Source organism: Haemorhous mexicanus, chromosome Z, assembly GCF_027477595.1.
Source record: "Haemorhous mexicanus isolate bHaeMex1 chromosome Z, bHaeMex1.pri, whole genome shotgun sequence".
NCBI classification, from domain to species: Eukaryota; Metazoa; Chordata; class Aves; order Passeriformes; family Fringillidae; genus Haemorhous; species Haemorhous mexicanus.
In genome coordinates this window covers 12,343,192-12,415,280 of record NC_082381.1, presented here as the reverse complement: position 1 = coordinate 12,415,280, position 72,089 = coordinate 12,343,192, and the positions used below count along the sequence as shown (strand labels likewise).

Genomic DNA, 72,089 nt, shown 5'->3' with positions numbered 1-72,089 from the left:
TTCAGAACTTCATGCCTACAAAGACAATTGTTCTCCCTGTCTTGTAGGCTTGTCCTGGAGATGGGTATGGAAAGGCAAGGTATGAATAGGTCATTTTAGGTCTGTTTTCCTCATCTCTAGTTTATTTTCAAAATTGTCAGCTGGGATGTGATGCCTCATAACTGTGTTTTCTTCAGAAATCTTCCACAACTGACTTCTGCCAGCTTCATAAGTATCTAATGGATGAAAAGCACCCTGTTGACATTGTTCCCTGGAGTTTAGACTTCCTATACTTGCAGATTTGTCATCCTAAACAGTGTATTTGTGTGAAACAGCATCATTGCAAAAGACTGTGTAAGTTAAACATTTCACATTTGAGTGTGAGTTGACCTTTGAATCTCTTTCAATGAAACCCACTCCTGCAAGATCTAGCCATAACACCTGACTTTGATCTTATTTCTCCTACATAGGAAAAGTGTCTAGAGTGAGATCTTGAAAGGATTCTTAGGCAACTCACATTAAAGCTCTGTAAAACCAGTGGTTTACAAGATACCTACCCTTCATCCTGTGTCTCTCAGGGAGACACCAGGGTGACTGACTCAGGTCATGTTGTGGTGGAACCTGGTGCGTTTTGCTCATGTTCTGTTCACTAAAGGGCTAAAGATAGAGGGAATAAAACACTTAGACCTAAAACCACATGTAACCAAAACCGCATACAATCACAAGTCTATTCTTGCTTAATAAATGCTTGCTTAAAATATTCTTGTTTAATAAATGCTTGCTCAATAAACCATAAGTTCTAGAATTTTAGGCATGACCACTAAATAAGGAGAAGTCGACCAGAGGACGACCGAGGAAGACTAGCAGCCTTCATCAGACGACTACCAGCAGAGGATGACCCCTTAGCAACAAGAAGACACATGTGCAGAGTACTTTCTGGACACGTCACCAACGAGAAGAGATACAGTATAAAAGTTAGACTGTATCAAATAGTGGGGGCGACAGTCCTTAGCGAGCGGAGGCTCCCCTGTCGCCCAGCGCTGATTTTGCTTATGCCTTGCTCGCTGTAATTAATAAATTCCAATTGGACTAAGCTTATTGGAGTTTGCTTCAATTCATAACAATGTTGATGGTCACCCCTTGGTAAGGGCTCATGGTGGGCTGCCAACAGGAAGGAACAGAGGAAGATGTTGCATAGACTGCCTGTTCAATGTGGTGATTTCTGTGCCAACCGCACACACAGCAAGACAGAAGCTAGCATAATAGTATGCATGACATGACAAAGCCTTTTAGATTTCTTAAAATACCATTTATAGTTATTGTGAAACTATTGCCTGATAAACAAGATTTGTTTTGGGAAAGACAGCACACAGACCATTGGTATGGGTGTGTGTGCAGAACTCATTGAGTGATGCTTTGACAATTCTGAACTCCCATATGCATATTTCCAGACTGTATCTTTCAGCTTTCATAGAAAGTCCCCCACAAAAAAAGTGCCATGAAAGCCATAAACAACTGCTACTTCCATGTATGAAAGATGACTGGAATACACAGCACAAGAAACAGTTGGAACAAAATAATTGTAACAATTAAAAGCACTACATATCTCACTATTTTTCTTAAAAATACGTACCAAACAAAGCTGCCTGAATTGAGTAATCTTGGCAGCTACCAGAAAGGCATGGGCAACTTTGTAGAGGTAATATTTCCTCTCTTGTATTGTGGAGCTATTTTATTTATGCTGCATCATTTTGATCAGATGTAACCAGGTTTTCCACTGGAAATGCTCTTAAATAAGGTAATGAGGACAGCATCATGTTCTTTAAGAATGGAATGAGAACACCCTCCTTTCAGAAAGAAAATACCTTTTTGCATTCTGGTTTCTATAGGAAGGTGATGATGGCAGTATTGTAACAATTCACCACTGCTAAAATCTTGTTTAGAAAAAAATTTAATGATATTGTATTTGAATAATTCCACTATTTCCACCAAATTTTAGAAATTAACAAAATTGTTAATCTCCCATGTAGGAATCTTTCAGCAGGGAAGTACTTAATATTACAGAATCACAAGATGAAGTTCAAGCTTCATCAAGATTATTCCTTTCTTTTTACACCCTAGAATTCTACTGAAGGAAAAGACTTTTTCTTTTTTAAAAGAATTCATGCTTACCACAAGGTGGGCCCAGCTGTGTTCTGGTAGCAGCCAGAGGGATATTTTTTACCTTCCAAGGAGATGACTTTAAGGACCCTATCACCTACCTCTGGAAGTTACCAAGAAACTTATTCTGAAACCTTCCCTCTGAAGGCAGATCCATGAAATCAGTGGAAATCTGGATTAATCAGACTGAAATTTCCTTAACACAAACGGAACAAACTGTTGCAATATAAGAACAACCAGAAAGTAATAACATAGTAAGGGGATACAGTCTTTTTATTTTCAGAGGTAAGGCAAACAGAAATCTTTGGAATTGAAACCTGGCTGTCCCTGTTGAGCCATATCAGTCAAATTAAGCAGTTTACAATATTACTTTATCAAGCTGCATATAGTTAGGCATATAGCAGATATCTCACTTGTCATAAATAAACAAGAAATAAAATAAAATAAAATAAAATAAAATAAAATAAAATAAAATAAAATAAAATAAAATAAAATAAAATAAAATAAAATAAAATAAAATAAAATAAAATAAAATATAAGAATAATATTTTATTTTAATAATAAAATAAACTTTCTTAATTGTTACATCCCACTAATGTGTTTGCCTAAAATGTTGTCATCAGAAAAATTAAAAGTGAAAAACTTTTGCAGGGACTTAAGACATTGACTTCCTATTTTCTCAAGCAATAACAAATCTGTAAGTATTTTATCAGCAAGACCTTAGATCTGATTTAATGTTGAATTATATTGAAAATCAAATGTTAATACTGGATAGTGGGAACAACTTTAAAGAAGAGAAAATGTTTACTCTGTATATAGGTTTTGCTTTGTCACCATGCTGCACTCTATATCAGAACAAAGGCTAAATCCATAATAAGATCATACAAATGAGGTGAAATCAGCAACAGTATGGTGGAGGAGGGGATGATTTAAAACATGGCCATAAGAGTAATAACCAAGCAGTAGAGAATTGAAGTGTTTAGTGCCAGCTCATTTAGGTTTATTTTTCTGACACATTTTTGAATGGGTAGACTGCGGCTCTTGAAAGACCAGAATGAAAAGATCTCTTTCTGGACCAGAAGGATTGATTGTGTTATTTAACAGACTGTCCAGATATGCCTCTCTGACCCATAGCTATTTGCTTTTGTTTTTTAAAATAGAATCAGCATGGTAATAGTTAGCAGCAGAAATAGAGGAGAGAGAACCCCTACTCTGTGTCTTGGTTAAAGTGGTTTTTTACAGCCATGCTGCATTGCCTAGATGTCAGCTCCCAGTTTCAGCCATGATGGAAGCTCCAAGTACAACTATGAGCTCAAAGTACAAATATGAATTACAAATTCATATATCTTCTTTCTCTGCCTCCCTCCCCCTCTTACAATTAATGTGATCTAAGAATATCCTCCAGTCTAAACTGCTTTACTGCTGAGGCAATGTCTTGTAAAAAGCACTATGATTATTTACAGAAGAAAATAAAACCTCAAGCTCCAGAATGAATAATCTTTAAGCCTCAGACTAATGTCCATGTGAACTGTTCTGCATTTGACTACAAATCAACTATCTTTTTGAAAGACATTGATCTCATTTAATAATGTGGCATGCATGAGCACATTAAGAGCAATATCTTTTATTCACAGAGAACTTAGGGGGAAATTCCTGTTACTTCAAATAAAAATGAGGAGGAAAAGTAGATGCTACATATGCACGTTGTGAGATTCTTTCATTGTTGTAGCTCAGTAAATGTAATTTATATCGGCTTCTGAAAAAGTAATATCAATTATTTGTTCACAAGTGGATCTCAAAGGAAAAAAAGTGGGAGGAGAAAAATACACAGAACTAGTGCATGGAATAAATATTAAAATTATTTTTAAATTTTAGAGCCAGATTCAGCAAACTTATTTAGAAGAAACTACTCAGATCAGTAATTTATTGATATTAAGAGGTTTACTCAGATAAGCGTTGCAACTAGCAAGAATTTGCAGATTAAAGCTCAGGCCTGTAAATATTTAGAAAATAAGTCATACACAAAATCCTGCTCTTCACAAAAAGGAAGTATTCATTTGGCAATTGTAAACTAATGAATGGCTTTCTTAAAGAAGTGAAAATTAGATAAGTACGAATTGCTTCCTTTGAACTAGCTAAATCCTTTCTTTACTCTCTACCAAAAGAAAAATTAAAATTAGTAACTCTTTCTCTAACACTTTAACTCTTTTGCAAAAAACCTTATCACTGCCCCTATCAGTGTGTGGCTTAATCAGCACAACTGACAAGGATTTATGAAAATTTTAATTTCAAATACATTTACATGCACACAAATATAAACACACTCATTTCATTCAAGCTGTTTTACACAAACAGAACCTTAAGTAGCTGAAGTACTAAAAAAGCCAGTCAACATATTTTTCATATATCTGTAAGTTCATAAACCCCTTAAAATTGTGTCTTGTAAAAGCCCCAAACAGCTAAATTATGGAAATACAGAATATTTGCCAAATATATATATTGATTTTTATTCAAAATTCCTGCAAAGCTATAGGCCTACCAATGATACAAACTGTAGTAACAGGAAAAAAGCAGAACACAGGAACTTGTAAATAAATCTGTGAATAACAAGAAGCAGGGATGCTAAGATTACGAATTTTATCAATATAACCCTTTGCTTGTAAACTGTAAGGCAGGCAGTTGTGAGATGAAATACTGCCAGCTCTGCAGACAAGTATTCTTTGACAGGAAAAAAAAAAATATTTTAAGTACAGGGGGAAATGAAATATTTACTTTAATCTAATTTTCAAGATACAGCAGCGCCTCACATGTTTCACGGGCTGCTTGCCTGTGAAAATACTGGCATACATCTTAGGTATTTAGCATGGCTTATTTGGAGTGAATTAATATCATATTAATAATTATTATATTAATAATTCTATTAACTAAACTATTATTATATTAATAATTGTAATAAATAATTACAATTACAATTACAATTAATCTTTTAACAACAGCATATTTCAAAAAATTACAGTTTTAGAGACATAAGATGAAGGAGAGCCCAGAGCTAGCAGTTCATTGCTGTGATTTGGCTCCATAGAGGCTGTTCTGTGAAAGTACAGGGTATCTTTTTTCTTTATTTGGTGGATGTTGGGGCTTTAACAAAGAGTGACTGAGTTGGCTTAATAAAGAGAAGGAGGGCTGAGTATGTTGTTTGCAGGAGAATAACCACCTTCCAGACTTCTTAAATCCACACTATATATAATGCATGTCCTGAGTGTCTTTGGTCTTCCATGTCTTTTGTAGGCTTTTAGCATTAATTTTTTTTTTTTTCTCTGCATCAAATGTCAAGTTAATTTACAAGGCACTATTACTGATATGTTTTCCTTGGTTTGTAGTTTTCCCTGAAAGGAAGGCAGCTGAGACCAAGCCTTGGGGTGAAGGGGAGATACAGGACATACAGTGTGTGCCCATGCTTGTAAATCAGCTGTCCATGTGACAGCAGACCTAGGAAAACTTCCCATCCTCATTTGCATCCTGAAGACGATCCAGGATAAAACTCAATGGATTTCCACATGGGATTTAGACTTGACATTTGTTATTTAGTTCAGAATCCTCTGAAAGAAAAGTTTCTTTTCCCTTCATAGGTGGAAAAATTTTCTAAGATAAATAAAACTGGTTTAGCAGCAGTAGCAAATAAATATCTTTTTTATATTCCTTACAAATTCATCTTATGTGATAACCAGGTAGATTCTTGCCATCAAATTATTTTGCTCCTTGGCAATTCAAAAGAAATATCTATCTACGTCTACCATGTTCCAGTTGAAAAAGTCTCTGTTTAATTCCAGAAGTTTACTTGCAATAAATAAAATTCTGAATTATGGTTTTAGAGGGAAATTAAAACAATTTTGAAGAGATACGCAACATGTAAGATTTTACATATTTCTCTCTTTATGTAGGGAGAGGCAATTTTCTATATGCTCTAAGCATCAATTAGTGTTTTCCAAGCAGCATGAAAGATACAAGTAACTCCTACATGTGAGTGTGTGCAGGTAGTGAATTTATAACAGAGAACTATCTGATTTTTGTCACCTAAAAACTTCATAAAATATTCTGGTGATGCTTAGCACTCCTGTCTTAATAGCTGGTAGTGATAAAAACCCATAATCCAATATTTTAAGAACATTTTAAATAAACCAGACTGTTAGGTTGCATGTGGGGAGGGGTGAGGGGCAAGGAGACAAAGACACTCACCCCCAGACATTCGTGTGACACTGAGGGTTTTGTTCTGCCAGTCTATCCTTTATAAAGACTTTTGAAAGACCGGGTCTGGATATTCTCATTGGTATGAACTCCACGGAGTTCCTACTGGGATCTGGCCAGTGAAATGCTTGCAGCTTCATAAGAGATCTGACTGGGAGAAGCCTCTGTCAGTGAATCCTGGGGCTTGGTATATGATATCTGGTAACACCAGACTTTGAATTTTATTGAGAGATAGCTCAATGCTTAGACATCTTACTAATTTAAAGTAACACACTACGGTTTTTACCAGTGCTGCTCTCCAAAAGGCTCCCCCAGGAACTCTGATGCCAATACTTGTTTAGTGGCTTTTCAGGATCAGGGCATTAGCACACATATCCACTTAAATGTGGATTCCAAATCTTCAGTTTTTTCTGAACAGCTCCTGAAACTTAGCTTATCCTGAAGAGTGAGAACAGAGGACAAACACCAGCTCAGTCTCCATGCTGCTCCTACAAGAGTTAGTGTATGCTAACAGAAAAAAAATATGCCCTGGGAGCACAGAGAGACACAGCCTTAGTGTTTTCCTATTATGTTTTATTCAATAAGTTTGTGATGAAATAGATTATCCAGAAGCTATGCCTTGATATTCATTTTGGCCCCATGTCTTTAAGGCACTAAATGTTTTTGGAGGAGTCCTTCTTGTGACTGTATGGAGGTTTCTGGGCATAGAACCTTTGTGAACAAGGAGGAGATGGTGGTAAACCTTGGTCACTCCTTCTGTGGCTGATAAAAGCTCAATATCTACTCGAGCAGAGAAAATTCCTATACTTACATCTATGCATATCCACATATTCTGAAACACATGTTTAAGATAATAATTTTGTCTTTAAAGATCCTCTGGCATATTATAAATTTTAGCCATTTTGAAAATGCAGTGTTTGGGGGGACCACATTGGTCTGTGCAGTTGGGAGGCTCGTGTACCGATGCCTTTGTGCAGGTATGTGAGCACCTCCATGAGCCTGAGTCCTTGGGTGCAAAATATTCCCTCCTTTCATATGCAGTAACACAGCTCTAAGTTATATCTGCAGTGTGTCACAGTCAGGTTTACACTGTGTATATACAAGGCCACCAATAAATGTAAAATGCCTGATTTGACATCCCAGTGTAATGCAAAGTGAAAAGTTCCCACATAGTTTTATTACATTCTGTCTAATTTCTCCAATTAAATCTAAGACCTTGCACAATAATGAAAGTCTTTCGGTGAGCTCTATCATTCTTGTTTCACAAGGACAGGATTGAGTTAGTGTCCATTAAAAATACCATACAAAATAGCTTAGAAAAATTAATGAAGAAAGCAAAAAGTACATATATTTTTCAAAGTAGAAATGCAGTGTTGTATTTATGTATTTAAGAGACACAATGAAATGTATTCTCGAAATATATAAAGAGTAAATAAGTTTTACTAAAAACGTATACAATTTAAATTGTGCTCTCCCTTTTATGTGGTCTGCAACATTTTTTCTGTTTAGGCCTATGAGAATAGAATGATTTCTCTTAAGATTGAAAGATTCATAGAATAATGACGTTTCATGTTTTACTAGTGAATATTTGGAGGCATTTAGCAGTGTAAATATCAAAGATTTTGTTTTGCAAATTAATTAATACTACATCAGTAACACTGTTACTTGCAATGTAACAGGCAATTTGAATAGTTTTTTGTAAAAAACTAGTTTTCTCAAACTTTCTGTTGCATGCTATTGTGTGGTAAAGATCCACTGATATTTTGAGGTCTCAGAATGCTTTGCACCTTCATTTACAAGTAACTTTACTAATCTTAACTGAAACCATAAATTTGAAGATCTAGCTGGTGTGCTGGCCAATTCAAAATACCAAGAAAAAAAATGCTCATAATTAGTAACTAAACAGTAATTTTTTAGACTATATCTCAGTTAATTTCTCCACTAAAAATGTATCCAAACCCCTATGACATAAAACAGACCTGGAACATAATTGCAGTTTGCCATAGCAGCAAATCTGTCTCTCTGCAGTTAAAATAAAAATGAGAGGAAAATCTTGCTCAATTGTTCTATCAGGTGGGTAATCATTATTGAAGTAATTACACAGATCAAACTCATTTTCAGAAATCAGCCCAATTCATGAGATTGTTTTACTCTTGATTGTTATCTGTAGGGAATAGAACAATAACATAAAATACCTACAGGAACACTTTTTCTCATTGCACATAAATAATCTGTATTAAGATAATGCATACCAGATATGCATTAAAAACCTGAAGCTTTAAAAAGTAGTATGCTAGTAAAGTATTTGAATTTTAAAATATTTTGTTCAAATTCCTACCAGCTTACACAGTTCTCAGGAGAGTTCAAGGAAATATTAAAAAGACTATAGATATAAAAAGGAAAATATATTTGTCACTCTCCTTTAAATTGATGTATGTTTCTGTCCTAGAAATGTCATATTGGGTAATCCTGAAAAATTACCATATAAATATCATAAATACCATAAATATCCAAAACTATGCATTTTTATGATGGTGTTTTGCATAGCACTAATAGCAGTTTGCATGGGGGGACCGTGAAGGGAGAAGGATGGGTGAAAACGGAACAGTCAGGAGGACTAAATTTATTACCAGCATCCTATAAACAGTCTCAGCAACACTTTTGTTATGCTTATTTTACAAAACCAAAGCAATATGCCTTACACCACTCCTGTGATGCTTTCAATTTTCTGGCAGTTTTGTGCTCCATACTTAGCCAGAAAAATTTAGCCTAGATAAGTTTCTGAGGGATACCCATGTTAATTAGAGACATCTTTTCCTATAACTGACAGTGTAAAGAAATCCAAGAATGAGGAATCAGAAGTGTGCTTTTTCAAAATTCCCTAATTTTCAGAGGCAGAAGGGTTACATTTCCAGCAAATGTTCACCTGATCCAGGTGAGCCCATCAAGGATTTGTAAAGTTCGTGTTTTCATTTCACCTTAACTAAGAATTTTAATGAATAAAGGAGAATAAAAACTACTAAGATGAAATATTGCTATGTTGCTTAAAATAAATCCTTTAATAAAGTTTTGAATATGCCATTTTTTACTTAATTTTGTAGTAGTCATGTGAATAGTTTTCACCAGCACTAGTCAATGACACATAAGGTGAATGAAAATGGCAAAATTAGATATTGAAAGGAATATTAATTATGCTAGCAAAATCACCAGAGCAACTTTGCAAGATACTGAGTACCTTGAAGCTAATCTGCTACAGACTCATGAGCAGGATAAAATTACTGTGTTCTCACAGTTAAAAGATATGCATAGGTTAAACTGTGTCTTGGTTCAGGGCAAATTTGGGAGAAAACTTTCTAAAGGGCTCTTCTAGGAAAGCAGATTCAATTGGCTTCTTTCCCTAACTGGTCTGGGAGAAAATACCTCCTTAGAGAAAAGTGGAAAAAACCTGTTTATTAAACAATGAAACTTAATATTAAATAATAAAACTTTTTGCTGCTCTAAAAGAGATGACAAATTTAGAAAGTCCCCTCCCCAGGTTGCAGTTCAGCTTATTCAGTTTCTTATCAGTCTCTCTGGTGAGGGAAATGCCGTGGCCCAGGCCCAGCCAGGTGGCTACAGATGTGAGCTGCCAGTGCTCTTTAGGGTGTTCAGTCTAGAGCAGGTTTAAACAGGTTTAAGAAAAGGGAAAGAAAAAAAAATCTACAGTCTAGGGAACTTCTTTGCTTCAGCTAGCTAAACTAACTAAAAGCAAAGGAGAGATCTGTCCTGCTGTCTGTCCATCTGCAGACAACACAGTCCAGGAGGAGGAATGTGGAGGAGTGAGTGCAGTGTCTGAAAACAAACTGTGTGCTTCTTCTCTCTCTTCTTCACTCTCTGGAACAAGTCTTAAAGGTGCAAAACTTATCATTCAGCATAAACAGAACAAGATGATTGGGGATAAAAGCATCATATAGTTAACTTAGGACAAACTGTTTTGCTGAGTGTACGAGAAAATAAATAGAACTTTGTTGTCCTGGTTTTTGGTAGCTTTTTGAACAGTATTTTTCTGTGTTGAGAATGGTTTCTTAGAATAAGGAAAATAATTCAACAAATATATAGGACTTATATTTTGTTCTCAGCCGTGCCAGAGACTTCTTTGTGAGGAAGGTTTGCCTCATGAGGACAAACTCATTCTGATTAAGGAGATTCATGCCCACTGAAATAAATACAGACAGTAAAATTTCTTTATAGTTTTATAAAACTGCGGAAGTATTCAATTTGTGAACATTCAGGCATTGCATTAAAAATCCTCATGTAAGTAACAGTAGACAAGTGGTGAGACCAGACAGTGGCTGTAAGGATGTCCTGGGCGGACTCTTGTTATGACCTGACCCAGAAGGTAAAGGTAACTGAGGTTCTTTTTAAAAGATCCCTTGGGGCAGAACAAGTGAGATGACACTGAAAGATTGGTGTGAAATAAATATATATGCATATATATATATGGGTTTATTTTAGAACAAATTGGTTACAAGGGAAGGCAGTAGCCATTTTTGTTATCATTATCTGTAGTAATATAGCAACATAAAAGCATAAAAAGAACACTGACAAAAATGTAAAAGGAAAAGAAAGAAAGTGAAAGAAAGCATAAGAGTGGAAAGGTATCACCACCCATGGATCTTGCCTTGATTGTTGCAATTTCGGCATCTGTTTGTAGAGATGATGATCACAGTCTTCATCCGACAGGACATGGGAAAAGCCCATGGAACACAAAGATGAATTGGTGTCATGGTTTGAGAGGAAGTGAGTTTTTTGGGATGCTGTGGTCAAACCAATAGGTGCTCAGATTTTAATATTGGCACCTGGTGTGGCCACTGAGGACATGGATACGCCTCTGAGAACACAGGAGGGTTAAAACCAGAGAACTCCCAAGGGGAAGCTCTCTTGAGTTCCGTCCGGCAAAGAGGTCAGACCTCCCCTGCCCAGCTGTGGGCTGGGCGGGGGAGGGGGAGCCATGAGGCTTGAGTGAGGTAGGCCTTGGACAGAGAAGGGAGGTGAAGGGCCCTGAAAGATGGAAGAGTGGAAGAAGGGAAAGGAAGGTTTGGGAAGGGAAGGTTTGAGAAGGGAAGGTTTGGGAAGGGAAGGGAAGGGAAGGTTTGGGAAGGGAAGGTTTGGGAAGGGAAGGGAAGGGAAGGGAAGGGAAGGGAAGGGAAGGGAAGGGAAGGGAAGGGAAGGGAAGGGAAGGGAAGGGAAGGGAAGGGAAGGGAAGGGAAGGGAAGGGAAGGGAAGGGAAGGGAAGGGAAGGGAAGGGAAGGGAAGGGAAGGGAAGGGAAGGGAAGGGAAGGGAAGGGAAGGGAAGGGAAGGGAAGGGAAGGGAAGGGAAGGGAAGGGAAGGGAAGGGAAGGGAAGGGAAGGGAAGGGAAGGGAAGGGAAGGGAAGGGAAGGGAAGGGAAGGGGAAAGTTCGGTTTCAGGAAGGGAAGGGAAACCTTCCCGAAACCTTCCCTTCCTGAAACCATCCCTTCCCTTCCCTTCCCTTCGCTTCCCTTCCGGAAACCTTCCCTTCCCTTCCCGAAACCTTCCCTTCCCTTCCTGAAATCTTCCCTTCCTGAAACCTTCCCTTCCCGAAACCTTCCCGGAACTTCCCGGAACTTCTCTTCCCTTCCCGGAACTTCCCAGAACTTCCCTTCCCTTCCCGGAACTTCCCTTCCTGGAACTTCCCTTCCCGGAACTTCCCTTCCCTTCCTAATACTTCTCCAACATGGTTCTAATGTTCTGGAGTAGCAGTCCTGCCCAATCTGCTGTAATGTGATTCCCTCTCATGGGTGAAATAGTCTCTTACTACAAACTACATGGCATGGGTCATTTTAGTTCATGGGGTGTAGTTTCTTAAGGATTATTCATTATAAGTTTTTAAGCGTGAGTTTGGAAGCAGAGATTCTCCTTCTCTATCTTCTTTTTGTTTGAGTTTCCTACTAGAATACAGCCTTTCATCATCCATACGCTCCATTGTGACCACCTTTTCTCACGGGCAGCGAGTAGATCTCTGCATGCAGGCATGCACTTCATGAACTACAAGGAAATAATTTGTTGTATTAGTCCTCATCATGGCTTGTAGAAGAATCTCAGCTCTGATGCCCAGAGCATCTGCTTCCTGTGTCTTCTCTCCTCATCAAAAAATCAAGTAATGCAAAACTAACACACCCCTTTGAGAATCCCCAGGGTTCACAATTTCATCAGACTTGCAAGAAGTTAGCATGTTTCAGGATGGTTAGGTTGGAATTGGACAATAAGGCCTAAACTAACCAGGTGAAATAACTATGAGACACTATCATGCACACACTCACAATGCAAACATAGAATGAATAAAAACAGCAGTGATCCTTAGCAAATAGACTAAAATGTTTAAGGATGTAAAAACATGTTTACTTTCAGTATGTTTGAGTCTTCCTGTTCCCCACAGTATTATAGGCTTTTAGAGAATCACTTTAGAGCTCTATAGCAGAATTTGACAGTATAATTTTTTTTTTCTTTATGAATATTTTTCAATTTTTAACTTATTCCCTTTAATCTCAGAGAAACAGAAGGGCACAATTGGAAACATTCAACTTTTTTTAATACGTCCCAAAATTAAAGGATCCTGGCATTCAAAACTGTGTAACCCCTGTTAACACCAAAACACTGTTGTCACCAAAATGCCGATTGTTTCAGCATCAGTTGTCCAAAGCCAGTTTATAAAATTAACTGATCTCTCCTCTGCATACCAGAGAACTAATAGTAACTCTGCCTTCACATTACAGAAGAATGTGACACTTCACATTACAGAAGAATGGAAGAGTTCTTAACATTTTTACCACAGGGCTAGGTTGGAATCACAATAAGGCGCACAAAGACACACTTGAAAACACTCAACAGATGCATTGTTCTATTGCACTTTTTGAGTCTTACATCTTGACTAAATTTCTTTTGGACATTTTTGACCTGGATTTATCCTATGTTGAAAAAATGGATTTACAACGGGGATTAATTTGGCCTGTTACTAACATCCCTATGTCTTCATCTGTATCAAGATGTTTTTAAGCTTTTTTTAAAAAAACTATGTGAAGAATAGCTCCTATAAATACCATTCTGATAGGAAACACAGAGAAAAGCAAGGAAAAAAAAGGAGAGAGAAGCAAGTACAGGCAACAAAACTCCTTGATAGGAGTTTTGCAGTCCCTCTGCTCCTTTTACTCTGTGATCACAGAGCCCCATTTCCAGGTAATGCTACTGATGCAACACAAGACTTTATTATTTGATATAAACAACACATAATGAGCATCTATGGGACACTAGATAACACCCATTAGTGAAGGAAGATCTTCGTAACTCACATGTTGGTTTACCACTTCATTTTATTAACTCTCATTTATTAGACAGCAGTAGTGCTTTGCACCACAACAAAAGCTAACTTCTTCAGGGCTCACTGTGTGACAGATTTCACAATGCTAGTCTTTTGGGGATTTTTCTGAAGAAAGGATTGCATATATGATTTGTTTATGTGTTGAAAGGTAGAAAGAGACAACAGATAAAAATGAGGGGCTGCTTGGTTTTCTGTGCATGCAGCCCTCTGTACAAAGCTGACTAAGCCTGACCTGTTCCCTTCCCTGAAACATAGGAAAGTAAAAAATTCATCACTGACCTTGATGAATAGCAGAGGGACTGGGGGGAGGGTGCAGAACTTGCATCCTGACCCTCATCTCCCCTTTGACAGCATGGGACTAGAGTAAGTAATGACCTGATCACCACCCACTCATGGTCAGTCTGTTTGGGGCACCTACTATGGTTTAGAGCTCTACAAATCATAATTGTTGTGAGGAATAGAGAGGCATGTGATCAGAGCATCAAGAGGGGCTGGAGAATTCCTAGTCCTGAGTCTTACAAATGCTGCCTTTATATTCTGACTTGTAGAAGGAGAATATTCTCCTAGTTAGTGTTTTGTTTTGTTGGTTGGTTTTTCTAACAAATGTTTGTAATACTTACAAGTGCTTGGGATATACTTCTTAATGCCCACGGAACTGAGAGACTGAGTAAAGGCTAGTGGCACCATCCCCAAGTATTTAAAGAATGTTCCTGACAGACTGCTAGCTTGTTTCCAAGCCTCCATACATACCAGAGTTACTCTGCCCACTACACTGCTTCTCTGAGAAGCAGAAGATTAATTTTAAAATTCTGGTTCTGACCTGCAAGACCTTCAGTGGTCTAGCTCCTGCACACAAGCAGAAGATCTTTTCCCCAACTGCACTGCAGATTGCAGTCCACTGATCATCATCTACTACTGGCTCTAATACCAACATACCAAAGAACTTCCCCTTTTTTTGCTTTACACATCTGGACCGCTTTGCCAATTTGTAGCCTGTTGACTCAGGACAAGATTTTTTTACACACAAATGCCACCTGGGGACATTGCAGCATGTATTAGCCCATATAGTTATGTTCTGATATATGCTGTTATGACTTTGTTTTTCAGATACTTTACTGTATATTAAAACAATGGACATGAAGCCTCAAGATACAACACAAAGAAAAATGCATCAAAACCAGTCTGTGTGTTTTAAAAGAAAATACTACCATCAGAGGCATGTATTTTTAAATCCTTTTAACAAGTGGTTTTAACCACTTTTAGTAGTGGTTAAATAAAATCACAACACACCACTGGCCTTTTTAGCACTACTGAACTGCTCAGCAAGAAGGCACTTGCCCAGTAACATGATTTTTAACGGGAAAAAAAAGTGCTCTCAGAAAGCATATTTCAGGTTAACTGAACAGAAGAGTAATGACTTCAGAAATGTCACACAGTAGATGAAATGAGGAGTGCTTAGTTTTAGCAGTTATATATTTGATTTGTCTGTTTTGTGTTCCACTTAAAACAGCACATTTAGACAGCATAAGTTTTTTATGCATACAGAAGTATATGCATTCATTAATATTGTGTGCATGGCTTAGCTGTCTGAACCAATGTATTAAAAATATGTACTTTCATACATTCTGAATAATGAGGCATATACATCCAACTTAAGACTGCCTTGTATTCAGCTGGCACAGGCAGTAAAAATGTGTGTCCTCTAATGCGTTTCTTAAAACTTACTCACTGTTTTGAGACAAGAGTGCTCAAGAGAGCAACTTCATAGGTTAGGTGGTGTTTGAATGAACAGTAGTGTTTGGCAGTAATGGACGGAGCAGTTTTCTTTACCTTGCTGCTGCAAAGGTTCCACTCAGCCCATATAAATCCATCCAAAAATACATTTTTCCATAGTGATTAGAACAACTTTGGCCTTGTCTTTGTGTGAAATACAAATTAAAACAACACTAGAATTAAAATACTAAAGCTCTGAAATTATGATTGCTAGGGTTCAAGCTAATTCTAGTTTCAGTTAATTAAAAAGTTCTGCTCACTTCCAATTTTGATTATTTTTCATAAAATGCCACCAATTTGTATCAGTGATGAAATCTTATGCCAAAGAGTTCCAGAGGTAAGAGGAACAATTAAAAATGTCAGAATGAGAGTTTATAACTTCCTGATGGTTGTTGAGACTTCACTACATTAGCTTTTCCTAGGGATTTGTGTGTGGAACAAGATTTAGATTCACTGTGAGCAGCCCTGCAGAGAAGGATTTCAAGGTTCTGGTGGATGAAAAGCTGGACACGAGCCTACCAGGTGTATGTGGAGTACAGAAAGACAACCACGTCCCCAGCTGCATCCTAACCAGCCAGGTCAGCAGATGGAAGGAGAAGGAGGACTGAAGGATTGAGGAAGGCTGTTCTGACCGCCTGAAACCTTCACCTGGGGTTTTGTGTCTGGCTCTGGGGTCAGCACAAGAAAGGCAGGAACCTCCTGGAGTGAGTCCTGATGAGGTCTGCAAAGGTGAGCACAGAGGACTGAAGCACCTGTGCAAAGAAGACAGGCTGAGAAAGTTTGCAATCGTCAGTCTAGAGAAGAGAAAGTTCCTGGGAGAGTTTAGAGCCCCTTTACCTAAAGATGGCATTATAAAAGAATGAATTTTTACATAGGCAGATAGTGACAGGACCAGGACGAGCAGTTTTAAACTAAAAGTGGAGAGATTTAGATTAGATGTTAAGGAGAAGTTCCTTACTGTGAGGGTGGTGAGGCAGTGACACAGGTTGCCCAGGGAAATGGGATGGATGCTCCATTCCTGGAAGGCCAGGCTGGACAGGACTCTTAAGCAACTGGCTCTGATGAAAGGTGTCCCTGACATGGTACGGGCTTGAAATGAGATTATCCATACAGCTGCTTCCAACTCAAACCATCCTGTGATTCTATGAATTGCCCTCCTGGGTTCCTCAGGAGGCAGATAAAGCTTGAAAAAGTATGAACAGATGTTAAGTATTTTCTACAGAAATACTATTTATCTACTCAAGCAGAACGGTCCTATTTGTTTCCAGCCCATGCATAAGGGAACACAGCGAAGCATTTAAAACCGCACGATTTACGACAAAATTGTTGAGCAACGCCACTATTTCCCAAAGCTCCTTTGGGACGGACTATCCATGTGAATCCCTCTCGGACAGGGCCAGGTGGTGCGCAGCACTGGGTATTCTGCAAGGAGAACGCCAATCTCCCTCGGGCCAAGCGACTCCGCCTCGTTCCTCAGAGAGCCGCCCCTGGGTACCGCTAACCGCGGCCACGACCGGGTACGGGTGCAGCCCCAGCCATCCTTCCGCCCTCAGCCCGCACCACTGCGCATGCGCAGCGCCAGCACGGGAGAGGGCGATGTGACCTCGGCGCATGCGCACACTCCGCTTCCCCCCCACTCCTCCGCCGGGCTCCGTTCACGCTGCCGCCGAGTCAGACCCCTCGCCGCTCCCCCCGCTCCTCTCCCTGTGCTCGGACGGTGCCGTGCCTTACGCGGGGGCCGGGAGTTGAGGAAACTCCGCGCTCGGGGCGACCTCCCGCGTCACGTGGTTGGGGTCGCGGCGGTGCCCTGCCCGGGACAGGCTGGCCCCGCGACGCCTGACAGAGTTGTCGCCAAGGGGCCCGCGGGACGTGCGCCGTGGCAGGCGTCTCTGCCTTCTTCCCTTGTCGCTAGCCGGCACGGGTGGAGCGGTGAGGCTGGGGCTGTCCGTCGCGGTGCCGTCTCAGCGCTCCGGGGCCCCACCCGCGCAGGCAGCTGGTCAGAGAGCTCTGGCGGGCCTTGTTCGCGGCGGGATCCCGGCGTGACCTCGGGTTGCGCTGGTCGGGAGCGGCGAGCGGGCGGATTTATGTGCCGGGAGTGGGGCCGAGCTGGACGGCAGCGGCGGCTGGCGGGGCCGACGCGGGCACCATGGTGAGCGGGGCGGCTGGGTCCGCTCGCCTCCCTGGGATCGGGGCTAAGCTTTTGCAGGCCCCGGTCCCTGGCTGTTGGGACAGCTCGGGGATTTGGGCACATCGGGAGCAGGGAGGCAGCGGGGTAACACAATCGAGCTCTGCAATTGGCGCTCCTGGACGGAACACCGCGGCGTCTGCGGCCTTCCGCGAACTAACGCCGACGCGGTTCCACTGCCCACTATTTTTTCCCCACTCTGCTGCTTTTCCAGTGGGAACTAGAGTGACCCCCTGCAATTAGTGCTCTGTAACGGTGTTATGATGTCTCTGTGTAAATACATAAGATTATTCTCCCTCTCTATAATTGTCTGACAGGAGGTTGTAGTGGGGTGGGGGCTGGTCTCTTCTACCCTGCCTGCAGGGAAATGACCTCAAGCTAAGACATTGGAAATACAAATTAAATACCAGAAAAAAGAAAATTCACTGTTTGGGTGGTCAGGCATTGGAATAAGTTGCCCAGCGAAGTGGTGGAGTCACGATCCATGGAAATGTTTTAGAAACGTTTGGACCTGGTGCTCGGTGATGTGTTTTAGAGGTTCAGGGATTACAGTGGCAATGCTGGGTTGACATTTGGTCTTGATGATCCTAAGTTCTTTTCTGGAATTGATTCTATAACTGTTTTGTCGGGTCTCCTTAAATCCTCTGTAAACGGAGCGTGTATGTGATCTTGGATATATCCAGAAGCCTTTGCCAGACGCTTTGTTGTTCATTGCCACAAGTTCACTCTTGGTGCTCTGGGTCATGTCACAGCTGCCATGTGTGCTGTGGCAGCATGTGAGTGTTGAAGAATCACCGAACAGTTGGGACTGGAGAGGATCTCATGAAAAAAGTCCCACTCAAATTGCTTTTTACAGCAAGTATTTCAGAACAGCTACAAGTTATTGGGCTAAATGTAGTTCACAATAAATGACCCTGTAACACAGTAGAACGAAGTTTGGTGTAATTCCTACTAACTATGTAACCTTATTGAATATATGTTGCTTCAATAGAGCAGGCTAAGTATTTAATGAATATTAAATTATATAAAGATATATCTCTATATAGATATGCTGAATTTTGTATTTAGGTCTTAGCATTTAAAACACTGGAGTTGATTTGCTTAGCCTTGAACGTACTTATTTTGAGATACAAGAAACAGGTTCTGCAGCTATAAAAACGTATTCTGTGTGTGCCATTAATATATTTCTCTTTCATATGACTATATGAATGTGTCAGTATATCATTTTAGCTATCGCACCAGTGTTTGTTCATTGATCTAAGTCTTAAGAAATGCTCTTTACAAGTATATTTTTGAAATCTGCCTTTTAACTGTTCTCATACTTGGAAGTTTAATCATGTTGTTCCACTAAAGTAGTTTTTACAGTGTAAATTCTTGCATATGAAAGGAATTGTGTTTTTTTCTCATGAAGATTCTTTTTCTTTTTCTTTTTCTTTTTCTTTTTCTTTTTCTTTTTCTTTTTCTTTTTCTTTTTCTTTTTTGCAGGGGTTAGAATAGTTAGAATACTTATACAAAAGGCCTTGAGATGCTTTTCTCATTTGTAGGAGTCCGTGAGTGCTGTGGTGTAGTACAAGAAGCTACATTTGGAAAATTGCAAGTAAAAAAGTTTTTCCTTTCAGTGTAGGTCCTTATTTAAATCAGTTGAGTGCTTTGAGTGCCTGCTTGTGTTGCCTAATGGGGTTGAAAGATCAGGTCCAGCTTTCTTTACTGTGTGCTGTACTGTGGGCAAATAATCTTTGTGTGTGACTCCATGACATAAGCAAAGGCAAAAGATAGTCCGCTTCTGTGCTGTTTGGAAGCTGTATTTTCCAGTTCCAAAGCAACAGGAGAATGAAACATTGATCAGTTTCTTTTGTACCAAGAGGCTTAGAAATCAGAATATAAACATCAACAACTTCCAGGCTGGGACTATCAGGACTCCTCTGTGCAGTTGCAATGCCAGTTAGGCCATGACTTTAAGCTCTGCACAAATGTCTTAATACTTTGTAAGACCGTGGTGGTTTAGACTGTTCAGCAGAGGCGGTAAAGTCTTCTCACTTTTTATACTTGGAATGATTCCTGTAATGACAGAGCCTGTTCTTTAAAAAGCAAATCTTCTAGAGAGTGGGAACTTCTGTAGTTCCTACTAGTCTAATTTGTGGAAATACTGGGCAAACTAAATTTTGAAAATCTTGGAAAAGTGATAATGGCGTGTAACCTTCTTTTCCCTGTGTAGTACATAATTTCTCTGAACTAGTTTTACTTGTAATTTAAGAATATATTCTGTATATATTGGTGTTCACTGCAACAGGTATTCTGTATTGCCTCTTCAGTAATAATGATAAAATTGCATTTTTATGATTGCCCTTGTTCTGTCCCTGAGATTTCTGTAGCAATAACATGATTTGCCTAATGACCACTAGTTCTGTAATCTTTGTACTTAAGGAGCCTCAGTGGTAAATGAGACAAGACTGTCAGGTAAAATGCTGTTCACTGACTAAAGCTGTTTGGTTTCAAACAGATCACCTTGGTTCAAAGGGAGTCATGCACATCTGAGTGCTTCCATGCAGCAGTTTATGGTTCTTCTTTGTCTCTGTGGAAAGACACTGGTCAAAAGAGAAGTGACCTTTGGGTATGAAATACTCTGTGAGGGTGAGCAGTTAGGTGATACTACTGAACACCTTGTATATTCTTCATGCCCCTTTAAGCATCTTTTTTGTAAACAATGGTAGGTGTGTGAAAATTCTAATTCAGGGAAGCCTTGGTCATGAGAATAGAAAAAAAGTAACAATCTGATTTTTTTAAAGAGTTCTCTTGCCATAGATTACTTTTCCAAAATAGCTGTATGAATGTCTGATTTCTACAAACCGTAGGATTTGAACTGCCTCAGATTGCTGATTATCATAATGACTGGGTATTCCGTGAAAGTAGGCCTTTTCACAGGAAGCATTCACTTTAAGATGTTGTGCAGCAAGCTCACTTTTCTTTGGCCATCCTATATAATATTTTCTACTATTTAGGAAACAATTTTGAGTTGCATTTAGGTTTCAGGAGAACACTATTTTGCTTTTGCAAGCTGGAGCTTTAGCATAGACATAAGGAGAAAAATTTGCATATGAAGAAAAATTTATATGGGGAGAAGTCTCATTTACAGCAAAAGCAATAATGTGTCAGCTATTAAATGGCGGATTTATCTTCCAGACTTCGCAAATACCATTTCACTTTAAAAATTGCAGGAGATACTTATATTCTCTTAAAAATCTTGGTGGCCACTACTGTTACAATTCCTTTTCAGTGTCTTACTTAAAAAATCATCAGCCATGTTAGTGTGTTTGTGTACTACCATTGAAGGATATTGTTATGCCCTGTATTAACATCTGTAGGATACTCAAATACAGTTGTGTTAAAATCTTGTTTTTACAATACTTGACATTTCAGAAGGTAAGCAGTGGGCATTAAATTTCTGAAGGTGAAGTTGTGAATGGCATTCTACCAGCTGTTTTTCAGTCATGCAGTTGTATCCCTACTGCAGTCCTGGTGCATACAGCAGTTGGCTTCAGCTCAAGGCCCTCATCTTGTAATGGAGGAGATGGTTACTGTATGAGAACAAGTAGTTTCAAAGTCCTGTGTAAAGCTGAGTATTTGAATTATTTGTAATGGGTAGATAAGGGCCAAAAGGAAAAAAAGACAGAAATCCATGCCCTTTTACTACAGGTAAGGAGGAATAACCTTGGGCAAGGGTAAAATAAGGAGACTGGAGTGTTGACTTTGAATAATACAATCAGCCTTATCTGGCTTTTTACTTCATGTTCTATAAATCATGAATAATGAAAAAAATGTTCTTTAGGTAGAAGTACTTTTAAAGTTTTGGATTTGTTTTTTTTTTTTTGTTACTGTGAGGTAGCTGTTGGTGTTTTATAAGTACACTTAATGTGTAGATAAGAGTATTGTAACTTTATCTTAATTGCTTAGTCTTAGTTTTTGTTCTTTGCTAATCAGCAAGTCTGTCTCCAGGTATGTACTGTAAAAGACTGTGAAAACCAAAGTCCAGGTTATACTTTATTCAGCCTTAGACTTTTGCATTTTCAGCCTGCCATTTCTTTCCTACCAATTTTAAGAAATCTGTCAAGCTTCACTTTAGTGTAACTGCTGAAACTATTCTTGTGGACCACCTAATGTGTTCTCTGCTATGTTTTATTTAAAGCTTTTATGTAAAGTATGTTATGTTACTCAAACAAAGGTAGGAAAGCCATGGTTGCTGGAGGATCACAAAGTGAACACAGTCCTCAAGACTTCTGAGACACTTCTCATCAAAGATCTTCCTCTGTGGCAGAAAGACAGCCAGACTACAGTTTATTAGACTGTGTTGTTGCTGCATGGTTGTACCATTTCAGTCATGTTTTTGACCAGGAGATTGCTTGCCAGCCTTTGTTTTGCAGAGAAACTGACTTACGTAGTCAGCTTTGGTCCCTATGCTTCCCAATAATAGAGAGATTGACAGAAATGTCTTTGATCAGCAGAATACAGACCCCTCTCTCTAGTGTCTTGAACTTGGTTTCAAGTTTCAAGCTGCAAAACTGGATTATGACAAGGACATGGATGTATGTGGAATCAGTGTTGAAGGCCTTATGAAATGGTTTCAATTTCACAAACTATTCTGTAACTGCACACTTTATTTGATCTGTGCAGCAGTTCCTCACCTCTTAACAGTGAGTAGTGTTTCTCTTTAAGTCAACCCAGGCACTGATCGTGTGCTTATTACTTCAACACAGATCAAGTGGTAGGTTCCGGGGTTTGTTTACCAGAGGTCCTCAAAATCCTCTGTGGAGTCAGCTTTGACATTGAGCATCCTCTTCCTCAAACACATGTCACTCTATTTTTCATACTCTAGATTTTTAAAGTGGTAGATTTCTGACTAAGATCTGAATCCTGTGACCTCTAATGTGCAAGTAGAGGATGTAAGATATTGTTGGAAACCAGCTCCTAATCTTCATTTATGGTTCTGAAATTAGTTGTTTTGAATTTAAACTGGTATTAGTGTAAAATGAAGACTCAGAAGTTGGGGGAGACTGGATCTAGACAGAGCCTGAATTGAACCCTGTATTTGGGGATGGAGGGAAAATGTGTTCTAGTGTTGTAATATGGGGTATTTTGGGGTGTTGTAGATTTGTCTACAACAGTAGTTGTAGGAGTGTATTAGTTAACCTAGAAGTAGAGTGTAAATACATCCAGGCAAAAAGGTAGAGTTGGCAAAAAGTTGTGCTGTGCACACAGCATGTTATTTTGACTCACTGTATCATCTAATGTGTTCCTGTGACTAGTGTTCCTGATAGATTGTAGGAGGACTAATGCAGTGGATTTTTAAAAAAATTTCTTGTGACACTTTTCTGTATTAGTATATGACTTATGATTAAATACTAACCTTCAGGAATTGAGAAAAATGCCTACATATGGCATGTATGTGTATATATAGATATATATATATATATATACACACACATTTTTAAATTGCTTAAAGTGTAGAAAAATACTAGAAGGGTATTAGGATATTTCCTCCACAAAGTAGAAATTAAGTTTACAGATATCATTGGTTTTAAGTTTGGTCATTTTTTGGTTTTTCTTTTGAGTGGCTTAAAACTTGCTATGTAATTTTTATTTGTACACTGAAAGGTTTGTAGTTATTTCTGTTTTTATCAAATACATCAGTAACTTTATGAGAATGAGTACTATAAATATCTGCTGGAAATGGGTGTATAGGGTACAGAAAGATATTCAATGGCTAAGAGAAATTGTTCCTGATGGGTTCTGCTACAACATGCAGGCTTTATTTGAGTAAGAAAATTAGTTTCTATTGGTAAACTTTTTAGTAGTCTCTTGAATTGTAAGTATTTTAGCTCAGCTAGTGGACCTGCTGCCCTATATAAAAATAACTGCCTCAAATTATGTCTTTTTTCCTTCTCTTGTCTTAAGGCAATTTCTTTTCCTTAGAGATAAGAGGCTCTAGGAGTAAATGAAGAGACATACTGGCATCTGATTAGGCTGTGCTTCTAATAAATACATTATTCTAAAGGACTATTAATATAAGTTCACCCTGAGAGAGTGAATTTTGAGAATTCTTAGTAGAGAGGCTAGATAGTGATTTCTTGCTTATTTTGTGTGGAAGTGGTTATAGGGCTTAGTGTGAGATGGTCAAGAAAAATTTGATTTTAAAATTATTTTGTACCCGAAGAGTATATACTTAGCAATTTAGTAATGTAAGTATAGCATATATATTATGAATGCAGCTGCTAACACTTTTTCTTTAGGAGTGCACTTTCCTTAGCTAGGGAGCTGGTGGAATTGGTTTGAATAATCTCTGTGCAGAACTATGCATAATCCTTAATAAAGCTTGAGTGTTCAAATGCATACAGATCTTGATCCTGATATCAGTGAAATAGAACATAAACAAAAGTGAGATTTTACTTTTTGAGATACCTCAAGGAGTTGATGGCATCAAAGTGTAGAAGCAGTAGAAAATCCAAGGAGGGAGGAGGTGAAGAGACCAAAAAAACTTGCTGGTATCTGATGCCCTCCAAAGGTGTTACTTCAAAGTATAAAAAAGTAGGACCTCCTTTTTATGACACATGGCACTTTTTTTATGAGACATGCAGTAACATATTGTAAGTGTTTATAAATACTTAATGGATAATTTGTGCTGTCTCTATCTCCCTCAATCATGTTGAATTACGGATAATAATGTATATCCAAAAGCATTTCATGTGCCTGTGTTTTTAAATAAAAGCAGTATCTGCACAATTTGTGTTTTACTAAGGGAAAAGGCATTAAAGGAAGAAAAGAGTGCATGTGCTTTCCTTAGTGCATTATTTAGGATGAAAGATTTTGCTGCTGGTAGAGAGGGGGAGAGGGAGGGTTGATATGGAGTTGTAGGTTATCAGCTCATTGCCTAGCAGGTGGTGATAGAAAGGATTTGGCTTATGTGACCATGAGACTCCCTCTTGAGGCGCAAGGACTGCTAAGGCAGAACAGTATCCACCCGACCAAGTGGGACAAGAGCCTCTTTGCCAGTAGTCTGGCCAAACTGGTATTTAGACTAGGATTTAGAGAGGAAAGAGGTGATGACTCTCAAATCAAGAGGAAAAGGTGGTGGACTGAGCTGGTAAAGGATGAGGATGATATGGAAAGGAGTCCTTGAAAACGACTAATCAGAGAAGATAGAAACCCACACATGTAGGTAAACAAAGAGAAATTGTCTGAACATACATAAATGAGGCCAGCATTATGGGGGGGAGGGTCTTAGACCTCTTCAGGGAGATTAGCTGTGGTGACCTGAGAATGCCTTTTCCCTTTGATGAAGTTTGTAAGTGATTGTAAGAGAATTTTCTTTTTTAACAGCTTTAGTATTCTGCCCCCTCACTCCCCCCATTCCTCCCCAGTGTATCATGCCTGTTATACAGTCTGTTACTATTTTTTTTTAAAGATACTTCACCACTTTTCTAGAGCACATACTGACTTGTTATTAACTTACTTCTCTACAGGGTGTGATAGGTGTACAGTTGGTGGTTACCATGGTAATGGCTAGTGTCATACAGAAGATCATACCTCATTATTCTCTTGCTCGTTGGCTTCTCTGTAGTGGCAGGTAAGAGAAGTGTGAATATGTTAATGCAATTATGCATCTGGGTAGTAAAAGTAAAGCATACTGATTATGTTTTTTTTTTTTTTAAGTAATTGACTTTTATTAAATTTATTACTATAGCATTGTTACACCTGATTTGTGGACTCAAGGCAAAATGACAGTGTTGCTGTAAAAGAACATACTTGTTTGTTGCTATTAATTGTATCAGTCATAAAGTTAATTGTTGTTCAGCTCTTATATTAAAGGTACAAGGTGCATCCTTTAATATTAAATAGCTAAATTCAATACAATATACTGAAGAATAAAAGGATTTTCTTTTCCTCTGTGCTGTCTTGGTGTTGTTGATAGTCTGCCTCCTTATTAGCTTCTCATATGACGAGTGCTTAGGTATTTATTAAAAATTCTATTCCTTTTTAATACATCAAAGGACAAGATTAATATAAGTTTCAGTACACTACTTCCTTGTAAAAATAGATCAAACAGACATAATGAGTTGCAAGGGGGGCATTCCCTGCATTCTGGCTGTATCCATAATAACAATGAAAAGCAGCAGCAATGAAAATCACTTTGTTAAATATTAAAAGAAATCATAGATAATGTGTTTTTCCATTTGGTAAGAAGAACACTTTGTATGATTAGCAGATAGTGTACTGTCTTTTGTAACTGTTAAAATTTCGAGAATATCAAATCTTTATTGCCTACTTTCTGAAGGAGTATCCTTGAATAATAATGTACTCCATAGGAGTATTAACAAGTCTTTACATTGACTTTTTTCTCTATATCTCATAATTATCAACTTGCTCCTTTTTAGTATTCCAGATTTCATCACCCATCAAGTTGCTAATGAAAAGTGACTGTAAATGTTGTTTAGATGTATGTTAGATATAACAGAAAACAGTAATTGTCAGGTGGATAACACAAACAGGAATCATACTCTTAATTGTTGTGTGAAGTTTCACTGTTAACCATATTGACAGGGTGTTGATCACCTTTCTTGTGCTCTAAAAAGAACATGACACTAATCAATATGAAACTGCCTACCATTTATTTTTAAAGTGTGTCACTGTGAGAGTCATTTTATCAGCAATTACCCAAATTGCATATTGTACCTTTTATATCTAAGATTGATGTAAACTTTTATTTGAAAATTTAAATAAGATATTTGCTCTTGCAAAATAATTTGTCCATATTATGTCACATGGGCATAATTTTTGTGACCTTTTCACTTACTGTATCATTGTTTTAAGGCATGGCACGTGCCAGCAATAGGGAGAAGTTTGCTGTTTAAATATTTTTCAAATCCATTTCTCCCTTTATCTTTGTGCATCTGCAGATTGATAAATACTTCAAGCAGGACTTCAGCACTTTACTTCAAGCACATTTCTGCACTTCAGTGCTTGGGTAATTCTACTCTTACTGAAGTCAGTGGGAATTTTATTGTTGACTTCCATGTTAATAGCCTGTTGTTCCTTTTCAGTTTTCTTTAATGTATCTGGTAGCTATTTTAGTGCATTGTCATTTTAGGCACTGTGAATAATTCCCTGAATACAGGAATTGTATAAAGAGTCAGAAATAATCCTGTATCCTAGAAATAAAAATAAGTCAGAAGACTCATTGCAACAAAAATCTGAATTTTAATGGTAGAAAGAAAAGCAGTTATTTTCTTAGTTAATTTGATAAACTGTCTTTTATCTTTAACCCATTGCTCCATACTGCTGTCTTTTTGCCAGCAATATTTGACAGACCTGTGTGGCTGGGATGGGTTTTATAGAGGGTTTTATACACATAAGTGTGCAGGTACAGGCACACTCCTAAAGCAGTCCAGTTGCTAAGGAAAAATTACCACCTGCTCCTCCTTACCTTTGTTAGTAAACTTCAATTAATCTTTGGTATCCAGCAGTGGTTTTTAAGTGACTTTGTTTGAATATCCTGCTTCCAAAGGATTGGCAGGCAAGATGGATCTGAAATGTCTGTAGATAGTCCTTGCTAAATGGGAGGGAGGATAAACGTTATCAGACAAGACAGAAACTTAAGTGACTAGTTTGTTTAAAGACAGCTGTTTGTGTTTATGGAAAGTTTGTTAAAAGGAAACAAAGACTTCTCAAAATCTAAAAGAATTGTTAGAATTGACAGACTTAAGGTAGTTACTTGTTAATGGAATGAATAGCTATCATTGACTCTTGAGGAGCAGTTTACATAAATTTGTTAAGAAATACAAGCTTTTTCAATCAGTCCTGTTTTCAGAGCTTGAATGCAATTATATAGATTTATTGAAATATTTGACAGCCTAAATATCTGGATAGGCCTTGCATCATTTTTAACAAATAAAACATTCTCTACCAAAACATTGCTTTTAAGTTGCTCAGCTATTTCAGCTACTATGTTTTCAGGCCATGTCAGGATACAGGAGAAAATGAATGTTTTGTTGTAGATTCATTAATGACCTTTATTCAAATTAACTAGGGCACGTCTGTGTGTCTGTTGCTATTCAGACTGACTTGGATATGTCAAAGCCACAAGTAATCAGTTGTGGGATTTCAGTTTTAAGCATATGTAAGCTAAAACAAATATAAACTACTTTTTATTATCTCTGTCTTTATGAAAATGTTTGTTCAAGTCTTTTGGTTTTGAGATTTTAAATGCAAGATGTGTAGGGTTTATCAAATGAAAAATACCGAACTTTTTATCCTATTAGTTGTAATTAGATATCACTTCAGTGTCATTTTGTAGTATAATTAGGAGCAAATTAATGTGGTTTGATTTGTGTTAGCATGCTACACAGAACAAAAATTTTGTCTGTCCTGCTGCATTAGGTACCATTTCTCTGTGCAGGAAAGATTTTGAAAAGTGTCTTTACCACATAAGTGGCTTTCGTCATTAACGTCCCAAGTACAGATCAGAGTGATGTGGTAAATGACAAAACAGGAGAATATATCTCTGCTTTTTCACAGTTGCTTTGGGTCATGTGAAGGACAGAAGTTAACATCTCCAGAGTATTTTGACTTCTTGAATGAAAAGCTTGTTTCTCTGGTTTATTTGTGTGTCAGTCCTAAAGTCTCTTTTGCAGTAAAGTTTGCAAATCACAGATCCCACAACTGTACACACATATTAAAATTAAATTAATGAGGTAGCTTTCACTCTTACTTACATAAAATTCAGTTCATTTTTTCCCCATCCAAAACTGTGTTCATGCAAAATTTGAGCTATTTGTTGTTTTCAGTTTTGGAACTGGCAGTGAATTCCTTCAATGGAAATTTGCAGTGTGCAGTGGTTTTATGTTCTGTTGGCTGGTACTAGCATTCTTTTCTCTTGAAAAGTTCCCAAGATGAAGGAAGCCTTTCTAAAACAGAGCCAGGAATCAAGTATTATTAAATGGCTTGAGATTGTTTGAGTTTTGATGCCTTCCAAATTTGCTTTTGCTAATGTTTTGAAATTGGATCTGACATCATCTCTAATTCACCGATATGGATCTGAATGATCCTGCTTAGTGAAGTTTTCTTTATGTGAGCTGGTGGTTGTGGATTCTTTATCATGTGTTGACCCGTGTCACCATAGGTGACAATTAGTGGCCTTCTACTTCCACACACGTTTCTCATGTCTGTCCTTGTTAATACTTGGTCTCCTTTACTGCAGTATTTCAGAGTGGAGATCATAGTGACATGTGGAGATCATAGTGACTAACCACATCTGGACAGAATGTGCAAAAGGCTTGTTTCAGCTACTAAGGTTTTTGCCATACTTAGAAATTTAGGTAAAATATACCATCTTAGACACTTAACCATCTCTGTCTGTCCGCTTCAAAATTTCCATGCTATTTCTTGTCTTTTAAATGAATGAACAATGAATGGTGCATTGATCTGTGAAAGTGAAAACACTTGTAGGTCAACTATGTGTAAATCAGTGATTTTTTTTAAAAGCACTTTTTCTAGTAGAAGTTGAAGATATCACTGAGAAGGTGTTTAAGGAAAGGGATGTTGATGTTACGATTTGCTCTGCTTAAGAGAAAACATTGGTAATGATTATTAGATGATAGATATTTCAGATTCTGGGAAATTACTGGGTTTGGTGAGGATAAAATATACGTAATTAAGTTGTTTAGAATATGGTTCTAATGAGTAATTGTAGTGCTATAATTATTCTAGTGAACTTTCCCACTTGTATGACTGTGTTTGCTGTATTTTATGATATCTTTAAAAGTTGCTGTTAAGAGAACTGAAGGGCTTTCACGTGAATGACAAAGTGGCAGAACTTTCTAATTATGTATAAATGCCTCATTTGCTGTAAAGAACTGAACTCTAGCTGTTGTTCAGTTCAGGCGGGGTTAGTACTGGCACACAAAGGTGTCTTGCTTAGGAGTGACAAATTACAAGTGTCTTAGTAAGTGTATAAATCTCTGTTATACAGTATTTTGAAAGCCATGCTCTAAATTGCTAATAATGGTATTGTTTTACTTAAGATTTTCTTTTTCTTTAGCTTACGGTGGTATCAACATCCCACTGAAGAAGAACTGCGAATTCTTGCAGGGAAGCAAAGAGGGAGAAGTAAAAAAGATAGGTAAATACTCTTTCTAAGCTTGTCTTCCCCCACCTTTTGGGTTTTGTTCAGCATGACTTGGTTCATCTAGTAACTTTACCAGCCTACTTTTGCCTTAGTGTGAGTTAAAAACTGCATATGACTGCCCTGGTTTCATTAATTGTCACAATTTTTTATCAAAACATGTTTTTTCAGTTTAACAGAGTTGGACATTCCCAAATTGTGTAGAACTGGTTAATTTCCATCCACAAAACAGTCTGTGAAATGCTAATTTGATGGCAAAGTTTTTTAGTGAATGTATGCATTTAGATAAAAACTGTGGAAACAAATCTTAGGATTGTAGCTTTTCATCTTGAAGTGAGAGAAGAAAGATTTGAGTATATTAGTTAAACATAGGATTACTGTAAGCCACCACTTATAACACACCTGTGAAAAAGGTAAATGGGCTCCTAGGATATATTACATTAAATGTTTCTAGTGAAGAGAGAGGGAAATAATAATCCTCTTGGACAAGACACCAACATAGAACTTTATCTGGATTACTGTGTACAGTTCTGATCACTTGTGTTCAAGAAAAATTAATTTTGTATGTGAACAGGTGAAGAAAGCTGCTGGGATCATCCAGGAAACAAAGTCTGTCTTACTCAAGGGGGCTAAAAGAGCTAGGCTTCCTGAATCTATCAAAAGACAACTGAGGAGATGGATAGCTGTCTGTCAGCTTAAGCTGAAAATAGATTTCTGGTATTCAGACGTGAATTTCTGAACAGCCGTACCAGAAGTACAGCTGCATCAAGAACTGAGACATCTTGAGATGGTGGAGCTGTCCATGTTGATGAAATATGTCTAAATTGGCTTTGTTTAGAACCAATCAGTCCATTGTGGTTTTCTTTTCGGCAACACAGGAGGTTTTTTCTAGCTCTGTTTCTTCTATCCCAGTATGAACCCTCTTATAAATCTTAAGATTTTAATGAATCTCTGCACTGCTTATATAATCTGTTAATTGTAATTTAATTTTCTTCCTGTTTCCTAGCTCTTAAGCAGCATGGTTAGCAATTGTATTTACTTCATTTGGAAAAGACCTCTGAGATCAATCTTTGATCACATGTCAGTTGCAGCCCTGAGGGCCAGTCATTTGTTGTAAACCTCTAGGAATGATGACTCCACCAAATACTGCCTAAGCAGCCCATTCCAGTTCCACAACAAAATTCCTCTTGAGGTCCATCCTGAACCTCCCCTGGCACAGCTTGAAGCTAGGTCCTCTTACCCTGTTACTAGTTAACGTTGAGAAAAGACCATCCTCTGCGTAGCTATTGCCTTCCCTCAGGCAGTTGTAGAGAGCAAGAAGGTTCTGTGTGAGCCTCCTTTTCTCCAGGCTGAGAGCCCCCATCTCCTTCAGCTTCTCCTCATCTAACTTGTACTCCAGACCCTTCCCCAGTTCCATGTCCCTGGACTTGCCTGAGCATCTCAATGTCTTTCTGGTTGTGAAGGGCCCAAAACTCAATGCAGGATTCTAGGTGTGACCTCAGCAGTGCTGACTACAGAATGCAGTCACTGCCCTGGTCTTCTTGGCCTTCTAGGCCCATGCTGGCTTGTGTTCAGTTGCTGTTAACCAGCAGCCCCAGATCCTCTTCTGCTGGGCAGTTCTCAGTGACGCTGCCCCATCCTGTAGCACTGCATAAGGTTGTTGTGACCCAGGTGTAGGACCCAGTACTTTGATGTCAGCCCATCGATCCAGCCTGTCCAGATGCCTGCCTTGTGCCATTCAGGAGATCAACATTCCTGTCTACCTTAGTATTTGGAAATTTACTTAGGGTGCCCTCCATCCCCTTGTCCAGATGATCTGTAAAGATCTTGAGCAGGATGGGGCCCAGTACTGAGCCTTATGGAATGCTATTAGTGACCAGCTGCCACCTGGATGCAGCATCATTCACTGCCATTCTCTGGGTTAAGTTGTTCTTTGTAAAGTAGTAATTTTGTCTTTTTTTTTGCAACATTCCTTAAAATTAAGAATCTCTTTTTATCTTAGCAGTTTTCTGTGACAAAAATGAAGCAAAAATAATTGTGAATAAGAGCATAATTTATAATTGTCTATGTAACCAGTGGCATTTATTCATATGTGAAATAACTTTATGTAATTATAAGTTAAATCCACCCGTAGGAGTCTTAAACTGAAAAACACAATTGCACTGCCACATAATTATTATGCCTTTGTTCTTATTACCTTTCCTCAACCTTGCCAGTCTTTTGCAATAGTAGTAGTAGGTGGTTGTACCAGGGTGAATTTTATTCAAAGGGGAATATAAAACTTCAAAGAAACGTAAGCAGTAATATGGAGGCTTAAATGATGTTTTCTTTGCTTTGCTTGTTTAACAGCTGAATGAATAATAAATTATTTTTTAATGAATGGGTGTACCTCTCTGTCTGTGAAAGAAGTGACTCTGGTTCATGAAGATCCATAGTTAAGTGGGAATTGTTCCTGTCAAGTTGGTTTGGATTTACTGATTTAGGTTGCACAAAATGGAATGTACATCTTCTGAGTCATCCCAACAAGGAGATGTGAAACAGAGAATGTGGGAGAAATAAAGATGCATTTGTTTGATACTCCCCATAGTAAAGAATACTTTGCAAGATAAAGAATCTGCTTTGTCAAGACCATAGTCTTGCAAAGTGTAATACCTGCTCCTTAAATACACCCTCAGTCTGATCTAATTTAAAGAGAAATTCTTAAAGGAGATCCAAGGAGCTTGCTTGAACATTTGCTTTAGAAACAGCTGTAGTGTGAAATTTTAGTTAATTTTATTCGCTGCATATTACCCTTCACTGTAGGCTTTAGGAGCACAAGAATATTAGGCAGGTTTTCTGCTTCTGAGTAGTTTGTATTGTACGAAATTGTTAGGCTGATGAAAAGGTCCATAGCTACTGTGAATTACTTTGAACTAAAGCATTCAATGGGCCTAGGTATATTCTGTCTGTGCCTCTTGGATTGAGGGGCCCTGGAATAATTAAAGTGTAGGAACACCAAGTTTTGTTGATCTGAAATGTCTTCAGTGGTAAAAATGCTCATCTCACTCAATATGATAGTACTCCTGGATACAGGCAGTAGGAAAATAATCAGGAGTACAACTGCAGGCATGGAAGTACACAGGAGCTTGCAGATAGTCTAGTCCTTGGGCAGTGTTTGGGACTTCTGTAGATTCACACAACTGAATTTTTTGAGTGATACTTTAGATTCCTATTTATTAGTTTCTCCATTAAAATTCTTGTGCTTCAGGTTATACTAAGCATTAATATTACCTGAAAATTTTTATTGATGTTTTCTGCTTGTATTTTCCTCTCACATATGAGCTGAGATGAAAGCATTCCTGAAAACTAAGTTCATGATTGATTTGATTTCTTTTTAATGCTTAATATCGCAATAATTTGTTTTCCTATGGAAAATTCACGTCTCTTTTTCTAATTTCAGAGCTGATATTCTAAAATGTGGCAGTTTATTGTTTTCTTCTAGCCTTTTAGAGGTGTTAAGTTTTAGGTATCATTTTTTTATGTAACAAAGCATCTTCTGATCTTCTTTAATGATTTTCTTTTTAAATAGTTTGAGAAGGAAATTTTACATTTGTTAGTAATGCTGGTCTGCCAGACCAAATTCTTTAACTTTGTTAATCTTCTTTTAAGAGTGTGCTGGGATTTTTAATTTGAGGTCTTCTAGTATGACTTAATTTCAGGGAAGTGAAACATTATATTGGTATAGTTTGAGAACTCCAGATGAAAAGCACCTTTTGGTCTAAATACAAATCTTTAAGATTAGAAAGATTCCTTAAATTGCCTTTGCTTCATATCTAGTAGGTTGGACTTTTCAAGGATCTAGGTTAGTTCAGCTCATGTGATGTACCTGCTTGTTGTGACAAGAAGGACTAATGCAAGATTTTTTTTTTCTTTTTTTTTGACCTTGGTAACACCCTGTAGCTCTGAATAAATGAAATCAGTGGGCTGAAATAGATACTGTTCCCTAGATTTTGATCCAATACATGCTCACGTTGAAGCATCTGGAAGCCATTTAAATCCATACCACAGAAGTATGTCAGAGTCTGTCAAGTTATAGGTGGGATCCATTGACATTCCTGGTTGTTTTCCAAGATTTGAGCTTGAAGTGCTACTTTTAGTTAGAGACATAAAAATACATGCATTTGGGGAAAAATAAAAGCATTCTGAATTTTTCTAAAATTTGAAATGTCATTCTGTATTGAAAAAAATTATCTTGTCATACCCATGCTTGTACTATCTATTTATTTATTTATTTTACAGAAAATATAATGGTCATATTGAAAACAAACCCTTAACCATTCCAAAAGATATTGATCTTCATCTGGAAACAAAATCTGTAACAGAAAGGGACACTATTGGTAAGAGTATGCAGCAATAATATATTATTTCCAATATATCCTGATTCTTTCTATCAAGTGTTTATTTGTAATTAGTGCTGAAATGTCTTTTTTGTAGAATGTGAATGAATAGAATGCAAAATTGGTCATAAATGAGAAAGCAGATAGTAGGGCTAAGTCTCCTTTATTGTTCTATGAGTGACATTTAATAGCAGTGTTGTGGAAAAGGATGAGTAGGTGAATTCCAGAATAAAGTACAACTTTATCAGTTATAGCAATATGAGGCAGCACTGAAAGAATCACATAATTATCTATTCAAAATAGAGTTTTTAGCTTTGTACAAGAAAATAACAATTGGCAGATGTCAAGTCATATTTCTGCTCATCTAACATAGGGTATGTGCTGTAGTATTGGAACCTAAGTTCTTTCAGCCATACATCTCAAGCATTCAGGTAAAATGCTTAAAAACAGCAAGTGACAGTACAGAAATATGCAGCACTAAGTGCTTTGGAAGGTTTTGAAAGGAAGCAGAAAGTATGACTATTATTTTTTAGATGGTAATTTTTGATTATAAAATCATAATCAGTCATTCTGTACAGAAAGGTCATATATGAGTATGTATTCGATATGTATTTTCTTTCTACCTACATTTTTATATTTATGTGTACTCTGGATAAATATAGAAAGAAAGGATATATATTCCTATGCAGGAGACTTCACAGCTTAAATTGTAGGAGACAGCATTTGTGTAACACAAGTTTTTGAAGTAAATAAACAAAATATTCACAAGTTTCAATTAGTGTAACTTTCCTGAAATTATATGATGTAATTGTCAACCTGAGTGATACAAGAGAGGGTTTGACTGCATTTCAAAAATAATATATGCAATTTATTTGTAAATCTAACCAGATTGTGATTTCAAAATAAGTGTAGGACTTGGAAATACTTGAGTTTACCCAGTTTCATATCTTTGGCAACATATAGCTTGTAGTCAAGTCAAACATTCAGTAATGTTTTCACTCTTTGAAATTGTGTACATCTAGGGGAGGTGTTTGGGGAAGACAATTTGTGTTGTCACAAATGGTTCTTCAGAGTTTCCAACACCTATGGGAACTCTCTCCATAACATCTAGCCTGTATGCAGCACAGTATGATCCCTGGAATTTTTACAGTGAAGTTTACACAACGATTATTGCTTTATGGGATGTATTAACAAAATCTCGATGAGCAAACCATCAGGTTATCTTAGGTGGTGGGGTTTGTAAAATAAAAAGAACTATTTATTTATAATATAATAAAAGATAGTCAGTGAGATTTCAATCTTTAACAAAGGGTCAAAACAAGCCTTCTTATCTGTAATTGGAGCCAGACTCAACTAGAAAACTGTTTATTTTCTTTGTTGTGAAATCTAAATTAAGTATGCTTTTTGGATTTAGGATGTTAATGTATAAAAGTTGAGGTGATAAAGTAGTAAAACCTCATAGCCTTATAAATTTGAGTAGTTACTCAAATTAAATTTGAGTAGTTGGATGACAGAAGTAAAGAATGAAGTTCACATTGTTGAGTAGCTTTTTCGTTGTTGCATTTCACTTGGTTGATTTTGGTCTTCCTAAAATTCACTGTAATACACTTAATACACAATTGAAAACCTCTTTTAATTGCTGCTCCATTCTATATACATCAGTAACTGCATTAAAATATAGCTTTAACATTCACAAACTTATATTTTTCAGCATTGCATTACTTTCCGGAATATCAGTGGTTGGTGGATTTCACTGTTGCCGCTACAGTTGTGTATGTGGTGACAGAAGCCTATTATAGCATTATGAAGCCCTCACAAGAAATGAATATCAGCATAGTGTGGTGTCTGCTTGTCTTGGGTTTTGCAGTGTATCCTTTTCTGTTTTGTTGAATCCCCCTCTACCTGTTCCAAATAGTTTACATCATTCTGCAATTCGTATAAATCTCCATGCCACTGATGGGTGGGACACAAAAATATTTGCTATTTGGAAAAAGGGTCCTGTAAGCTAATGCCATTGTTGAATAATGTATATGCTGTCCAAGCTCTTTGCAAAATCTGGTATCACTAGCTTGCCAATATTAATACCAGACCATTTAGGAGAAAAATACATGTATGCAAATATAGTCAGTGCTCATCTGTAGTATGTAGTAGTTCTAAACTAACTTGATTTTGTTCAGTTTGGCAATCAGAAATAGTTATGTGTACAGAAAGTACAGCTTTTGAAGAAGTTTGGAAATTTAGTGTGCTTTTTTAAAAATATGTTTAATCTGATACTTCTGGATCAGAATAGCACAGTAATGTGTAGACTAGTTTACTGCAAAAATGCATGTGTGAATTCATAATTTTAAAATACATTAAAGGTAGTATTATAGAAAATAAGGTATGTAAACAGTTGTAGAAACTGAGCTCTGTGAAAAGCTAAACTCACCTCTGAAACTGAGGCAAACAGAAGTTGAGTATTTAGGAAACAGGCATTATCAAACCATAAAATGTTTGTTTTGTTATGGAGCAGGCAGTTAATTTTTTAATTTTTTTTACTGGAGAAGGCAGTATCAGACATAGACGCTTGTATGGTAAGTAACTGTGTACCACATATGAATCCAGACACATGCTTTAGGGAGGAAAGTTGCAGTTCAAAGATATGATCAGAGATAAAGCAGTGGAATGGAATAAGGGCTTTTAAGAGAGCAGATTTAAGAAAGGTGAACTGGAAAGTGAATTGCTGTAGCTCCTCTGCTCCTTCAGCTGCTGAGAACAGATAAAATGCTAAGTTACAATTGATAAACCTCTTGAATATTCAAAATTGTTTTATCTATATAAATGCTAGCTTTAAAGATACTTAATGTGTTGTGGTTTGTTCAGTTCGTGTGTAATATCAGCAGTAGCTGGTGGTGTTATATAAAACCTTGAACTCTAATGTTTGGTTACATTTGGCTGAGTTCTCAATATGCTTCATGCTTGCCTGTCCTTGATAATTACTAAAATGTATGCTGCCTTTATAGTATGGACAGGGGTTCTTTTCTTAGTAGAATGAAGCGTAAATCATAGAATTTCTCCAGAATTTTTTCCTTGTAATGTATAAAAACTCGCTAGAAGAGAAAGTCAACTCACATTTGGAAAAAAGAATGTCAGTAGCATGCCAAGATCAGGTATCTCCCCTTAGACATGTCAGTGAACAGATCCACAGTCCAAAAGGTGGTTTTTCTAGTCTACTTTGAGAGGAAAATCAATGTCTGGCTCTTGGGCACCTTTTAATTGTATTATAGCTGTGCTATAGGTAATATATCATTGTTACTGCACATCCTTTGTTTTATTTTTTTGGCGTGAGGTTGAGAATTTTAGTTTAGTCTTTGCAGAAGGAAGGAGAAAGAGGTGGCTGCTGTTTCAAAAATCATAAGTGACAGCCAACACCTTTCACTCCAATTTTTAAGGATGAGGGGAAGTTTAATAGACCTAATGGAAAAAAAAGCTTCTAATACAAAAGCCACAATGTACTCTTAGATTTATTGGTAACAATGCCTTGTTTCCTTCATCTCTTGTATGTCAGGAATAATCAATTTAAACAACACTATAGTAATTGCAATTCTAGGTGAAACAGGGTTGTGAATTATATATTGTGGGAAAATCCACTGCAGTAATACTTATCATGGCTTTGTACCCTGTTCTATCATTGCTTTCATTTGATCACCAGTTCAGATGACCAAATATTCAAAAATGTTTAAGTTGCCTGTCACTGTAAGATTTTTATTTCAGTAGTGTGAATGTGCGAATAGCTGTTAGTCTGTGCTTAGTACCTGTATGAGGATTTAGTGGCAGTGTAGAAGGATGCAGTACCAGAAAGCACAGTCTAAACCTTATATTAGCCTTAACATCTCTGTAAATACGATAACATAACTTACTCAAGGCATTACAGCTTTTTGGGTGAAAGAGGTACTATGCAGAAGGTGTTGGTAACAATTCCTGTGGTCACTGGAACCTAGTTAGATAAGATTTCAGAAGAGATTCATTCCTGTGTTGTGACATCAGGCTTTTGGGATGCAGAAAATACTTAAAACTTACTCAAATGCTCACTAACTCAATAGTCAAGACCAGAAATGATTCTGTGATAATGGAAGATTCAGAAGAATTTGGTTGCCTACATTTTTTTGACAGAAAGCAGTCAACATGATATGTCAAAGTTAAATATATGGCAATTTTGTTTTTTGTTGACAAGTGTTTCTTCTGTTTCATTCCAGTGTGTTAAGAGGTGAGAAGTTGTACTGAGGATACAAAGCAGGCTTGCAGATGATAGAAAACTGTGAGGAGCTGTTTACTCCCTTGAAGGCAGGGTGGCCCTGCAGAGCAACCTCGACAAATTCAAACCCAAAGAGATATGGGCAATATCCAACCATTCTAAGTTCAACTAGGGAAAGTGCTGGATTGTGCACCTGGGATGGGGCAACTCTGGTTGTATGGGCAGACCAGGGAACAGCAGTCTATAAAGTAGTGCCATGGAAAAGGACCTTGTACTGCTGGTTGACAGAAAGTTGAGTGTGAGTCAGCAGTGCCCTGGCAACCAGGAGTGCAGACTGGCCCAGCATGGCCAGCCAGGCAAGGGAGGGTATTGTCCTGCACTAAGAGAGACATTCAGCTATTAGAGAGTGTCTAAATAAGCCACAAGGATGATGAAGAAGGGGAAGCTGTATTAGGAGTGGCTGAGGTCATTTGGCCTGTTCTGCCTGGAGAAGAGGAGACTGAGGGGGGAGATCTCGTTGCAGTCTACAGCTTCCTTGTGAGGGAATAGGAGGGGCAGACACTGATCTCTTCTCTGTGGTGCTCAGTGACAGGACTCACGTAAATGGCCTGAAGTTAAGTCAGGGGAAGTTTAGATTGAGTATTGGGAAAAAGTTTTCACATGGAGGGTGATTGATCCCTGGAACAGGCTCCCTGGGGAAGTGCTTACAGCACCAAGCCTGACAAGAGTTCAAGAAGCATTTTGACGGTGTTGGGCACAGGGCGTGATTCTTGGGGATGGTGCTGTGCAGGCCCAGGAGTTGGATGATCCTATGGGTCCCGTCCAGTTCAGAATGTTCTCTGCCTCTGTGAGTTTTCCTGTGTTTTAGTAGGCGCAGAAGTTGGATTTTTTTCACTTCAACATATGAACTGTGAAATTCAAGAATTACATAATCGCAGCAGTTTAAAAATAAAATTATTTTTGTAAAAGGGTATATCATAAATTCTACAATGCCTGCAACTATATACTATATGCAAAGTATACAATTCTATAATGCCTCTTGTGGTCAAAAAAAACTGAATGAAAGGGAGAACTGGTGCAGGCATTCTATTAACTTAGGACTAAATACTCCTAAATTATTCTTTCAGTAGATCCTGAATATTAGGTCTTGCAATGGAAGGAAGTGATGAAGCAAGCCATAATGCTTCAATCTTCACCAACCCTAAAATAGAAGCAGTGGTGATTATTTAACTAACAGAGGGTTTCAGTCATGTGTAGTTTGCATAATGATGGATCTATTTATTGAGTTCTGAATCTGCACTATAATTTTAGTACGCTTTCTTTTTCCTCCTTGAATTTTCAAAATCCTCCAGGTACAATCCATACTTGAAGTTATGAAGTATCTAGGGGGTCATAAATCTGATGATAGATTATGTTAGGTTTGTTGATCACAAACTTACTAAGTTCTTTGTATAACGTCAGTGTGTTTTCAATTTATGATTTATGTCCCTAGATGTAAAAAGAGCCTTGGTTTAAGCATGTTTTATTAGAGAAACAAAGTCCAGAACACAGTCTGTATGATCTATTATGTACTTCTTTTTTAAATCTTCCTTTTGATGTATCACTTCCTTCTGTAAAATATAGAGGGGTCTGAAGGTGATTATTATATGATATTAGAATTACTAGATGCTGTCCTTAGACCACATTTTGCATATTAGAATCTCTCTGCATATACATGAAATTCAGCACTGTGTATGTTACATGTATGCTGCCTGTTGAATTGTAGTTTCTTGAGAGATTGATGACTGTTCAAATGTTTTACTGAATATATACCCCCAAAAATGTTTTCATGTGCTCTACATATTAATATTCTTTCAGTATTAGAAATAGGCAAATACAACTGCATTATTGCAGTGGAGGAAAAAAATGGTACAGATTACACTTAAAATATTTTTTTTTCCTCTTTGTCTGTATTTTTTTCAAATCACATAATGCCTGGAATTATCTCCAAATGCTTTATTTAAATCTGGACTGGATATTGCATACCATTTAAATTATAATGAGCTGCAGTTCATAGTAATAAGAGTTGACAGTGTATCATGAAAAGTTTATCCTAATCTATTACACTTTAGAACTGATTTAAAAATGGGTAAAAAAAGAATACTTAAAAAATATTTTAAAAACACCCTGATAACAGAGCAGGTGATGCCTTAAATGTTTGCCTTTGTGGCAGTGGGGCTAGATAAAAGGATTTGATATATCATACGAGATCATAGAGGGGTTTTAAGACTGACTGTTTTTCCAAGGTGAACATGGGATAGATTTTTCTTTCATAGATTGGACTCAGCGTGCTGTTGTCTTAACTCTCTTTGAGCTAAAAATCTCAAATGTGTGCATGGTTGAAGTGCTTGAGGAAATGGCTTAGTGTTGAACTTGTTGGTGTTAGGTTGATGGTTGTACTTGATCTTAAAAGTATTTTCCAAACAAAATTATTCTATCTGAAAGGAGAGAAATATAAGTTCATCTTTACATGTGTCTTCTTTCTTACTATAAGTAAGCCTAGATCAAAACTCTACTCCAGAGTATTCCTGGCTATGCATTATGTGATTATTATGCTTTAATGTGTTCTGTAGTTTACCCTGAAATTGGCTGAACACATACTACATTCAAAAGAAATAAATGCACATCATAGAACAACCCTGTAGACGAACAGAATAAAAGATTGTAATTCTTAGTTATAGTTATTTTACAAACGTATTTTTCCTTGACCTTTTTATTACATAGTAAGGTACTGTTTTCATTGACTACCCACTATTTCAAAGTTGAAGATGGAGGTGAAAGATCAGTCTGTGTCACCTTTGGTTTTTTCTTCTTTGTGAAAGCCATGGCAATACTCATTGTGACAGAAAACTATCTAGAGTTTGGATTGGAATCAGGTAACTCCTTTCTTTAGTGTTTGAAACAGCTGTAGTGATTGCATGATCTGAAAAAAAATTATTTCCAGAGTTTTTGAGAAAATCTGTGTTAAAATGAATGGTGTAAGTTATATGCTTCTAAGAAAATTTGCTTTGGAATGAGGATTCTAAATAATATCCTGTACATTTCCTGCCATTCTCTTAAATAGTCTAATTTTTGCCTAAGTTGTTTGTTTTGTTAATTGTATTTGCCTTCTAGTTACAGATTTAGCTCTTTTTGACTTTCATAACAAAGTGTAGCTCTTTTATTGGAAAAGAATTTAAAAAGTTGTCTTTTTTCATCTTCCCAAAGTGTCCAAGTATTACAAATGTTGTTAATCAAGCTTTACTGTATTGTGGCCAACTAATTAGCACGTGAAAGAGCTCTGCTAGACATATGAAAAATTGTTTAAAAGATTACTTGTTACCCAGTGTTTTATTTCACAAAGGGGATTCTTCATTTGCACTGTAATAAAAGAAATATGTATCCCTGCAGGATTCTCGAATTTCTCAGAAAGTGCTATGCAGTTTCTTGAAAAACAAGGTTTGGAATCCCAGTAAGTTTCTGGAAATACACTTGTCTGTTTATATGTGAATTTATAACTTGTCTGTTAATATGTGAATTTATGAACCATTTGGATTTTCTAAGCAAGCCTTTGTCTTGCATGTTTTGCTTTTGTACATGGTTATAATCCCTATAAAAGTTTAAAGAGATTAATGAAAAGATCTGAAAGTACCCATAAGTAACTGAAGTTGCATTAAATTTTTCATTTTAATATGGAGATAATTTCTGATATTTTGATATCAGAAATTATATTTCTGATATCAGAAATAATATTTCTGATATTTTGATTATAGTTCATAAAATATAGTTCAAAACTGTAAACACTTTTTTCACAGTATTTCCCTTCAAAAAGGATTTTTTAAATAGAGAAGTTTGGTTTTTTTTATCATTCCTGTGGCATGTAAGAGGAGTGTGCAAAAGCTACTAGATGGAGTTTGCTAAATTTTGCATTGGGAGTAAGTTGTGTTATTCATGTATTCAGGTTATAGCTATGTTCCTATCATGCAAAAACATCTGCTTGCTACAGTACATCCAAACCTCATATAGACTCTTAAAGGACATGCCATAGCTCGTGATGTTACATAAATACACAAACACTGTAGTAGACAAGCTTTGTGTATTGCAAAATGGATTTCTGTTACAGTTCCTTATACATGTGTGCTAAAATTTAGGGACCGTTTCATCACTGGGAGCACATTGAATTTCTTGCTTGATAGGTTTTAAGTATCGTGCAGAAGCCATGGCATATCTTTATTTTTGAGGAACAGAAGTTTCCTCAAACTAGATTAGTGTAATTTATTAATAAACTCATGGGAAACCATTAACTGAATCCTATGTGTTTATTAGCCGTTCGTTAATCTGCTAAGCTATCCTAAGCTATTGCAAAGTCTCTAGCTTCTGTATTAATTTTCATGTTAAGTGTTTGTTTAGTTATAAAGTATTGCAGTACTTTGCCTTTTTTAGCTGCACCAGAGTTATTTATGGTGTCTTTTGATAGTTTAGGTGACATAGATTAAGAAAGAATCTGAAACTCATTTGAATCACTAGATTTAGTTTTGTTCCTCTTTGATCTGTTAGTTACATTTCACTGTAACTATGGTGGCTTTGTTGTTTGTTTGAGAGTTTTGTTCTCTTTTTTCTTTGTGTAAACCTGTATTTGTTAATTACGTGATTAATTCTGTGATTTCTTTGATCCTGGATCCAGAATTTCCTGTAGCTTTTCTTACGTACAGTACTAATCACTTGAAAGAGACATGTTAATGACCACATGTACATTTCTGTGAAAAGCTGGAGTAATAACAGTTTGATAAAGATTTTTAATGGATAATGGTAGAAGAAAGGATCCATTTTGTCTTCAAGGAGTTAAACTTCTGAGACACCTGTTCCTCTTAAAAACACAATCGCTAAATTCATTCTATTTTAGCTTTTTCTGTTATATAATTTGTTGCTAATTACAATATAAAATGATTCTTTTTTTTTCTTCTCTGCTAACAAATTAACATCTCACAGTCAGTAAATTAGATTTTCTGTTTTTCTAGGAAATAAATAAATTACTTGGTTTGAGTCTGAAAGTATTTTTTAAAATTTTAATTTTTGATTGGTTTTTAATAATGCTAGTATTTTGGAGGAAGCCTTTAGAATACTGTTGGCTTTTTTCATTTAATGTTAGATACTGTTGGGTTGAAAGTAGTCTCTGATACTTCCCGTTCCCCCAACTTCCTCCCCAAGAAAATGCTTACTTCCTTTCTTTTCTTTTAGGGGTCCTGTGTCTAAACTAACCTTCAAATTGTTCCTGGCTGTTCTGTGTTCACTTATTGGTGCTTTTTTGACATTCCCTGGCTTGCGACTGGCTCAAATGCATCTGGATGCTCTGAATTTAGCAACAGAAAAAATAACACAGTAAGAGAAAATATATGCAAATAGGTATATGCTACTCAGTCTTAAATCTTTTATGTCTAAAAATAAACTAAGCAACAAGAAGGTACTGACTTAAGTCTTCTGTTGCAGCCTGCTTTTCCTATCTAGAGCAGATTTGCCACCTGCCACTTTCTGCTCAGCCTGTGCTCTGCCAGTCTTACATTCTTTGCCTTATGATTAAGGGTCCCAATTAAAGGAGCTTTCCTTTCCTCCTGCAAGAGCTCCACCATGAATGTCTCTGTGTCCAGCTTTCTTTCCCCCATCATGTCTTTCCAGAAGTTAAGATAATCTTCAGGAAGTACAAATATGACCACAGACTGGTTTTTTTCACCACTCTTACAGCTGGGCATTATTCCTTTAATAAATTTAGCATAGGATAAAATGCAAAAATGACCCAGAATATTTCATTAGGGTCATATGTTAATACCAATTTAAAGGAGTATTTTCATTTTCAGCCACCCTACCATTTGATACTAAAATGTTCTGTCCAATTGAACTATTTCTTTTGAGCATTCTCTGGTTGAGAGGGTGAAACTCCAAGTGGCTTTCAGAGATCTTGACTGTTGATGTTTAATATATGATAATGACAGATTCTGCAGCATGGGGCAATGTAGTAAATTTCAGTCTGGTAAATTTCCTGAGAACCACTAAGTTTTCCAGTAGAAAAATAATTTTTGTTCAAATTGCAATTTTTTTCTTCCCCTTCGAGAATGCTCAGCTTAAAAATTAATCTGTTTGAAGTGAGTCCATCAGTCTTGGTAAATTTATAAGCAAGTTCACTTGCACTCAGTGTAGTTGCCTATGTAGCAGCCAGCTACTGGATTGTTTTATCTGCTGTTACATTTCTGTCTCTGTGCAGACTGTGACTGAGTCACTTCCTAATCTGTTCTTTCCAGACAGATAAGCTACTTAGTTCTTAATTGCTATAGTTCTCAATATTTTAAAATTCTTTGTGTCTTTTCTCTAAATATTCTAGCATCTTCCTTGATCAATGGACATAACATCCTAGGCAGAAAAATAAACTCTCTGAAACAAAAATCAATTAACTAAGAACTAAAGGGCAATTAATATCCACTGAAGTGTGGTTATTAATTAAAAATAATTTAAAATTATTTTATTTAATTAATTAAATAATTTAAAATTATTTTATTATTTTAAAATTAAAACTTCTCTAGTTTCTTTAGATGATATTGGAACTGGTTGTTGAAGATAACTTTGTTCAACACCACCAAGTTATTTTTGAAAGTCCACCGATACTTTGACTATTCAACTGGAATGACATGAAAATTACATTAAATGGATTAAAACATCATAAGGTATCCATATAATTAGGTAAAGCCATTATAAAGAATACTTGTCAAGTGGTAGGTTCTAATAAACCTGAAGAACGTAATTTGTCCTTGCTGATGCATTTTTCTTAATCTTATTGACTACTCTTGTTTGACAGTGATTAAAAGGGGGGTTGTAAATGAGAGTGACTTGTCACTGATAGAAAGCTCTCTAAGCTGGGTACTAAAACAATGTTTATCTTTGCAGTCAAATACATACTCTACTTAAAAAAACCCAGTCAAAACAACTGCAAAGAAAAATGCCACCAACTAAATAAAATAGAAAAACAAATAAAAGCAAAGAAAAAACCGTAATCAAACTAAATGCCCCCACATTCCTTAAGCTGCCCCAAAAGGACACAATCTCTCTTAAAACCCAACAAAAGAACCAAAACTAAACAACTCAGAAATACCTAACACAAAATCTATTCCTTAATGGAATGGAACACTTAGCTTTCAGGGAACACTGACCAAAAAAGCCTGAAAATTTAAAGGCTAATGATCAAGTACCATGTCACTAATATGTTCAAAATTATTACTGTGATTCTTTTATGAGTGTAGGGAGTAAGTTCATTGGATAAGCAGAATAAAAATCATCTGGTGTCCCTTTCAGTTTTGAGAACTGGTTTGATTTTTTTTCTTTGGCAGTATTATCCTTCCTTGCATATATTTGGAGTCTTCTTAACAAAGTTGTACAATTTCCATACACATTTCCTCCTTTGCCAGAGTCTGCATCAAGAGTATTTTGGCCTTCCTGCCTGTTCCATTAAACAAAAACAAAACAAAAACAAGAACAAAAAATTTAGAGATTCCCACCACCCTTTGGCTCATCGCAGTCCATCACTCCAGTCCGTTAACTCAGTAGGATCTCCTAAATAAGTAGAGCTCAGGTAAAAGGCTTTCACAATCTAATTAAATGTTTTGGACTGATCCTTGGTGCTGTTGCATTCTCAAGCACCACTTATTAGCTAGCAGAGCTTATTTCTTCATCTGAAACCAAAGATTTAAATTTATTTGTGATGACAGCTTCTGTAACATGCAGACATTTTAGTGGCTTTAGGGAGCTTGATAGTTTGCAATCAAGAAGGTCTTGTGTTCTTTAGAACAATTTTTGGTTACATCAGTTTTTCTATAGTGTAGAAGTACTGTAGTGAAGGTGGAGACAAACCTGATCTGTTAGTGAGGAAACACTGTGCTAACGAAACAACCCAATCCCTTCAACTGTTCTCATTTAATTTTAGTAATGAAAAATGATTGGGGAAAATGGGTTTAGAAATAAAGAAGAAAATTTAGCAGTTTAGAAATAAAGAATGATATTAATTTAAGGGAGAACTCCAAAAACTATATCCTCTTTTTAAATTCTGCTGGTTTTTCCTCAAAGATTACCAAAGAGTACTACTTTTATTTTTGTTGTGCAGTTTCATACAGTTTTTTTTTTTGGTCTGAGTAAATTTTATATAAGTACCAAGTTTAATTTAATCAGGGTTTCTAAATAAAATGCTTCATTAAATTGTGTAATCTGAAAATCTTTGAAAATATTTCTCTTGTTCTTTTTAAAGCCAAAATCCAATTTCACAATATATAATGTTACCATTTTATTGAAATGTAAGCCTTACATATAAAATAGGGAAGAAATTTTCTTATTTAGCTTTCTTCCAGCTATTTTAAAGTTAATATTTCTCCTTTTGAATCTGTATATACTTTCAACAGTACAGTCATTGTTTTAATTTACTAAGTTCTCTGGTTTTTTTTCTTTTTTCAGAACATTGCTACATATAAACTTCTTGGCACCTTTATTTATGGTTCTACTGTGGGTAAAACCAATCACTAAGGACTACATTATGAGCCCACCTTTGGGCAAAGAGAGCATTCCTTTGTAAGATTTCCTTTAAGAGTTCTTTCTGGGGTATTGAGAACAAAACATTGTCTTAGAACTCTTTGCAAGTTGAAGAAACATGAAAGACTTTAATTGCATCTGCTGTCAGAGGTATTGTGGAAGGTGCAGCTGAATTATAAGGAACTTCTGTTATTTCAAAAGAATGAGTTGCAGAAGTTGAGTGTTAAGGTGATGGTTCCCAAAAAACTGCTGTCTCTTGACATCTCCTTGGCAGTAATGTGTTGTTTTTTGTAGGGGTGGAATTCCACCTCACTACCTGCTGGAACCTTGTATCTTGCATATTGGTGCAGGAGAGAAGTGGTTTCAGTGAAAACAGTCAAGATATGTTGGCATGAGAACTAAGCTAGTAGGTTTGTCTTAATATTTACATACTGATTAAGTGGTATTGAATTGATAGGTAAAATACTTAAAATATAAAAAGGGAAAAAGTTTCCAGGAAGAGTGGTATTTAAAGTAATATATAAGTATAGTTGATTGTCATTGTCACAATTAGTCTTGCTAATTCAAAATAGACTTGAAAGAGGTGAGATAAGCTTCTAAAGTGATCCTGTGACCATTGAGCTATTACATAAAACACAACATATATAAATATTTTGTATGTCTTCTGTTCCTCAGTTCATCTTAAAATGAGGGTTGAGCTGTAACTGGGTATCTCAGGTAACTGAAGTACCCATTTACAATCTAGTACTATTTACTATCTAGTCCTGTGTGTCTGAAAACCTCTAATTATCTGAGCAAACTTTGTTTTTAGTTTCCAGCCTTTATTACTCAGAATTTAGGCAGTTAAGAACTGCTCATGTAACAGCAAATGAATACGAATTGGGATCTATGCTATAGGGCTACTGAGAAGTAGTAGGAAAGAGAAATAGAAGGGAAAAGTAAATATTATTTGCATGTGAACATCATAACTGTAGTTTCTGCTTTTGACAATTTGCCTCAAGATTACTTTACAGATGATACAAACAAATAACTGTAGCAGTAGGTGGTCTTTGGAAAACAGCATTACCCTTTTTTTATTATCCACAGAATGTCAGAAGATACATTTGATACCATCAGATTGTGGATTATAATCCTGTTGTGTGTTTTACGGTTGGCTATGATGCGTCATCATTTACAGGCCTATCTGAATTTAGCTCAGAAAAGTGTGGATCAGATGAAAAAGGAAGTTGGTAGAATAAGTATGGTTGATTTACAGAAAATGGTAAGTATGATGGCACTTAGTTTATATATTTGTAGTCTTTTGATTGTGCAAATGATTTTTTTTCAATTTGTTGTTTTCTGTGGCAGCAGAGCTCAAATCTGAATTAAGCTTTCTAGACTCTATCTCCTATAAAAATACAGAGAAATTCTGCAAACCAAAATATGGAGAGATGTATCATCTGTGTTATGCAGATCGTTTGTCCTTAGTTACTTGGAAGTTGTTATAAAAGATCCATTCCATTCCAATGAGTGGTGATCTGTAACTACAACATGGGAAAGAAAAAATTTAATTTTACAGAAGGGTAATATATTGTTACCAACTATGATTTTTAAATTGAGGTAAGAATTTTGACAAGGTGGTTATATTTTGGAATAAAATGACAGATGTTTAATTCTGTCAGACCACTTTAAAGTGTACCAGCCTAGTTAAAAATTGCCTATCATATTGTGGACAAGGTGAAACTTCTGAGGATTCTTTTTTTAAAAGAAAAGTAGAAAGCATACCTTGAACAAATGGATGAGGTAGAATGGATGTTGTGTGTTGTCTGCAAAATAAACTTAAATTTCTATTGTTGTATGATAGCGCTGTCTAATGATCCTGCTGAGTTGGTGTCTGTTGCAGGAGGAGTATTTGAAGCATGCTGTAAGACAAAGACTCCTCTTCTAGGATAGTCATTATTACATGTAGTAACACTAAGTGTCTGAAGGTCATAGTCTGAAAGTGCAATAGTTATTTACAAAGTGGCTAGGAATTTGCTCCAGAAAAAAAACTAAGAAGTACATGTAGTAGCAGCAGGTTAGGATGGAACTGTGCCTGTTGTTGTAAATGTGCTATTTTAATACTGGGAATTTTATTCCTATCTGTAAAACATAAATGTCTTCTTCATGTGGCATTTCTAATATCCATTTCTCCATCTTCATAAATTCTCTTTAAGAAGGCCATAGTCACTAGATGGCCTATGTCTTGTCTTGTTTTACAAATCTTATCTGCTTCAGCTTTTTTAGGAACTTTTGCCAGTGAATTATTTCCTGTCTGTCATTCTACAGTGATAATTTCTTTTTAATTTGTTACTTTTGTCATATTCCATCAATTTTTTTACAATATTTTTGTCTTGTGCTTTTTCTTTTGTCAGTGTCTTACTATTTTGCTTTCTCTTGTTAGTTTTTTGATGCATGCTTGTTAAGAAACCCTTTGAGACTTGAGAGATATTCCCAAAACTGTCACGTCTGTCTTCATCTTTTTTGCCAACCTGCATTTTATTCTTTTATAAAACATGGATAGTTTTATTTCACTGCTTGCTTTCTATTATTGTATCACTTGTTTCCGTCTTTATTTCATTCAATCTTTTAGGTCAATAGCTTATAAAAATATGTAATGTTACAATCTTAAGAAAAAGGGAACCTATGGGAGAGCAGGGGGAGGGATATGTATGAATGGACTTTGATGAACCATGGTGTATGACTGAAATAAAGACCATTTAAATACTGTCATTGATCTAATGAAAACTCAACTTATCGTCATTTTTAAAATACAAGTGTTTTCCAGTTGGAAATCTTAAAAATATCTCACTTTTGAAAAAGGACTGTAATATTAACTAAGCTTTCATTTACCTTTTATGGGGCTTTGGACTGTGACTACTACTTCATTTTTGAAACAGGATTTAGTTTGTAAATGACTGGGAACTTGAAAAATAAAACATACGTATTTATTTTTGTTTCTGGTTTATTAAAGTAGGAATCATTGAATGATGGCATACAGTTTGCAGAAGCAAAATTGATTCTCTTTTTTTTAACAGAATTGATGCTTTTAATTATTTTCTTTCAGCCCTTCCTCTCAGATTTGTAAATGTCCTGAAACTAGAATTCATTATGGGGATTTCTTCATTAGGTCTTTTGAGGACAATATGTCACACGCCAGGAGTTACTAGAAAATTCTTAAAGCGGCTTTAATGTATAAATACTGGGGTTTTTTAATAAATTGTTTTTTCTAGACATATTCATAAAGGTCTGCTTTGATCAACCAGGAATGATGAACTTATACTTTTTCTTTTTTCTAGGTGGCTCGGGTATTCTATTATCTCTGTGTAATTGCACTGCAGTATGTTGCACCATTGGTAATGCTTCTTCACACAACTCTACTCTTGAAAACACTAGGTAGGCAAAATTGGATCAACAGTAGTTTATTCTGTTCTACACGGGGCTCTTTTTATTTTCACCTAACTAAAGAGAATTAAAATTCATGGGTACTTGAAATACAAAAACATCTTGTAGTTTCCTGTACTTTAAAACATTCGTATGTGGCTTTTAAGTAATTATTTCTGTTGCTGCTTTTGATATGTTCCAATTGCATGCTAATTTGTTTTATTTATTTCTGAGAAACTCTGTAATGCAACCAATTAAACTGTTTACTTCTGTTGAAATATTTTTCTTTTTAGAAGTATTTTAAAAGTGAACGGTATAAAGTATGATTGATTTAACTTCATAAGCATCTCATAAATGAATTTTTCAACTTTTTTATCATTAGTAGGCTTTTAGAATGGAAATTGTGATATGGGGGGGTTCGTGTAGTTACTGGGAGATCTGAAGTAGCTCTGGTTTGGGGTTTTTTTCTTTCTTTCCTGTGAGACTTGTATTTCATAGCCTGCCATGCAGTTGTGTCATTCTCTTTGCAAAGAGGCAGTGGATAGAGATAGGCTTTAGTGGGCTGTGATTCATCCTGCCTTGGAGTAGACATCTCCATCTGGTAAGATCAGTCATACCCAGGACATACAGAGGTCTCAAGGTGGCTATATCACATGTAGATGTTAGGATGTCAAAATACAAGATGAATCCTACCCCAGGATGAAGTAGGATTGATTGATCCTACTTCCTGGTATGACCCAGAAGTCATGCAGATGAATTTGTAGTTTGTATTTACTAAGTTATAAAAACTTGGCATTTTGTGTGTATTAAAAATATACCAGAGACTGTAGAGTGATTGAATTAACAGAAATTGAATTTAATTCTACAAAAATCTGTTACTTTTTTATTTTTAACAGGTAATTATTCTTGGGGCATCTACCCAGGATTGAATTCTGACACTCCAGTAGAAAACAGTCTGCTTCCCAATTCTTTTTATTCTGAGTCTCCACCTGCTGATGGAAAGATGAAAGTAACTGTAGTACAAATAACAATGGCTCTGGGAAGCCTAAAGAATATTTTCACTCCTCTCCTGTTCCGAGGACTCCTGTCTTTCCTCACTTGGTGGATTGCTGCTTGCCTTTTTTCTACAAGCCTTTTTGGTCTCTTCTATCACCAGTACCTGACTGTGGCATGAACAAGTCAACTGACAGAGCAAGTGTGAGGTCAGATTCTAGATAAAAGGTATCCCAGGTACCCAAGAGGAGATGAAGAGAAAAGTAAATTATATATGTGAAGAGAAAACATATCATAATTATTTTTAAAGACTTCCTTGGTGTTCTCAGGGCGAATAATCTTAAAATGTTTAAAATTGCAACTGGGTTTGTTATTTTTGTTACCCAAATGGTAGGTAACTAATTCAGTTATAGTCCTGGGACTGACTGACATTATTGTGTTGTAGATGGTGGTAAGCATGCTGAAAAGATGTGACCTCTGAGTATCTTGGTTTCCATAAACAGCAAGCCAAACTCAAAAATTTGTTTTTTAAGCATCAACAGTCACTGACTGAAGTGCATTCAAAGGGTACTGGACATAGTGATGGTGGCTGCCTATTGATTAAGTCTTGAAACTGAGCCATACAAGTGAAAGGAGAAAGAGGGGATTTAAAAAAAAATTCTGTTGGATAGCTATGGATCACTTTTCTCCTTGGAAAATTAAAAATCCAACAGGACAAAAGAGATACTGTATATTACAGTAAGGAAAGTTGTATAAAATATAAATTTAACAGGAGTAGATATATGTACCTGTCAGGTATTGCTGCCTACATATTTTGCAGGAGTGCTTGTACAGTAAGAAGAGAATTATAACAAATATATTATTTCAGTCCCTGCAGTCATTTTGAAGTAATGGCCATCTGTATTGGTGCTAGTATTGATCCACACATTGCGTCTGGATCTTTTAAATTTCTTCTTTTGAGGTAGTAGATAAATTCCATTGAGTTTACAAAAGAATAGAAACTAATTAGTGACACCAGTCAAACATTTCAAAACAAAACAGTTTAATCCTGCTGATAGTGTATGTATATGTGTAATGTACATATATATTATATATCAAATATATAATATATATGAAGGTATGAAATATGGAATCTTTATTTTAAATTCCTGAATGTATCTTACAGTGCTATAGGAGAGGGGTTATATGTATTTAATAATTTCAAGATTCCCTTTCGAAATTAAGCTTTTAAATTTTTATATTTTTTTCTTTTTTTTTCCTTTTTGTTTTTTTTTTTTAGTTCAGTTGAAAGGGCTATTTGGTTTTTGTGCCTCTTCAGAGGTACTTATCTATACTAAAGAACTTAAAATGTCTTGGAAGAAAAGATCTGCCTAAACTGTTAATATTAAAATTTCTGTTCTGTCAAATCATCATCTTTTGCCACTTTAATCTGTGCTAATTGACCATATGATGATAAGTAATATATCTTGGCTTCAGAAATAGATTTTCTGTATAATAAAACAGCTGTGTAATAAGAAAAAGAGCAAAGTATTAACTTTACAATTTTTGCTTAACTGGATAGATAGATTCCAGTCATAAAATTATTTACAGTTTTTCAGATGTTTTGTGTATTTGCAAAACAGGAATGGGGATTTATATGCAGTAGCTTTTTTAAACAGTTAATATTAAACTTCACAGAGGTCAGTGGGTTTTTTAGCTAATACTAGCTGGTTTTATGTTACTGTTCTTTTTCTCTTGAATTTGTGTACAGCTTTGACATATAATACGCATTTATAAATGGAAAAGCTTAACTAATTTTTTAATATGTAGCAAACTTACCATATGGGAGAACAAACTCAATGAATGCAGAAAGTCAAGATTTTAAGCTGGTGATAAACTATCTTGCTGTGTGGAAAGCCTTTAAAGTTATTTATTAGTTTATTAAGTTGCGTTTATTGGAGAAAGATTTGTGTACACCAGCCTAGAACCTATTGCATGTGTTTGGGACATCTGAGAACACCTTGCATGATGCTACTGGCTTCATTGCAGTATTTCAGTGTGACTGGGACTGCAAGCTTTGTCGTTTTCACACCAGCTTTTTGTAACTAATTGGGACAAAGGCTTAACTGTGAATTGGCCTAAAGAGTAATATTTGACCTCATATTCATTTCAAATTTCAGTCATTCCTTGGAAGTATTTTTCAGATGAATAATTGAATGACAAAATATGATAGGTCCAATAATACTGCACCCACTTTCATATTAGTTCAAGATATATGATTACAAAAAGACACATCATTACTAACAGAATTAGTAAGGCCAGTTTTTAAGTTAGAGTTAGGTGTTCAATGCCAGTCTTTTGTTCAGAAAAATAAAACAATGCAAAACAGTTTGATTCTGATAGTGAACTTGCCTGATGAAGCTCACTGTGTAGGAGATAAAACCTCTTGTTGAAATCTGAAGGAGTAAATTTTGGATACTTGAGAATACTTCAAAATCAGGTTAACTAACAGTTTTTGCTGACATAGTCATTCTGAATGCTTATAAGCAAAAGTGAACTGTAGTTATATAATAATGCATTCTGCAAAAGTAGTAAGGATCATGTAGCTGAACTTCACAAAGCTTTTGCTAAGAGCTCATGCTGACTTACTATTCAAATAGGCACCTAGTGTTACAAACATGAAGATCAGTGCTTGTAGCCACTGAGCTGTTCCATTGTTCTACAGACCATTGTTCTGCCGAATTGAATGGGGTCAGCAGTAAGTGGTAGATGGTCTTTCTTTTGATCCATTTAATCCTGATGTTAGTCCAGAAGGCTTATGAAAAACTAAAATATGGTAATAAAAGCCTTTGAAACATATAGTGACAGTGAAACCAGAGGGACCATATTGCTGAGGTTGTAAACAGTGCTTCTGACAAGTATGTGATATGATCAATAATGTGTTTTAAAGTAGCAACCCTGATAGTCCTGACTTCCATTTATATTGTGTAAGGTTCAAAGGAATATTTGCTTACTTCTGTAGTAAGTTCCTTTGAAACAGCAGCTGGCAAATGCTTTTTTTTTGTTTGTTTCATGGAGACCTTTATCGACACCTGGCGATGGGGGGAAAGCATCTTGCAGAAATGGAAAAGCAATAAAATGTGACTGTAAGGTTGGTAGGTGTTACTCAGGTTTCTTAAACATTTTGTCTTGCTTTTTTCCCACTACTTAATAAAAAAATTGTAGAATGGTTTGGATTGGAATGAATCTGGAATGGATCACTTTTCACCAGACCAGGTTGCTCCAAGCCCTATCAAACATGTCCTTGAACACCTCTAGAGATGGGCAGCCATAGCTTCTCTGGGTAACCTTATCTAGTGCCTCACCACCTTCACAGGGAAGAGTCTCCATCTAACACCTAATCTAAATCTCCCCTCTTCTAGTTTAGAAGTGTTCCCCCTCGTCCTGTAACTCCCTGCCTGTGCAAAAAGTTATTCTCCCTCTTTTTTTTTTTAAGCCCCCTTTAATTACTGGGAGGCCACAGTGAGATTTCCCTTAGTTTCTGAGAGATTTTAGAAGGAAATGTTCCTTTGGCAAAGAATCCATGTCTGTTTCTTTCTTCTTAAATTCAGATCTCACTTCCTCTCTTAGTGATGTGACTTCCATTGCTGATCGACAGTGCTGTCCCTATGTTCCCTTCTCAGAACTAAGTAGGCTAAATTAGTTCAAGATTGTATTTTGACTTCTGTTTAGTTAAAATTTATCTATTTTTGAAGGATTCGTTCCTTTAAATAGTTCAAATAACTTAAAATTCCATCTGAAACATGAACAAACTTGTTAACATTTGTTTAAACTCTACACTTTTGTTATGTGGGTCCCTTTAGACAAAGGGTTTAGACAGTAAAAAATCCAAGTCTTCCACCAGATTCAGGGAGGTCCAAACATAATGTTTGGGCTATTTCTGAGCTAAGAGAAGTTGATTACAAACAGGAGAATAGGTTAAAGAAAGCCTGTTCTTACACTTTGTAGGTGACATTCTCAGGCAGCACTTGACCTCTTTTAATTCCTTCTCAAGCTACAGGTTATGCCAGTTTTTGGGTTTTCTTAGCTGTGCAGTCTTTCCCTCTTCTAGAATTTGCTTGCATAAAGAATCCACAGATTAAATAGTAGCATCAGTACAAGGGAACATCCTTGTACAGAAGATACTTACAGAAAATTAATTTCTGTTGCAGTTGTTCTAATTTGGATCACAAGTACTGTAAGGTGTTTAAACAGAGATACGTTCTTCCCGAGATTGTAAAGTCAAATTTGTCTTAAGAACAAAAATGCTACCAAGACATCAACACAGCATTTAGGCAGCATAACCTCACTCTGTGGAGGGGTTAGCAAGTATGGAAATTTCAGCTAACTTCCAAGGAACAATTCAAAGAGCTGTGCTTCGTTGCAGTAACTACACCTAAGTGGTAATAGGCTTTTGGACTATATCAAATAGAAAATTGAGCACATCTGATCTTAAAGCTGTTGGAAGGTTCTCCAAGGTAAAAGGCCCTTATGTCTCTTTGTTCTCAAATAGCTATGCTTTTCACAGAGACAATTTTGATCAGTTTTTAAATACCATGCTTCATGATTTTTCTCACTACACATTTTGCACATTAATTTGTTCGACACAGCCCCTCTACACCCAGACTTAACCCCACAGTTAATGTTTTCACTAGATTCCTAGATACTTTAACTAAAAGTTTAAGAATTGAGTGCCCAGACAAAATGGAGACATTGAACAAGAATGAGGCCAAGGAATACTGTGTGTTTTCTTGGAGGACTCTGTTAAGCCTGAGCAAAATCTTAATGGAGGAAGACAACAGCAGGTTACTCATATCTTAAATCAAATATTAAATGTGAATTATGAGTATGACTGTTATTTTTAGCATCTGCAGCCTAAATCCCAAGTGGTAAATAAAGAGCAATATTTTGACCTCGTAGATACCTACTCTAAAGAGCATCTAGGCTACAGATGCTTAGAAGCCAGATGTCTGATCTCACTGAACACGCTGATTCAGATTGGTATCTGTGCTTCAGAGTGATTTTTGTGCAACTCCTTCTTTAGCAAGGCCTGCCATGCTGTGTGACCTGTGCAGCACATACAGTCATGTGCTGTATGATGTAGATGGCGTGTCTCATTTGCATTCCTGACTACTAGACTGAAAGGTCTTTCTCCTCTAGGTGAGATCATGAAGCCAACATGTCATTTCCAGGCTGCTTTTACTGACATCTGTATATGCTGCACTTAACTTTTTCCAGTCTCTCACTGTGGACTGCCAGGAGGGTAATATTGCACTGGATGTTGTTTTGCATGCCGGTGTGTATGTATTTTTATACCTTTGATTTCAATGATGTTTTTAATGGAAATTATTTTTAATCCTAATACTATGGCTCATATTTTCATTTTTTAAAATTAATATTGGTGCCTGCAATTAGAAGTCAAAAACTTCTACACTAATTTTTTTTAAAGCTTAATGTTTAGGCTGAAGTATTAGCAGGTGTGCAGTTTCATAGCAAAGTCCAAAATCCACCTGTAAATACCAGATTTTTTCCATGTGATTACACATCAGTCAAGAGCCCTTAGAATCTGTGCTTGCAGCATTTTTTCTCAACAACATACTATCCAAATGGCCCTGCTATCTATAAAATACACGTCTCAAAAGAGCTTTGAATAGGTTTTTACAAACTCCTTAGTAGTAAGTCATTTTTTTATTGTGCTGCAATATATTTTTTAAAACCTGGCTGAAATTCCTTAAAGTCAGACTTATTCTCTCTTCCTCTGTTCATGATAACTTTGCCTCCCGTATGTGTTCTAAGCTTCCAGAATACATATTCACAGTATTTTTCATAAAAACATAGGACGAAGAAAAAGGCACCAAAAATTATATTTCGTAACTGCAGTTCATACCCATGTCATGATGTGCCAACAGTTTTTATTTTTCCTATCTTTGGTCATTCCTTTGTTCTATTGTTAACAGTATGTAAGGCTTTCTAGGAGGAATGTACATGGAAAAAAATTCTGTAATAGAAGTTACAGAAAGCTGTCTGATGTTTCAGACTTCCCATTTATGTGAGCAAATATTAATGCAAATATGCTATTAAATAATTTCAGCCTATCTTTTCTCATAAGGTGGACTTGTTACACATTGCACAGGGCACATCTTCCAAGTTGTAAATATTTTACTTTAAATCTTCTACTTGTCTCATTGTTGCTGGGAACACACAAACTCAATGTTGTTCTTCAGTTAATAGTCTTTTTTATTTTTGTCTTTAAGTGAAAAGCACATAATACTTTCTACTATAGAATAAGACCTAAGACAAAAAGTTCCCCCTACCTTCATTTCATTATTTGCCAAATGGAAAAGACTCTGGTGTTATATGTGTAAATTTTAGCTTCCTATTACTGCTACAATACTGTTAAAATATGATTTTTATAGTTACAGCTTTACAAGTACTAAGACTCTCATGCTTCACAATGAGGATGGTGTCAAATGGTATTTACATTATATGGATCTGGTGTTGCATTATCTGCTGTTTAAAACAAATTGGCTCCTATGCTTTTAAATGTTCATCAGGATCTGTGATCAGAAGAGCATAGCACAAGTTGAAAAATCTCACTTGGGGTGTTGTTTTGGTTATGTTGGGTTTTATTTCGTGGTGTGGATAATACTTGGGTACAACTACTACAGCTAATAAACAACCTCCAATAATATTCTTTTTGTACACTGTAAAGTGCATAATCGTGGGTGATTCTTGTAGCCCTTGAAATAGGATTTGCTATGAAATTATTTTGTTCATCCAGTTTTTGGCTATCCATGTGTGGTTTGTGCTATTACATATTGGAAACAAATAAGATTTTGAAGAAATCTTTTCCATTCCTTTTACTTAAATGGTAATCTAACAATTTTGTCCATATCTGACTGATAATTGAACACCCCCACTTTAAATTAACACTCCTCCCTCTGCCACCTGCCACCTCTGCATTGTTTTCTTTTGACTGAGGGCAAGTATTTACAAGATTTGTAATGATTTCACTTACAAAGTTCTGTAGTGACACCTGGGTGTTAATTATACCCCAGGCACATGGGTGATTTCAGTCAGGTAAGTAGTTTTGCTTGGGCTCAGGAAGGCAACACTGAAGGTTGCTGAATCTGTATGGATTTGGAGCACAAAGAGTAGCAATTGTGATACCTCTGAGACTAAGCTTCCAAAAGTTGAACCTTGTAGAATTTTGTAGAATTCTGTTATTCAGTGGTGAAACAACCATTACTCTAAAACTGCTTGTCCACCTTCAGGAATGCAAGAGCTAAAGGTAGAACCTGACTGGTTCAGCAAGGGGGTTAAAAAAAGTGAGGAATCAACAGGCCCCTTCTCCCGAGTTAATTATACATTCTGCATGTGAAGTGTTTGTAAGTTGAGATGGTGTTGCTGATTCAAATCTACCAAAGGAAGCCTTCTTCTGAGGAAGGCTTGTCACAGCATGTTGAGCTTTTAGCTCTAAAAAGTGGCTATAGAAATCCGTACTGTAAATAGTACACTCTTTGGGAAAACCTGGTACAGTAAGCTTGCTAAATATTTCCTTACACTATTTGTAAGAAGCTACATTACATTTGTTACTGTAGAACATTTAAGAAGCTAGTTTTGCCTTGCTTATTTTATATTAATGTGAAAATAATAAGAATTGGTTTGTCATTTAAATGCCTAAATTTCTTTAACAACAGTAAATTTCACAAAACTGAAGCAAGGTTATACTTTCCTATTCCCTATTCATTTCGTTGAAATGTTAACTCCACTTTTATAATGCACACATTAAAATGAAATTTATGTCTTTTAGTTGCTCATTGTAATACCACAGCAAATATAAGAGAAACTGTGATACCTGCTGTTTATCAAATGGCTTCATCAATTTGTTTGCCTTTGTAAAGCATTAACCCATGTTGGACATATAATGTCTACTGCAGTAATGTTCCTGTGGTATTTTAGTATCCTTACATGTACTCTGCATGCCTTGCACTTGTGCACTGTAAAGAATTTTAAAAAAAACAACTCATTATTTTATATAGGTTTTCCCATATCCAAGATAAGACAATTTCTAAAGCCAAAGATCAATAAATGTTTATTGTCTACCAGTGTGCTTTTTTCCCTACTTTTTGTGGTATATGCTACTCTTTATCAGCTTGCAAAATCTCCAAAGAGCCTGTAATAACCAGGCTTCTTATCAGTTTTCTACTAGTCTAAATTGTTTACTTCTTTTAGAAATAATTGAGTAGGCCATTTATTCCCTCCTTCTGGGTGCAGCAGAAAAATACTTTTTGAATCTAAATGCAGGTACTGTCTTATTCATGTGAAAAACAGTTTAATCACAAAGAACCATTTGAGATTTCATATGAGTGTTTCCATTTTTGTGTATTTCAGTTTTTAAATTTTTGAACCATTTCTAAAGAAAGATTGGTTGTACACCCTGATAAGTGGAGGAAATTTCTGGATTTTACACTCAAAAGATTTGTCATCCTTCTTGACTGTCACCTGTTGTAGTAGGAAATAACTTAGAAAGGGGTTATGTTTGCTTCTTATAAAAAGAAATGTATTTAAAAGCATTACTCCTATTTGTTTCATCTTAGCAGCACTAAGAAAGAGTATACTTAATAATATTAATAAGCTTGTAACCATCTTGAATTTGATTTTTGGAATATCAGATTTGGTTATGCATGCATTTTCTTTCCATGTGGGCAACAAATATAGGTGAATTATGCCAAAATTGCACAAATAGTTCTATAGCTGTAAAAAAAAAATTCTTGAGGAAACATCCTTCTTTAGCCTAAATCCAAAGTGGTACCAAAGACCCCTTCAGCAATAGCCATCAGTTGTGTTGCAGAAGCCAAGCATGGCATGGTGCTGAGGAGAGCCAGTGTTGACATTTGGGGTGGGAATTTGAAAGTCTACAAGGCATTTTAGCTGTGGGACCCGTTCCTGAAAGTGTAACAATGGTGAGGTTTAAAGTGATGGTTAAGAGGAAAGAACAGAACTATAGTGGGAGATTACTTATGTCTCAGCTTAGCCTTCTGCTTTCTCCATGCGGCCTGAAGCTTCAGGCTGCCTTTGGAATCCACAGTCCCTGGACTTTGCAGTAGAATGGTTTAGCCCAAAATACAAGTGAAAACCTTGGCAGTACACTTCTGGAATAAAAGCAAGCCTTGGATTTTAAGGGTTACATGAAATCTTGCTTTTGAATCCACCAGGTCCACACTCTGTAATTCAAAGGACTTAAAAGGTCTTCAGCTGACCTCTGCTGTCATGTGCAAACATGCACGATTCAGTGTAGTTCCATAGGGAGTACTCAATTTTTTGAAATGTTTATTTTAGCTAAGTATGTGCAGTGGGAGAGGAAAGCCTGGAAGTATCCTCCAGACGAAAGCATAAGCATTTGTTGTCTCTGTCCCCCTGAGAGCCTCTCAGGAACCCCTGGCCAGGCCCGAGTCGGCAGACACCAGGGGAGCAACCCCTGAAGTGGCCAACTGCGGGGAGACACTTTCTCGTGCCCCGAGGGTGCTGAGGGCAGCTAGGCTAGTTGCCTTTGCAGCAGAGGAGACACTAGAGACATCGGTGGAAGAAAGGGCTGAATCTTAGCAGGGGTTAATCCAAGGTTTTCTTCAGGAGCTCTGGGGAGCTCCTACACCTTCGGGGGCCTCCTGCTGAGAGCCCCAGGAGATGTGCCAAGGTTACAGTTAAAGGGAGGTGGAAACCAAAAGTAGATAACATTTTACCAACCAATAAATGACCCTAAGGGATAATAGGCACTTAGGTCAGCGTATAGGGCAAGTCTTGGGGGGCTGACCCCTGGCCTCTGGCTAATCGCTCCGAAGCTTCTAGATGAGGGGGATGGGATGCTGGGTGATTGACAGAGAGCCAGGGTGGGGATTTGGGAATGATCTCATCAAGGGAGAGGGATTGCATAGGTAAAGGGAAGGAGGTACATTTTGGGGTAAGCTATTTGGGAAAGCTACAGGGATACAAAAAACAAAACTACTTCAAAGTATTACAAAGTATAAAAACACACTACAACAATCTGGCACCTGTCCTGTGCTAGGTCTAGGTAGGGCAGAGAAAATGTTGAAGATGTTGGTGATTTGATTTGGATGTCATGTCAATTTTTCAAAGATTATAAAACACAGTTCTTGTGGCTTGCATTCTTAATAGGCTGTTACCGGCTAGACCATGAAATGGACCAGAAAATCCATCCCTCTTTTAGAGGAATATTCATGTTCCATCTAAATCCTTATTAAAAGAAAGTATTTTTTTTACACATAATTCTGGAGTTGAGATTAGAGTTTTGCTTTCCAGGGGGTGCAGCACTGTTGACTCTGAGGGAAGGTCAGCTTTTCAGTTCATTAAATGGGAGCATAATATGTCTCTTTAAAGCAGACAGGAAAATAAAGAATTTTTCTCTTTGAATTATGAGCTTCACGAGCTACTTTCAGTGGTTCTGGATAACCAACCTCTCAGATTCCTCTTAACAGATTTTAAAGCAGCTTTTCAATAAGTATAAAATTTGTATGATTTCCCAAAGTTGTCATTTCTATAGATATATAGAAATATACTGTGTAGAATTTGTGCATTTGTGTCAGAAACTAAAAGAAGGCTCTTAGTTGGAGTAAGGTTGGTCTTCAAGCATCAGCAATGTCCATTTGCTTCCCATTCATTTGGCTTATACTGTGAATAGGACAAACCTTCAAGATTTGGTCATATAATCTTGTTTTTTCTTTGAGTGAAATCTTGGTATCAGCCTGAGAAGAAGAGTAAAATACAAAAATCTTCAGCCCTAAAATCTGTATCTTTTTTGGATTGCCATTTCCTCTTTTCTTCATGGAGTGGGATTAAGCTGTTGTTGCCATTTCATAGACAGCATGAGCTCACAGAATTGGGAAAAGGCATGGGGAGGGACATCAGCTGAGTTATATATATCAAGGAATTTGGGCTGCAATTTACAAAGTGAAAACAGTTGTTCTGGACAGGGATTTGTATTCCACAGGAATATACAATGTGGTTATCTGTCATTTCAGTGCATGCTGCTAGACATCATCTTTTATGTGAGGAATGACAGTTACTAAAAAATACAAGGGGCAAGCTGGAGATGATGTTGTGTACTGCAGAACAAGTAGGACTAATGCTGTAAAACTGCAGGATAAGATGGTGTGTATTGTTTTTCATCTGAAAGTCTGGGAAAACTAGGGCACCAGGGATCAACAAATAAACCACTATTTAATCAATTTCTATCTTACGATTGGAATTTTGGAATTTTTGGGTTGGCACAACTGTGGCTGGTTTGCCACACTAAAGGCACAAATCTAATTTCTTTGACACAGACTATGCATTGTCATTTTTTAATACTGCATTGCTTTTAATGCTTTCAATAAGTTTTAATGGTAAGAGATTTTAAAATTTTGCTGGCATCTAGTAAAAGGTACTAGAAATTTGAAAATAATATAAAGTAAGGTAATACAAAAGTTTTGCTGTCTAAAGACCATGATATCTTAAAAGGCAAACTTTCTGTGAAAATTATTTTCTAAATGCTGCTGAATTCAACTCCATTGACCACAGTTTTTAGCTGAAGAGTGTTGCTTTCAGTGGAGCAGCCTCCAAAGGTGCCGACTGTGTCCTCCCACAGACACAGACACAGTGGGCCAGGCAGCCCAGGTTCATGCTTACCGTTTCTCTTTGCATCCCTTACCTTTGTCATCCTCTCCCACAAAGAAGTACATCAGGGACAAATACTCCTACACGAATCTGTAATTACAGATTAACAAAACTATTACGCTGTGTATACTCATACAAAATAGACCTGTGTTCATGGTCTTTTCATGACACCCCTTATGCTACCTCCCCCCCCCGCCCAAGATAATAACCTTTCAAGTGCTAATTAGGTAGCCTTATAAATGCAATACACAATTAACTTTACTTGTTGTCTTGCAACAACTTTGCAGCTCTGATTCTTACCTGGATGTTTGATAATTCCCAGCTCCTTTTAGACAGTACTAATTGCAAAACAACTGTTTCCCTTTTTTTTGTATGTATATGTGTTTTCATTTTTATTAAATGTAGTACTTAGCACTTTGTTGTGTTTCTTTTTAAAGAAATACTAATTGTAGACCATTTCTCCAACGCATCAAAATTACTTCAATTCAAACTAGTTTTAACTTTTTGTTTGTTTGTTTGTTTTCTACAGAAACATACTAGGATCTTACAGTCATAGAATAGTTTGGGCTAAAATGGACCTTTTAGGGTCATCTAGTCCTGTCCCCAAGATCATAAGGAAAACACTGAAATGTGCTGCCGTCACAGAAGTGCATGCACACATGTATTATTTGTAAGTTTACATATGTCTTTTAAGACATAACCACCAACTCCATGGTACCCAGTGACTCCTCAAGCATTCCTAATTATGCCTATACATTTAATTTTTCTTAATATTCTCTAGGCTTTTTTCCTGTATCCTGGCCTGCCATTTTGAAAAACAAACAAGAATATTCCAGCTAATGCCTCTTCCTGGTCTGAAAAAATTGAAAGTCAGATATGGTTAAGAGAATAATGGGGTTTTACTGTCTTTTAATAAGGATACTTATGGTGCTCTGTTTCACCAAGGTGGCATGTGCTGCAAGGCACACACACAGCGGACCATGTGTACAATTTATAGACCTTACAAATTAGCATATCTAACAAGGATGCCCCCGTGTAAGGCCTGGATGAATGGCATAATACTCCCCCATCCAAGGAATACCCTCCTGGATGGGCCAAATCTCTAGTTTACAGGATATGTTCTAGAGGGGGCCTCGGTTTCTCAAGATAGTGTAAGGTTTTCTGGCCTCCTACTACAAGGCCTTTAGGATGTTTGATCTCTTGGCTTAACAAAATATTAGGAATATGCTGTTATCAGACTTAAGGAATTACAAGTATGCATATAAGAATACTGAGGATATATGAAAGTTATATAAAAGAAAAGGCAGAAAATCATCCTGGCATCACAGCAGCTTATTTGTTTAATTTCCATCTTAAATGACTGTCGCAGACATATTTTCTGAAAAATCCTTTCACTAGGATTTTTCTTCTGAGAAACTGAGAGGCCTCAGAAACAAAATGTAAACAACAATTATCTGCTGCTGTGGAATGTGGCAGGTGTGTCTTTGATTGGTCTCATGTGGTTTACTTGATGACCAATCCCAGGTCTAGCTGTGTCAGGACTCTGGTCAGTCACAAGATTTTATTATCATTCTTTTCTAGCCTTCTGATGTCTCCTTTCTCTAGTGTAGTTTTAGTATATAATTTTCTTTTAATATAATATATATAATAAAATAATAAATCAGCCTTCTGAAGCATGGAGTCTCATTTCTTCCCTCGTCCTGAAACCCTGCAAACACCACCACAAATGACAGCTATAAATTTTCCTTATTTCTGTTGTCCCTTAGACATTCTCAGCTTTCTTGGCTTTTTCCCCTGTCTTCATGTGGAAGATTCTTTTTATGCTTCCTTTCATTGGTGTGCTGTTTGTCTGCTTTTGTTTTGAGTTTGGTTGTGAAAGAAATACAGCTTTCTTCTTGCACTGATTTTCTCCTTCCATGTTACTACTTCTCCTGTCCACTGTTATTTATCACCTCTCTTCACTCCCACTAGAAAAGTCACTTTTCTTAGATATGTTAGAGAAAGGGCTGTTGCAAGATTTAAAAACATACCTAAGTCACCCCACAGCATGAATTTATCATTTTGGGAAACTGTATTAAGTCCAGGCTTGCTGCCTTTTGTAAAAACCCCCAATCTCTGGCAGCTCCATAGGTTCCTGATGTTTGCATCTATACAAAACACAGTTATTCTAAATTCACAGAAAAAGGATTTTTGTTACAAAATTATTAGTTGCTTTCAGCTTTACCATTATTTTTACCAGATTTTGATTAACACAGTGCTATCTGTCTCTTTTCTCTCAAGTTGCTAATCAACACAAAAAGCTTGTTGGTGTTTTCTCTCCACTGTAGAGCTGTACCAAGGAAGGTGGTATTTGCCAAGGAGGCAGTATATGTGATGTGCATTAAATAGAGATAAATGTGCCTGAAGGTCAACTGCTGATGCTTGCAATGCCCAGTCTATGCTGAATAGAGCAGCTCTTCAGCAGGACAGAAGAAGTACCCTAAAAGTTGATTTCTTTGCTCATGTGGATTTAGTAGTATTTCTGCTTTCTAACAAATAAATTAGCTATGTAAACATCAACCTGAAATACTGAAGAGTAAGTTTTGAAGTGGGCAGAATATGCTGCTTAAATAAAATTTATTTCCTCAATTTGCATTCAGTCTCTACAATCTTGTTTTTACTTCTATCTTCTGTACCTTTTGATTCAACTACATAGAAGAGTAAAGGTTTTATTTTTGGCAAAGTCTTTATTGGGAGACATATGCATATATCTGAGAAGATAACAACGTACAATATATATCTCTATGTAGTGTGTATATATATATATACGTGTTGTCGTGGTTTGAGAGGAAGTGAGTTTTTGGGATGCTGTGGTCAAACCAATAGGTGCTCAGATTTGAATATTGCCACTTGGTGTGGCCACTGAAGACATGGATACGCCTCTGAGAACACGGGGGTTAAAAGCTGAGAACTCCCAGGGGGAAGCTCTCTTGGGTTCCATCCATGGAAGAGGTCAGACCTCCCCTGCCCAGCTGTGGGGGAAGCCATGCAGCTGGGTGAGGTAGGCCAGGGCCTTGGACAGAGAAGAGAGGTGAAGGCCCCTGCAGGATGGAAGGGTGGAGGAACCCTGAGAGACATCAGGCAGCCCCCCAGAGAGAGAGGGAGAGAAAGAGAGAGAGAGCTTGTGCCACCTTGAAATTCAATATCATGTGCTGGAAGCATGGCCAGCGGGGAAGGAGAAGGGGGGACAGCAACCGGCAGGGCAGCGTGGGAGTTCTGGACAGGCAGAGCCTGATATTTTAACCCTTTTCTGGGATAATGGAAACCTTAAAAATGCTGATCCTCCCAGAGCTGAATGAGAGAGATAGAGATGGAATAGCAGGAAATGGGTAAGTGTGATGCAAGTTTGTGCAAGTGAAAGATGTCCGAGAGAAGTTGAGAAGAATCCTAGGTGGGAGGAGATTATGGAGTGGCCTTTGGTTGGACTTTTCTTGTATAGTCATGGACAGAACTATTTTTCCTGTGACACAGAGACTGCATTTAGCAGGAAAGCAATGGCTTGGAGCCAAGAAAGTGCAGTGATATGAAGGAGTGTGTGAACAGAGATGATGGGTGATGAGGGTGGTGGTGCCCTTGACTTTGGTGAAGGAGAAGAAATCTCTGTTCTTGAGACCCCTCGGCCCCAGGGGGTGAAATCTGGTGGGGACAGGTGTCCCAAAAGTGAGAGACTGTGCTCTTTTGGAACTGGACAAAGCACCCTTAAAAGGAAAACCCTAGAAGCAGCTCTGGTACATGCACACTGGTGAGAGCACTGGGCATAAAAAGATGTCACAATGGCAAATGTTCTCCAGGCGGTGCCACGTGTGACATGGAAACACACGAGGTTTCAACTGTGTTTCCAGGGGAAGCCTATGGTGCAAGAGGGACTCCTTTCTTCTTGATGAACTGAGAATTGATTATCTGAAGGGTGGTGATGGACTGAGAGTTATTGATTGGAAGGGTGGTAACTGAATTGAGAATCCAAGGTTTTGTTCTACTGTGATGCATTGGGAGTTTGGTGGGAGAAGGAGGAGTGTTTCTGGAAGGTTTTCATTCTAAGTTCTGTGTGTGTTTCTTTTTTTAAATATAGTTGTAGGTTAATAAAGTTTTTTTCCCCTTTATTCCTAAGTTGGAGCCTGCTTTGCTCTATTTCTGGTCACATCTCACAGTAGACACCAGAGGGAATATATTTTCATGGGGGGACTGGCATTGTACCAGGGTCAAACCATGACATATATACATATATATGTATATTTGTAGATATAGAGAGATATATATATAATGTACTATATATATCTTACCTCTGAGACAATGGCAATGTACAAGTGCCTCATAGACTTAAAATATAAAATTAGTTTTTAAACTGTGTTTTAAACTCTTTTAAAATTACTTGACTGTATTTCATGGTTGTGGTGGCTCTTTAAGCTGTCTGCTACTGGGTGTAAAAATTAAGTGTAAGGTGGGAAAGAAGAGGTGGAATCTGAATGCTGAAAAAAGCCACTGATCTTGCATGTGAAAAATTATCACTATGCAAATGATCTTTCTTTTAAGAAATTTTAAAATCATGAGATCACTTTAACATACTTCTAGCAGGTCATTCAATTAAAAAGGTTTTTACATGAAGTTTCCTGAACAAGCAATATTGCAATGAATCTGAACTAGCAGTGTGTGGGAAATACAGCACAGAGAGTTCCCAAGGCCTCAAACCTAGAAGCTCAGAGATAGAGATGGATAGTGTTTCACCTAAGAAGGAGAAGGCTTGAAGGTTTAAAATAGAATAGTGAAACAAGCACAAAATAAGAATAAAGATTTGTAGTTTAAGCAGAAATGTTTTAAGCAAGTAGAAATATGCCTCATGAAAGCAAATAAATTTGTTAAGCAAAAACATAGTTTTCAAGTCTAACAATAGAACTTGTTATAAAGGTGGTAAAAAGTAGAAGATACAGCAGTAAGTTTCTGTAGAGTTATATGATTGGATAGAAAAATATGCATTGCAGCGAATTGTGTAAAACGTAGCAATCAGCAATTGATTTATGAAGATGCTTTGTGGAAGTAGCTGATTGGATAAGAAACTTATAAAAGACATGGTAATTAGAATTACAATGAAGAGTTGGAAGCTGTGCAATTAGAATGGCTTTCTGATGCGATGGCTTTGGATGTAACAACCTTACAGTCTCACCCTTCCATAAGAATGATTTTCCAATAAACCTTCTTTTAATTGCCTTTTCTCCATCTTTCTGTATCCTGAACAATTGGTGCCCACTGTGTGAGGAACAAGACTGAATAGTTTGTTTAGTGGGTAAATGGTAGACCTTTACATGGTTAGAAACGTAGAGAGAGAGTTTTACAGGGTGAAGTGTTCAAGCCTGTCCACCTCAGAGTGAGTTCTTAAATGTTTGTGGATTCCCTGGTCTTGTTTTGCGAAGATGTTTATCACTGAAGGGGTATCGGGGACAGACAAAGGTGATACAGACTCCATCAGCAGGCATGAAAAAAACCACTTTATTATTAGAAATCTACAATTTGTCTAGAGGCAATGTTGGACCTAAGACCTGATTGGCCTTTAGGAATCTTCTCTCACACTATTGGTGAACTATGAATAGCACACTCTGGAGAATCATATCTATAAACAACAGTTACAGAAAGAGAGATAATAATTATTTTAATTCTTTCTCTGAGCTTTCTCACAGCTTCTCACAGCTTCCCAAGAAAATCCTGGGACAGCTATGTCTCTCTCTGTTCAGAGAATATGTGATTACCACAGACGTTTATACTTGGGCATGTCTCTAACTGGTCTTCTGTTGGTTTAGTAGAAGCACATTGATACTGGATTTAGATGTAGCAGTGTTTAGCCCATTGCAAATCACAATTGAATTCTCCTTTATTTTTCCCCATGAACAGTCACCCTTTACATGAGGGCTGGATATTGCCCCAAGGATGAGGAACAATCCAGGAAGCAGCAGGTTCCTCCTCTGTGCTCTGGACAAAGATGGGTATGAGATCCATCACTACATGAGAGTTACTTCATTTGTTTCATGTAGCACATGCGGTTCCTTTTCACAGAACTGGTTTTGAACTCTTGAGGAATGTCATGTAGTTTACTTTTGCAGGCATTTTCTTTTTGTATGCAACCTTCTGAAAGTTTCTTGTTCTGGTCTTCCTTCATCCCATAATTTTTCTTACTCTTTGAGAGAATTGGCATGTACTGACAGCAGGTTTTTTGGTGTTTTTTGTTGTTGTTTGGTTTGGTTTGGTTTTGGTTTGGTTTTTTTTAAACTTGTGTTTCACTGATAAATATACATGTGTTACAGACTTCATGTGTGGAAAGCTTTTAAGGGAATCTGGGCACAAATGCTGTTAGGGTTTTAGGAGTTCTCCTTTTGTATTTTTCCTCTTAAGGAATTTTCCCTCATACACGCCACTAGGAGACATTAACAACTGGATACAGAATAGATAGAAAAGAAGTTGTACTACTCCGAAGCTTGCTACTCACTCTTTGCCTGAGGTTTCCAGTGTAGGGCAGAGATACCCTCGGTCTCGGTCTCTGTCTCTGTCTCTGTCTCTGTCTCTGTCTCTGTCTCTGTCTCTGTCTCTCTCTCTCTCTCTCTCTGCTGTGGGGTGAGCCTCTGCTTATGAGAGCAGCTGCAGAGCTTCTGATACGTCGTCCACCACACCAGGAGTTTTGCTCATTCCTGCCTGCTGTGACCATAACTACACCAAAGGGCAAAGTGCCTGCTGCCAAGAAGGCTGTTACTGGGTTTCTGGTTCTGGCTTTTTTCACTGCCATTGTCGTTGGTTGTTTGCCTTGTTATACATATTAGTAAATAACTGTTACTCCTTTTTCCTGTATCTTTGCCTGATAGCCCCTTAGTTTCAAAATTACAGTAATTCGGAGGGAAGGGGTTTACATTTTCCATTCCAAGGGAGGCTCCTGCCTTCCTTAGCTGACACCTGTCTTTCAAACCAAGAGAGATGCTCTCTCAGTCCCTGCTGAATCAAAATTAATTTGAAAAAGACAAGAAACTTAATTTGAAGTTTTTTGCAGTTTAGTGACTGGTTTATTATGTTGTTTAATTCAAAATATATTCCAGAAATTAGTGTTCAATATGTGGTTTTAAACTCACTTGTAAAAACCAAGAGTAAGCACATTTAAAAATTGGTTAGAGGTGCATGAAGCTGTTCCCTACCAATTTGAACTCTGGGGCATATGCCTTCACAGCTACCTCACTTGTTGCTGTTTTACCCATTTAGTTTGAAGCTGGGTCACCTTGTTCATTTGTGCTGACCTAGATTTTGTGATTAATTTAGTTGGTAGGAGGGGAGGAAAGAAAGGTTAAAAAAAAAAAAAGAGGGGATGGGGGTGGAAACAAGAAAAAAGAAAGAAGTTTTTGCATCCAGTTCTGTCAATGCATTCATTTTTCTCCCTTACAGCTTTCTCTGGTTTTTTGCACCTTTTAAGTGTGGGATTGCTCATATACCCCGATACTGTGCCACTGCATGATAATCAGCTTCAGCAGACATCTCCTCAGGCCTCTCCTTGGGGCAGAGACAGGAGGATTTTTGGAACAACAGTGTGAGGAGAAATCCTTTTTCTTGGGAAGATAAGTTTATACTTCATCAGTGACCAGCATGAGAGGAAGTGGTGTTTTCTTAAAATCAAAATGACCACTCTCTTCAAGGAACTAAGATATTTGTGAATTAAATTAATAACTGTGGTGAAACTCATATTTTCTAATTATTTTAATTTTTATTAGAGTTAGGGGTGTTTTTGTCATTGGTTTCTTAATTGAAGCTGAATAAATTCTCCTGTCCTTTTGAGTTATTCTGAAATTTTTCTTCCCACACACCAATACTCTTTTGTTTTAGTAGCTAAACTGAGATAAGTCTTATTGGCACAACTTCCTAATTAAGAATGTCTGATCTAGACAATTCAGTGCTGCACTCTGCTGTATGATAAATAGGACAAAAAGTGGTAAGCTTAATGTATTTTCTAATATATTTTCAGTTCCAGCACAACATGCTTCAAGTGTGCATCTTCTCCTGACCATAAAACACTTTCAATACTAAAGGAAAATCTCTGAAGATTGTCCAGCCTCTTCATGTTTTGAGGCATTTTTGCTCTTGAAGTGGATATTAAGTAAAGAAAAAGAATTCATGATAGCTTAGACAATGTTGCATAACTGATTTTTTTTTTAATCCAGAAAAAGAAATTATTTTTTTCTTTTTTCTTGCATCCTATAATCCACTTTTTTATTTGGTTTATAGCAAAAATTTCAAGAGAAAAATACAGAATTGTCACACATATTTTATGAAAAATCCTTTTGCTTGGATTTTTTCTCCTGAGAAGCTGAGAAGCCTCAGAGGAAAAGATAAACAAAAATTATCTGCTGCTGTGGAATGCAACAGGTGGATCTTTGGTTGGTCTCATGTGGTTGTTTTTAATTAACGGCCAATCACAGTCCAGCTGTCTCGGACTCTCTGGTCAGTCACAAGATTTTATTGTCATTCCATTCAATTTCTTTCCTTTCTTATGAAATCCTTTCTTCTATTCTTTTAGTGTAGTTTTAATATAATATATATGTGTCTTGGTTTGGATAAGACAGGTGCCTGCTAAAGAAGGCAGGAGCTTCCCCTGAAATGGAGAATGCAAACCCTCCCCACCCCTCCAAATTGATATGAATTTTAAATTAAGGGGCTCTCAGGCAAAAAAAATACGGGAGCAGGAAATAACAGTTCTTTAATAGGGAAGGGGGGAAAAACCATAAAATGATAAAATAAAAACAATGCAGTACACTAAAATGACAGAGTCAGAACTCAACCTGACACCCTGTTGGTCAGGGTGCTGGCAGCAGTCCAGTTGGAAAAGTGGCTGCAGTCCTCCTGAGGTGTCAGGTGTGGTTCTGTT

The 72,089-nt window shown here is 36.9% G+C and overlaps 1 protein-coding gene across 4 annotated transcripts; it reads left to right on the top strand.

Moving 5' to 3' along the window:
- The first annotated feature begins 17,425 nt into the window (after window positions 1-17,425).
- Window positions 17,426-71,709, top strand: TMEM161B (transmembrane protein 161B). 4 transcript variants are annotated; one of them, XM_059836841.1, is made up of 12 exons: window positions 17,426-17,682; window positions 25,233-25,336; window positions 29,807-29,887; window positions 34,169-34,266; window positions 35,978-36,134; window positions 41,264-41,415; window positions 41,930-41,990; window positions 43,757-43,897; window positions 47,006-47,119; window positions 48,167-48,341; window positions 50,398-50,494; window positions 70,616-71,709. In XM_059836841.1, exons 1-12 carry the CDS (start codon window positions 17,680-17,682, stop codon window positions 70,759-70,761), a joined length of 1,329 nt encoding a protein of 442 aa, XP_059692824.1. In that variant the 5' UTR covers window positions 17,426-17,679; the 3' UTR covers window positions 70,762-71,709. The 4 variants fall into 4 exon arrangements, with proteins under 4 accessions (XP_059692824.1, XP_059692823.1, XP_059692825.1 ...); XM_059836839.1 differs by lacking the exon at window positions 70,616-71,709 and adding an exon at window positions 51,379-59,601 and having other exon boundaries at window positions 17,430-17,682; XM_059836840.1 differs by lacking the exons at window positions 47,006-47,119; window positions 70,616-71,709 and adding an exon at window positions 51,379-59,601 and having other exon boundaries at window positions 17,427-17,682.
- Window positions 71,710-72,089: the final 380 nt, after the last annotated feature.

Excerpts from the sequence above, each read along its gene's own strand:
- TMEM161B (XM_059836839.1), top strand. Across the intron at positions 41,416-41,929 it reads AGAGTTTGGATTGGAATCAG|GATTCTCGAATTTCTCAGAA; the intron begins GTAACTCCTTTC and ends GTATCCCTGCAG. Across the intron at positions 43,898-47,005 it reads GCAACAGAAAAAATAACACA|AACATTGCTACATATAAACT; the intron begins GTAAGAGAAAAT and ends TTCTTTTTTCAG.